We start from the raw sequence: 72,089 nt of genomic DNA on the forward strand, positions 1-72,089 counted from the left end.
GTAACCTATGAAAGTACACTTCTTTGACTTAGCTTCAAGCTTGTCTCTATCCGCATCTTTGGTCTTCACATATGCATTACACCCAAAGATCCTAAGATGACCATAACTCACCTTCTTACCATGCCATTCTTCCTCGGGAATTCGGAAACCCAACGGTGTTGAGGGTCCCCTATTTATCAAATAAGCCGCCGTGTTAACCGCATTCGCCCAAAACATTTTAGGCAAACCGGCATGTAGTCTCATACTCTTAGCCCTTTCATTTAACGTACGATTCATACGTTCGGAGACCCCATTGTGTTGCGGTGTCTCCGGTACTGTTTTTAACATTCTAATACCGAGCTTTGCACAATGGTCTTTAAACTCAAGACTACCATATTCCCCTCCATTATCCAACTTCAAGCACTTGACCTTCAAGTTAGTCTCATTTTCTACCATAGCTTTCCACTTCACAAAAGTATTAAATACATCGGATTTAGCTTTAAGAAAATAAACCCATACCTTTCGAGTGGAGTCGTCAATGAAGGTGACATAATAGCGAGAACCTCCATGTGATTCTACATTGGTTGGACCGAACACATCCGTATGAACGAGCTCAAATTTCTCCAACTTAGGTGCATTCCCTGATTTCCCAAAAGTCACCTTCTTTTGCTTCCTATATACACATGGTTCGCAAAACCCAAGTTCTACCTTTTTCAAATCCTGAATTCTCCCACTCGAAACAAGCATCTTCATACCCTTCTCACTCATATGCCCGAGTCTTCGGTGCCACAGAGTTGATTCGGACTCAACATTAACTGTAGCAACCACCGTGTCTTCATCAAACACTTCAACCATATAAAGAGTTCCCCTTTTATGTCCACGAGCCACTACACAACTACCCTTAACCACCTTCCATTGGCGGTTTTCAAAAGTAACCGCGTTACCTTCATCGTCTAATTGACCAACCGAAATAAGTTTCCTTTTTAATTTAGGAATGTACCTTACGTTTTTCAAGGTCCAATTAGAGCCAAGAGTAGTCTTCAATACAACATCTCCAATGCCCTCTATATTGAGTTGTTTGTCGTCCGCTAATCTCACCTTGCCTTGATATGAACGAAAATTCTTCATCATGCTTTTGACACGAGTAGCATGAAACGAAGCTCCCGAATCCAAAATCCAAGACTCCATAGAATTTTCAACACTACATAAAAGTGCATCATCACTTTCTTCCGCGGTCAAGTTCACACCTTTCGCCAGACCATTTTTACAATTCCTTTGAAAGTGCCCTTTTTGATTGCAACCCCAACAAACAGCTTCACTTCTATCTTTCGATGGATACCTCTTCTTAGACTTATTTCTACCCTTCTTCTCACCGCGATCAAATTTCCTACCACGGTTGTCGGTACTTAACAAGGAACCGGATGTCGATTCCCCCAAGTTTCTCCTACGAGTATCTTCACCAAGAATTAAATCCCTTATTCCTTCAAACGCTAGCTTAGTAGTTCCCGTAGAGCTATTAACTGCGGTAACCGTACCCGACCAACTTTTCGGTAATGATGAAAGCAAGATTAGTGCCTTTAACTCATCATCAAACACAATATCTACCAATGCTAACCTCGATATGATGTTGTTGAACTCGTTGATATGATCTGTTGCACTCATACATTCCTTCATCTTCGTATTGAATAATTGTCGCATGAGAAAAACCTTATTAGAAGCGGTAGGTTTCTCATACATGTTAGAGAGTGCTTTCAAGCAAGCAAACGTCGTCTTCTCATTCACAACGTTGTATGCAACGTTCTTAGCAAATGAAAGACAAATAGCACCCAAAGCTTGACGATCCAAAAGCGTCCAATCGATATCGCTCATGCTTTCGGGTTTGGTCTCTAACAGAGGTTGATGTAGCTTCTTTTGATACAAGTAATCTTCAATTTGCATCTTCCAAAAGCCAAAGTCTCTCCCATCGAATCGGTCAATTCTAAACTTCCCGTCTTCCGCCATCGTTCCCTTAACGAAACCTGGCTCTGATACCAGTTGTAAGGATATTAGGACCCAAAACAACGCAAGTGATTCAACAAGATCACTCACCGATAGTAATTCTACAAGATTACTAACCCACTTAATGAACGAAAGATTATAAATGCAAGAAATGTAAATCGACACAAGAGATAACGTGGTTATATGCAATCGTTGTGATTGCTTTAGTCCACGGACCAACTAGAGAATGTATTACTGAATATTTGTGGTTTGTATACAATGAGTTACAAGAGGGTCTATTTATAGAATGATTTAAGGAGTAAGCTAAAAACAATTCCTTGAAGCTTCATGTGAGTTTTCTGACAGCTTCATGGAGGCCACATGTGAGTTTCCTGACAGCTTCGTGGAAGCTACATGTGAGTTTCCTAACAACTTCGTGGAAGCTACATGTGAGTTTCCTAACAACTTCGTGGAAGCTTCGTGTGAGTTTCCTAGAATCTTCCCTCTAATTGTTTAAAGTTCTCCATATCTTCAACAGTACAGAGTGTGTGTTGTACCCATGATAATAAAAAAACATCTCTTATCGTAATAACTCATCGACAGATAATACAAGAAAACTGAAATCTACATGTACAATAGGATAACTGCAGGTTCACTGAGTTTTAGCCTAACTCGTTGATGCAGAAACTAGATGGCATTCTTGACATCAAATTTGTTTGGGTCATAGATACATTTAAGCCACTTACAATTCAAGTTCATAATGGTTCGTAGGTGTACGTTAAGACACAATGTCCTACATATACTTGACTTTAGGATTTAGGACACTACCATGTGTTTTGGTACTATTCTTCAATTAATTGTGTTTATGAATCTGGCCATACAAGTTCACATCAATGCTTTTCTTATGTTGGGCTAGTGAAGGTTGTAATCCACAACACTACAACAAATAGCATGGATACACACGTTTATTTAAGCAATTATACACGCTTAAAAGAGTTTAGATACATAAAGCTCACGGTTGGGTGGAGTGTGAGGAAAACGGGCGTAACAAAATTAACAAGTATCATAAGCGTGACTATATAGAGTAATTCCTCACACTCTTAAAAGTGAAGTTTAGGAGGTAATTCCTCAAGCTTTTAAGCGTGAGAATCTCAAGCAGATCTTCACACCTCTAAATGTGAGCTAATTCCTCACACTTTTAAGAGTGAGTATTCATTGAGGATTCACTACAACAAATTTATCAATTGTTCACGCATATTTTTACACACTTGTAAGAAAGTGTGAGCTTTTTGTCAAATTTCTCACACTTATAAATATGTATAAGTTTGCTACATTTATAAGTGTTAAATGTTATTTAAATTTCACACTTAAAATTGTAGAAAAAGTTTGTTCACACATATTAGTGTGTAAAAAACAAATTTAATCACATTTATAAATGTGATTAAATTTGTTATACCTCATTTCTTCACACAAGGGGGAGCGTGAACAAATCTAGTGCGACAAAATTAACTTAACACTCTTAAGTGTGGTTATATTTATGATTATACACACAAATTAGTGTGAACTTTTTTCCCTGCACTTTTATGTGTGAACCTATAACAATATTCTACACTTATAAATGTAATACATTTACACACATTTACAAGTGTGAAAAATTTAACAAAAAAGTGCACACTCTTTAAAAGTGTGTAAATTTATGCGTGGTTAATTAGCAAATTTGTTGTAGTGATTTCAACACTTCTAAATGTGAGGACTTGGCATCTATATTATATATATTATTGTTAGTATCAATATCAATATTATACACACATATACATAACATATACATAGAGAGATTAAAGATCAACACACATTAACAAAAAAATCAGAACAATATTTTATTTCACTTGCATATAATGAGAATCCAACTTACACACCAACTACCAACTACGTACTTCTTACTATAGAGTGCAGACCAACACAACCCCTCCTCTATTCTTTACTATAGTATCTTTTTAGTTTTCCTTTTATTTTATTTCCACTAAAAACTCTGAAACAGAGTGCAGGTGCATATCATGTTCGAAACTACTCTGATCTTGAAATTTGATGTAGTTCTATCAATATTTTTTCTGCAAAATTAATGATAAACAAGCACAAGTTGTTAGTCTGCTAGAGACTGCAATAAGTTCTGTGAATACAAATATTAGCTTCAGTGATATTAAAAAAAATATATCATGTTTTTCAATTTTTCTATGTAAAAAATTATACCATTATTATACACAATAATCCTCATTTTTAGCAACTCATCAAACAAAACAATGCCCAATTCCTTATAGTCATGATATTAAAAAAATAAAAAATTATCAGTACGAATATGCATCTAATGTAGTCATTCTTTAGAAGCTCAGAATTTGCAAGATATTTAAGATTATGCAGAGGCGGTGCAAGTAGAGGTCATGTAATTAAATTATATACTATGCTAGATAACTACGCACAATGAGAGTTTCAACTTTGTATTTTCCAACAACGGCTGCAAGTTAACTTAAATAGCCATTCAAAACGTAATTCCTTATCTAATCCTTAGTTAAAGCGTAAGTACACAAGTTTAGTTATATCGGCTATTTGGTGTACAATATTTCCTCACATACAACGTTGAGAATTATGCTTGCAGAGGATAATAATCATACCTGAGCAGAAGTACATGGTAAAAAGTGGGGAGCCAGACCTATTGCTCGCAGTTCCCGAACACTGTGGTGTGTAGAAACATAAATCAACTGAAATTATAACGGATCATGGCTAATCATAACAATGTAACATTTTCCAAGCATTAAAAGTGAGCTAACTTCAACATAGAAGCAATTAGGTATTACCTTCTGCCCAACAAAACCAAGTGCAAGTACAAAGCTAACATGAATGAAGCAAAAATCATCCGACCCTGAAAAATAAACTTAAACATTGAATCATCTTAAGCACATTTATAGCCAAACCAAATACATGTGAACATATAATGATTCATAATAGTAAACTCACCAGTATTACTCTCCTGAACATAAACATGGTTACCTTAAAGACTCTTGAAAGATGCAGAGTAGGAGTAAATGTTGATAATCTCCTTTCTGGTCCTTCTCAAGAACAAACTGACATAAACAAACAGAATTCACATACTCAGTACCTTCACAGGTTAAAGAAAACTACACCAATCATGAAACATTTAAATTCTAAGCCCTAACCTTAATCCATTACTAATTCCATCCAATTTACTCCTCTAATATCAATCTTATAAGCTAATATTCAGATCTAAACAATACATAAACAGACAGTAATTCAAGAATTTAATCAACACACTTGTACCTACAAGAAACTAAAATATTAATGTTAGACAACTCGTTAGACATATGCATATAGTAGTACTTATTATTATACAATATATATACACAAATTAATAAAGTAACGTAATTAACATAATTATATGTTTCTAAGAGATTCAGAAATCTAAATTATTGAAAAATTTAATGAAATAGAAGTCAAAGAACTGATGGAAGCAATCGAAATCGGATAGTATTTGACCGAAAACAAACCGGCATAATGAATCGTAGAAAGATCAATAACGTCATTTCCGATTGCAACGACAGGACTGGAAGTAGGGTTTCCAGGATGCATGAGAGCACCTTATTCAAATGAACAGACCTGAACGCAAATTTAACATGATTACAACAAGCACAAAGCCTTAAACAACTAAAGTTACTTAACTATATTGCTAATATAATCTCAATTCTCAAAAACCTATTGAATTATACTCGATGAAATCGAAGCGCTTGTTACCGTCGTAGATTTATCAACATGAATTGTCTGGTGGTGAAGTGTGTGGCGATGCAGATGATTTACTGGAGCTTCCAGATGTCATCGTACCTCTTGCAATCGGACCTCTAGGGTTTATTACACAACAAACAATTGGGGATTAAGGTGATTTGAAAATAGAGCATCGGTTCAGTTTTGGATCTTTAGAAATGATACGGAGTATCTTCTTTTGTTTTTATATATTTAATTTAATATTTAATTTAAATTTTAAATTGAACGTATTTAATTTAAATATGCAATATGGAATATTTACGAGTAATCTATATCTATATAGTCATATAAAGCTCTAAAATGATGATGTCATCATTAAGCTAATTATTCTTTAATTTTTATAAAAATGATGTCATATTATATATTAATTTAATTTTAAAAAAATATGAAATCTTTTATAAAAGGAAATACTAATCTCTCCTAAATTGTAATTTTAATTTTTAAAAAATTTTAAAAGACATTTATTATTATTAATAATTATTATTAGTAATAAAAATATAAATACTCAACTTTGAGTGAATTTTATTATTATTATTTACTTTTAATATAATGATTATAATTATAATTATAATTATTATATTATTAATATTCAAATATGGATTCTTTTTAAGAAATTAATTACGTTACATATGTATGCAAAAATACATGTCTCTATATATTTGTAAAGACAATGAAAAGTTTTTTAGTCAAACGGGTCATTAAAATAAATGACTTTAGCATTTACATTCACTTAATACTTAAAATATGTCATTAAATTGTTTCGTTTAAAGAAACACGTGATTTCACGGGTCATTTCACTAGTTAATTATAAATTGTTAAGATTTCTCGCTTGGAAGCGTGTGTTTGTCTAATACGGAGTAACACACAATTAGGAGCGTGTACGTTTCTAATAAGATCCCACAACTTTCACTTAAGGAATAATTTAGAGTATTAAAATCTACACTTCCACACGATTAAAAGCATGTCATTTTTTCAAGTAAATATTGATCAACAATTAATGGCCACTAAAAATGTGAAGAAAATTTACATTTACTCACATTAAAAAGTGTGAGGACAAGTTAATCACACTTATGTAAGTGAGGTTTTATTCTCTACAACTATAAATTTGTTATTTTTAAGTTTTTTTTGGTTATTACAATTACAAATGTTTATCTTTTTAACACGTTTATGATTGTGAAAAGGTTGAAAATTTTCTTCACACTTTCATAAGGTGCGAGGAAAAAAGCGTGGTTAATATGCAAATTTGTTGTAGTGCAATAATTAAATTAAATTTCCATTATATATTTTTATGGTTGATACAATTAATCTTGTTCTTTTTTTTACGGCGAAAAAAGAAATATATTAATTAAGCCTTCATCGGAAAGATGAAGGAAAACAACATATTACAATGAAAGAGGCTTTTGAGCCTAAAGAAATGAAAGAAACATCGAGAAAACGAAAACAACACTACATGAGTCTCGAAGCCCAAATAATTGGACTTAAAAGCCCACTTAAACTTGCACACTTGAAAGCATTGAAAGAGCACCAGGACATGAATGAAGGCCCAACAGATCTTGAAAGCAGTCCAGCGAATAAAGGGCCACGGCTCAAACGAAAATAAAAAGAAGGGGATAAACCGAAACAGCATCCACCTCGATTGCTTGAAAGAGGGATAGATCTTGAGAAGGAGTGAACTACTACAAATCGACAAACCCAGATTGAGAAAAATTCAAAGAAATATATCCTTCGACAACTTTGATTGTTTGAAAGAAACATCTTCACCCTCAAATATCGAAACGATGAAACCTTGGCATCCTGAGAAGAGCTTGAGCATAAAAAAACTGAAAATTGCTCCAGAAGCACTAATTGAAGATCCTGATCTCCCGTTTGCTTTTGGATGAATAAAATGAAGGTATAATTTTCCGAATTTCATTGAGAATAGGATTGATTGAGATTGAATTGTCTCTTAGAAGACTAAACATAAGAATTGAAACGATTGACCCAAAGTCCCACCATTCAACCTGTTGACTTGTTTCTAAGGCGGCGGGTGTTCATGAGGGTAACCTCAAGGCTTAGGCTTGTTGTTTGGAGTGACATCATCGGTCATGTTATGCATTAAAACACCAAAGTTGGCGAGTTCTTCTTTGTAAGATAACTTTTTACCACCAAATTGGGAGCGGTTAGGAACACCATTTTTTGAAGAGGACGCGTTACCAACAACCTGATTAATTTCACTAGAGGTGTCAAACAAGCCAGATAAATTAGGGACATCATCAACCCAATTTGTAGCTTTATCTTTGGATTTTTTGACTTTATCATTGTAGAATTGGTTGGCCAAAAGGTTGCTATTATCGACGGGAACACAACGAGCTTTGATCTTTTCACAAGACTCTTTGCATTCATCACCATAACACTGATCATGTTGAATAATTTCAACGGGACAAGAAGAGTTGAGTTTAGAAGCAAATGACTTTTCTTTCATAAATAAAGAGGATACACCTGCATTATGATTGAAAGGAGAAGAGTCTTTTGGAGGATTATGGACGAGGGTAGGATAGTCATTTGAGTTGAGATTGAAAGGTACACCTTGGGCAGTTGAAAGTAACACATCCTCACACTCCAACTTGTCTTGTACTATACCCATGCTTTTTGACTTAAACAAAGCACATTTGATTTCCTTTTCTGATTCTCTTGTCTTTTCAAAGTTATTCATTTGTGCCTTAACTGCTTTTGAGGCCTTTTCCATGGAATAATGGACATCTTTTGGCAGAGGGTCTACATTGTGAATGTTTGACTTTTTTAGTGTTTGAAATTTAAACACTTCATCCATAACGGTAACTTCACCCTCCTCTGGAGTAGAATCAGTCGCCGGAGTTGGAGAATCTGGTACCTGAACAACCCCTTGATCTTTAAAATTCTGTTCGGCAAACACCCTTTGTGATTCAAACAACACTTCGTTGTATTCAGTGACGATATTATCGTCTACGGTTTCAATTAACTCCTCTTCAAAAACCTCTTCAACCCACAAATTGCACTTGAAAATATTAGCAACATTGGCTTGAACATATTGATTGATGGTGCCTGGTTCGCTTGTTTCAATAATAGCGTACAAAACATCGGGACGTTGAAGATTGTGGGACATGGAGTCGATATGCAATACTCTTCCAAAAGAACTAGCTGCTTCAATCGTGCAGTTTGAAGAACAACAGTCGAATGGAATCCCTTTAAATGCTAATTTTGTTATTCTACTGAATCTGTGTTTGTATTTTTCCATTGGAATGACCTCTAAAAATTCCAAATCGTTGAGAGAAGGACCCATTGTCATTCTTTTAAAACTATCATCATCTTGACATCGGACAATAAAGCCATAAGAACCCCACGTAGAAACAGCATCGATAGCGATAAACCTACTTTTAAGCCATTTGAATAACTTCAAAGCCTTGATGGGAGTTTTATCAACAACCAAAGCTGTTAAATTAAGACGATGGGTGGATTCTTGATTGAGTGACAGATTAATGACAGGTTCTGTTGTAGTATGTTTGAACCGATCGGGATATGATGCCTTAAAATTAGGAGCTATATTGGAGTTTAACTCTTTTTTGGCATATCCAATGTAGACATGCCTGTTGTTAATAAGTTTGCCATTCAATTCTTGCAAAACTTTTGCAGCTTGGTCTGCCGTTTCAAATTTGACGAAGGCGAAGGACCTATCTTGTTGCCAAGACATGCCTTCGATAGAACCATATCCACACATTACATTATAGATGGTTGTTGGGTTTGTAAATCTTGATAAACCACCCAAAAATAATGTAGATTTTTTTGGAAAAGTGGTTTTGGAATTGGACTGATTTGATGTGAAACTATGCTTGAACTTAGTGTTTGGAAAATGATGATTGATTGGTATTGAATTAGGGAAAGAGGGTTGAAATTTTGGAACTGAAGGTGGGTTTGAAAGTGGGGGTAATTGAGAGAGTTTGGAAGCCATATTTGTCTATTGTTTTCAATGAATAAAGATGTGTGATAGTTCGTAGAAGAAAGTAACCATGTGACATTGCTTTCTTATACTTCCATCACAATCAGTCATTAAATTTCCCTTTCTTATCCACCATATATTATGTGACACAAGGACCACAGTGTAATGTACAAATTAAAACCAGGCCATATATGTTCTTCTTCATAAGTGATTTTGTATTTTTCATCCTTCTAAAACCAAGTTGGAAGACAAAACCATGTGATTTTCCTATTCAACCATATGTCACTATCTATCTATCATCTAATGCCTAATTTCCCACTAGTATAACTTCTATATAAACCATTCAATATGCACTGCATTAACATAACTTCCTTACAAATCCTCACTACATCTTATTTTCATTAAGAACAAGCACCTTTCATCAGCCCTTTTAAGTAAAAAAATGGCTATTCGTATGCCTCGGATTATTCAAGCAAAACAAATTCTTAGAAGATCATTCTCAAACGGAAGCAACACATCGTCTATGAACATCCCAAAAGGCCATTTTGCTGTTTACGTTGGGGAACATGAGAAGAAGCGGTTTGTGGTACCTGTATCACTGTTAAGCCAACCTATGTTTCAAGAATTATTACATCAGGCTGAGGAAGAGTTCGGGTACAACCATCCAATGGGTGGCCTTACAATTCCATGTAGTGAAGACATGTTCACTGATCTTGCTTTCCGTTTAGGAGCACTATGAGTTGTATGCAACAGTTGGTCTATACCATCACAATTTTGTTAACAACTCACCGCTACGAACTATTAATCTTTGTAAATAGAAATTCTTGTCCCTTTTGTGTATATGTCGATTGAATGAATTACAACCTATTTCAGTTTCACTTAGTTCTATTTTGTGTTTTGTGCTTAGGACATACATAAATGACAAACTTATTTCACCTTTGGTTATTATATAAAAAAAAAAATACCAACTTCTTAACTTGAAATTCTGTCTTTGGACTGATACATCAGTAAGCATCTTATACACAAGTTTTAGACAAAATTACGCTCGTTGTCCCTGACTTGTATCCAACCTTCTCAGGTCATCCGTAAACTTTTTTTTTTTTTGCTGGCGTCGTCCTGAACTTGTACTTTGTAACTCAGGTTGTCCCTCCGTCTATATTCCGTCCAATTTTTCTGTTATCTCATCACATGTGCAAGACACATATATATACACATATATATATTTACACACATCTATGTATATATATATATATATATATACATACATACATGTGTGTAAATATATATATGTGTGTGTAAGACACATATATATATTTACACACATGTATGTGTATATATATATATATATATATATATATATATATATATATATATATATATATATATATATATATATATATATATATATATCAACGAATGAAAAGCGGATATGGCAAGCAATTGAATGGATAACGGGATATAGCATTTGGAAAAATAGAAACTTAAAGGTTTTCTCAAATGACAATTGGGCGTCACCAAAGATTATCAATGAAATTCAAACCCAATCGTTCGAGTGGATTAAAAACCGTTCTAACTTGCTATACATGGGTTGGCAACAATGGTTACTTCATCCGAGTAGTCTAAGCTTTCCTCGTGTTCACAATATTGATCCGGGTTAAATAGTCCGTGTGTATTAATATCGGATCAACATTAATGTATATGTATATAGTCTGTGTATAGTGTGTGATGTATGAATGTATATAGTGGGTGTGTTTGAGAAGCTATATGCTTCAAAAAGATTGTATTCTGTTGAGAGTTTTAATACAAAGTTGGCTTTTCAAAAAAAAAAAAATGTGTGTGTATATATATATATATATATATATATATATATATATATATATAGGTATTTTAGTCTTTCTATCAATTTTGTCTAAACTACATATATACATTGACATTAAAAATGTGGGCATAGATATAGATATATGTGACAATTCTTTTCATAAAATGTGTTAGTAAAACACAAATTACCACACTTTTTATAAGTGCCCCTATATATCGGCACTTTTCAATATGCCATGCAGTGAAGATGTGTCAGATGAAATTTTCTAGTGTGTCTACAAATCATGTTGCAACTTTCAAGAATAATATGGAGCAAGAACAATCTATTTATTAAGCTTCAGAAAGAACAATTTGAAACATGGTTCCTAACTTTGACCGACTAATCCACTAGGTCCAAGTCCACCTCGCTCAAACTCGAACAGGGTAAAACTTGAACAAACTTTACTGCAGTTTGTGTAACAGAGAGAAAATATTTCTGTTCACTTAAACTATGGATAATATTATTTATTTTTTGTAATCCCAACAATAACAATAATTGTGGAACATCAACTCAAAAATAATAGTATACGATATATTCTGTCAATATTTGGAGTTAGAGATTACATAACTTCGAGCTTGTGCTGAAATTATGATAGTAAACCATTAGCAGATTCAATAATTAAACTTCTACCGAAGAAGAATTATATTTGACTGATTCATTTAAAAATATACAAGAAGCAGAATGCTATTGTGAAATCTAAATGAAATTTAGGATACCATGCATGTAGTCCAAGTTTTAGCTACCTACCTTACTGAAACAGACAATGCCTTGCTAAAAACATGTATATGACTCTCAAAATTATGCCACTCAAAATACAAATTAACCAAAATATCTATATTGGTATTAGTTGGAAAGGCATGACATCGTAATGTATAGATTGATGCTTCAAAAATTAAGACAACACCATGTGATAATTGGTATGCACTCGTCTTAATTAACAACTAATTATAATGTTTAGACTTCTGACCATACAACTTCACGTCTATCGTTTTCATATGCCGAGTGAATACTGTAGTCCACAATCATACCTATCATTTTATGGTTGGATAAACTTGATGAGGGACCATGGTGTTGTGTAAAAATTGAAACCAGGCCATGGGTGTGTTTGAATGAAACTAACTGTAGCTGGAGCTTATAGCTGGAGCCGGAGCTTATGGACTAGAGCTGGAGCTGGAACTTATTTTTAAAGTTGATAGCTGGAGCTTATTATTTTTTATAAGTGTTTGGTAAACTAGCTGGAGTTTATTTTCTAGTTCATAAGCTCTACTTTTTTCATAAGCTACTAGAAGTAGCTTATTTTTCTAGAGCTTATGTCTTTCATAAGCTCTACTTTTTATGTCTACCAAACAAAGCTTATTACTTGAAGCTTATTAAAATCATAAGCTCAAGCTCCTATAAGCTCTCATAAGCTCCTCTACCAAACACACCCCATATGTTTTCCTTAATCAATACTGTGTAACTATTTGTATCATTATTATTGATAAAGCAAGTTGTAAGACCAAACCATGTGAGTTTGCTTTTCAACCATATGTCACCATCTATTATCTAATGCCTAATGCACTTTCTATATAAACCGTTCAATATGAACAACATAACCACAACATCCTTAAACATCCTCTACAACATCTTATTTTCACCAAAAAAACAAAGACTTAAAGAATTTTTCTCCCTTCATCAGCCTTTTCAAGTAGAAACATGGCCATTCGTATGCCTCGAATTATCCAAGCAAAGAAAATTCTAAGACGATCATTCTCAAATGGAAGCAACATGTCAACGCCTATAGACATCCCAAAAGGCTATTTTGCTGTATATGTTGGAGAACAAGAGAAAACACGATTTGTGGTACCTGTATCACTATTGAGTCAACCTATGTTTCAAGAATTACTACATTGGACAGAGGAAGAGTTCGGGTACAACCATCCAATGGGCGGACTCACGATTCCGTGTAGTGAAGAAATATTCACTGATCTTGCTTCTCGTTTGGGAGCGTTATGATTTGTATGCTACAGTCTGCTGTATGTTGCTAACACGAATTTGTTAACTACTAAACCATAGGAACTATTATAGGTTGTAATTAAATAGAGATCTTTGTTCCAGTTGTATAAACTTTGATTCAGGAACTATTTCATTTACATTGTATCCAATTTAGCCTTATGTGGGTCGTCCTTAAGAATGAAAAACCTATTTCACCTTCTATTGTTCTGTTAAAGACATAACCTTACATATTGAAGTATCTCTACATACTGATATGAGAATCTTAGTCATTATTTATCACCTATAATGAGCTTATAAAAGACTACACGGGTAAAGGCTGTTACAATTATCAACAAAAGAATTCAGTTAGTTAACTATTAAGTTCTGCTCTTATGTTCAATATTATAAGTGGTTATCTCTTATATAAACTTTTAGGACCATTCTAATCTTAACAGATAATGCATTCCTAATCCTATGAAGCTCACTATTTAAAAGTTAAGATGTGTGCTAAAATTGAGTTATAAAACCATTAGCATGTGAATAAGAAGTTTTACTCATAGGTCAGGACCTGTTATCAGTGAAGTGTATGCTAGTCATACACTTTAAATAATTTTACGAAATCATTCAGTTTTATATTAGCCAAAAACATGATATTCTGCTACATAGTAGTTCTTTAAAGGAAAAATAAATATTAAAGGTACAAAAAAAAAAATACTGATTTAGGTAGCCAAATTGGCATCGTTTCTCACATTCAGCGCTAATTCATTCAGTTTTATGAAATGCACCCTTAGTTTTATCAACAGAAAGGTAACATGCAACTGGATTATCAACCAAAATGATGGAGGTTCAACTTTTATGAATAAAAGAAGTAAAATTTGGATACTTACCTCTATGAATAAACACTTAGAGAATCATAATTTTGTTCATGCATATAAAATGATTTGCTGACTAGACTAGTTAGCATCTTTATCTAGAATACATGATTAAACACCATAAGTTATAAGACATCTCCAGCTATATTACCCAAAAATTCATGTTAGTTGGAAAGCATAGTCACATTCCCATTGAAGTAACAGGGACCATGATGTTGTTACTATTCATCTTCACATAATTACTTCCAATAAACTTGTACCATACAAATAATCCTCTATGTCTATCCTATTATATGTCCCATTAAAGATTTAAGGCCATAATGTCTTAGATTTATATTTATATGGTTGTTGACATGTAACATTATATGGTTGTTGACATGTAACATTATAATGGCATGCCAGTAGCAAGACACAACCACATGATCTTGCAATTATATGGTCTGTAAATGGTATCCCCATCAGTCATACAATACCTAATGCACCTTCTATATAAACCATTCAATATGCACAACAAAACCACAAGTCATTAAACATCCTATACTGCCCACTAAATTTCACCAACAAGGAATACTTTGAGATTTTTTCCCTTCAACAGCCTTTTCAAGCCAACAAAATGGCCATTTGTATGCCTCGGATTATTCAAGCAAAGAAAATTCTAAAACGATCATTCTCAAACGGATGCAGCACATCAACGACTATGAACATCCCAAAGGGCCATTTTGCTGTTTATGTTGGCGAACAAGAGAAAAAACGATTTGTGGTACATGTATCACTATTAAGTCAACCTACATTTCAAGAATTACTAAATCAAGCAGAGGAAGAAGTTGGGTACAACCATTCAATGGGTGGCCTAACAATTCCATGTAATGAAGACGTATTCACTGATGTTGCTTCTCATTTGGGCGCACTATGAGTTGGTATGTAGTAGTTACTCTATGTCATCTTTGTTATCACAGTTTTGATAGAAACTAACTTCATAGGAACTATTTTAGTTTGTATATAGAGAGACTTGTTCCAGATGTATAAACTTAAGTTCAATTGATTAAGAACTATTTTTAAGTTTCACTCTACTCTATCTAACGTTATGTGCTGCTTAGACATGAATCGCGTAACAAACTTATATAACCTTGTACTCTTTCTGGCAAATACATAACATCTAAAACTGAAGTCTGTGTACCTCACTAATTAAAACAAGATGTCAACTGCATTACTTTACTGCAACCCTGTTAAAGAAACTATCCGCTTGTGAACAAGAATTGATCTTCTTACTCATTTAAATGACGCCCAACCGTTATTTTTGCCGAACCTGATGCACGTGGGGAGTTTAGCAGTAATCTTGATATATTTGACAATTCATCATCAGTAACATCCTCACAAAGCCATATGCCAACCTTCTTGAGCATGGGAGATTTGGCCATAATTAGTTGTGCAAACTCCAAATGAAGCTTTAAGTCGAAGTCGATGATTCCATAAATCTCAAATTCACTCAGGTTCTTCAACCAAATATTTGAATACTTGTTAAGTGTGATCGGTTCATTTTCATCAGGTAGGTCCTACCGTAAATATAATAAATATTTCCTACATCAATATATTTTGGCATGAATTTGAAAACATAGAATTGAAGATGGACTTAATTGACTTACATATGAAATGAGAGTGAGTATCTTTAATTTCGGGGAGCATTGGATTAGACGGGAAAACGAAGGCAACCCAATGGAGTCAAGGAAAGACATGTCCTGTATATGCAAATTTTCAAGGCCAACTAACGACATTGGAAGCTCTTGTGAAAGTGAGTCTACGGAAAAACACTTGAACGATAGGCCAACCAAAACAAAGAGCAATTAGGCAAAGTAATAATAATCATTTTAAAAAGTAATAATAAAACTACATATCATGTAATGTAAATAATAAACTTACATGAAAAACTGAGCCAATATGCAGACTTTGAATAGCAGGCAAGCACTCAATAAGTTCAGTAATGGAGGATTTGTCATTGCCAAGAATATCATCTTCATTTAGATTCTGCAACAACTTACAACATTTAAATAAGTCATGAAAAATTAATCTGAACGCATACTATTATAGTCAAAAAGAAATTTATTTACTCACCAGAGTGAGGATCTCAAGTAACGGACAACTGGATAGTAGATGTAGAAGCGATTTTATAGAGATCTTTACATGGTGCAAAGATAAGTATGTCAGTCTAGGGAATCCATTAAAGGTTGTTGGTTGATGGTATATACAACCATAATCGAGGCAGAGATTCGTCAACTGGTGCAACGCGAAGAGAGACGACGGTAGCCTATACATGCTGTTTTCATTCAAGTTAAGCTGAAAGAGCTTAACAGTATCCCCCCTCCTTGACACAAGACGTATGATTTCGTCCAGCTCAACACAATCTTTGTCTGTGTTTGCAAAAAGATAGAACTCAAGTAACGGGCCATGATGCAATTTCAAACATTCCTTTATCGCTGTGAAAAACTTAAACATCCTAATCATCATTCTTGCTGGACATGAGAGGTCAAAGGATCGCTCCAAAATGGATAGTAGATCTGTACCAGCAGCAGTTGTTGATCCTTTGAACTCGTTCTTATAAAAACAGAGCACGGTAATCCTCGTCCAGTTGTACCTCCATTCCCTCGAGAGGACACTTGTCCTGACGGCAAGTTTGATCGGTAAAAGACAAAGGATAGTGTCTATTATGGGTGCAGGGAGAGAGCTGATTCGATCCAAACACAAATCTCCAGTATCATCCATATTTATAAACTCAAGAGACCTGAAAACATTAATATGCAATTACCCATAATTACCCAAATACATTTGGATTGTAATAATCGTATTGTAAGAAATCTTGTATTGCTAAAGCAAGGAAGTAATAATCTATATGTACATTAGGATAACACGTCCTCCAACTTTTTTACCCTTATCGCCACTAAATCACTAATTATACAAACTTATATTGGTTATTATGTGGAAACAGGGGTGAAAGGCAGGATTAGAAGTTGTGATGGCTGACCATAAGCAGCAGTATGTATCGTTACTTACTAAATTAATTAAGTTAGTAATATTAAGTAGTAAGAATATAAGCACATAAATTCTATATAATACAAGCATACACTAAATCAAAAGTAAATGAAAGAATTAAAAATAATTTTTTGAAGAGTAAAACTATCTTAAAATTGTGCTTTGTTTCAACATTAAGGATTTTAGGCAATGGGCTAAGATTCTATATATTTAGTTGGGCTAGTTGGGGGCCCAGCACAGGCTAACCCTCATTGATGGCTGGGCCTATGGGTGGAAACCCACAATGTCATACATGTACCTCAAACATCAAGACAATACCATGTGATTTAGTAATACTCTAAATTATTCACTACTTATTGCATTAACAACTCTGACCATACAATTTCACATCGGTTTTTTTTATTATTATTTGAGGAAAGATTATAATCCACACAAACATATATAATTTATGAATATCATTCAATCTTTGTTCTTTCTTGCAAGCCAGTAGAGAGATTCATGTGAGTTTTCTTCCTACCATAGAAGCCTCGATAAACCTATAAAAATAACCACAACTTTCTTAACAATCCTCTACAACATCTTAATTTTTACCACCAAGTAATACTTAAGATTATTCGCTCTTCATCAGCCTTTTTTAGGTTATAAAATGGCCATTCGTATGCCTAAAATTATTCAAGCAAAGAAAATTCTCATACGATCATTCTCAAACGGAAGCAACACACCAACATCTATACACATCCCAAAAAGCCATTTTGCTGTTTATGTTGGGGAACATGAAAAAACACGATTTGTAGTACCAGTATCACTATTAAGTCAACCTACATTTCAAGAATTACTACATCAAGCAGAGAAAGAATTCGGGTACAACCATCCAATGGGTGCCCTTACAGTTCCGTGTAGTGAAGACAGATTCAATGATCTTGCTTCTCGTTTGGGTGCATTATTATGAGTTATATACACAAATCTTTGCTACCATGATTTTGTTAACAACTCACCATTAGGAACTTTTGTAGATTGTAAATTTAGATATTAGTCAATTAATGTATATAATTCGACTTAAAAACTATTTCAAGCTCAATTTATTTATTCTTTTAACATGACAAGCATGAAAGACAAACTAATTTCACCTTCTACTAATTTTGCATTGATAAATGATAATAACTTCTCACCTTCATAAATCGATTATAGTGTAATAATTTTGGTCTCCCCCTTAATAATTATAGAACACTTAACGAAAATGAATAAATCAAACCTCAATTCCACTATTTGGAAAGGGTCAAATCATCAAACTACATAAAAACAAAAGGGTTTATGTGAAATGGGATGCGTCGTACAACATTCTACAACCCTAAAGACTGAAGTTACAAACTTGAAACAAAAGACAGTAAAGCTCTTTTTGAAAAAGAAAAAAAAAATCATTACATTAAAGAAATCAAAAGATACAAGTTACAAATAATATGTTGAAATTGTAATGATAAGGTTAACTTACTTGATCATTCGTCGCTGTAATGTAAAGATGGCGGGGTGATTTGTCAGGCCTGCGGCTAGGGCTCAGATATGGATTCACTTCGGAGCTAAAACTAGTCGGAGGTTGCTGGGGGCTAAAAATGGGTGGGTTGAATAGGTGAACCAGAGGGACCTCGACTATAAAGAAAACAAACAAGAGGGATGTGGAAGTTGTAGAAAAGTTTTGATTAGTGACGGATACAGAATTTTTTCAACGGGTGTAATATTTTTTAGTTAAAAAGTTTAGATAAACACATTACTTTTTTTTTTTTTTTTTTTTTTTTTTAAGGCAAAACACGCACATCATTCTTTGATCCATCTACATTTTTATTTTATGAATTCACAATTATACTCCTAAATTAATCTAGATAGTTTAAACTTATATTGTTATTCGAAGTATAATTAAGGGTATAATAGTAAATTAAGTGTAGATAGATCAAAAAGTGATGTGTGAAGATCACCTCGCGTTATATTATTATTTAACGAAACATCGTTAAATTAGGGAGTGTGTAAGGTACGTAACAGGATCAAACTAGTTCGGTTTGATTATGTACCGATTCTCAATTTGTAGAAGAAAATATAATTAAGGGTATAATAGTAAATTAAGTGTAGATATATCAATAAGTGATGTGTGAAGATCACCTCGCGTTATATTATTATTTAACGAAACATCGTTAAATTAGGGAGTGTGTAAGGTACGTAACAGGATCAAACTAGTTCGGTTTGATTATCTACCGATTCTCAATTTGTAGAAGAAAGTCGGACCGGTGACCGAACCATATATTATTGGTTCGGTTCGGAAGATTCAGTGATTTTTTGGTATTTTTTATTGGCTTTGGTTCGGTTTGGTCCGAAAGCGAAAACCAAAAATACATCAAACTTTGGACGAAGAACCGGACCGAATAAACTCGCTTCTGTTCAGGAACGGTACGGTCTTCGTGTTTTTTTGGTTTTTACCGTGGAACAAGCATAAAGTAATCCTTAGGGTTCGGTTTACACTTGATCAACAAAAGATGAGATTTAAGGGTCATTCGAGTTTAACTTTCTGGTCCAGTGCACCGTGAATAACCCAATGTGAAATTATGATCTCAGGCGGGGTGGTTAAACGTCGAATCACCATCATCAGGATAGCCGGTATTGATGGCTCAAGAGTGGTATTAGGGTTTATGTTCATGGAACCATACCTATAACCGTTAATTGAAGCTTAGAAGTTGTTAAGATTCTGGTCGAGTGGGTTGATCATTGTGTGATGATAAATTTGAGAAAGTTTCTTGACTATGTGAATGTGTGTGTGTGTGTGTGTGTGTGTGTAAGTATGTGAACATCTATGTCCTCTAGTTCCATGTAATAAGGCAAGAGGAACATGCCCATGCTAAACTGTACTATTTGGTCTATAAAGCTGAAAAAGTGTGAGTTGTCCCCAACGTTGTCTTCCAATTGTCTGCAGCACCATCTGACAGTTGTGTCGTATTGGCAAGGTGCCGACCACTCGTAGCATCTTTTTTGTCATTTTATGTACTACGTAGTATATGGTATCCACGGGCGGTGCCAGTAAGGTGCAAATGGGGTCAGATGACCCCGGTCCATTTTAAGGCCCAACTAGCAATTTTTTTTTTTTTTAATATTAGCCCACAATATGGAGTTTTGCCCCCAGCCCAAATTCACTCCATCAATTCACTTTTTTAAATAAGCGAAATTGGACTTCACCTTCTTTAATCTTTATTATTTAGGTCTTCAATTTTGCATCTGATCGAACTCATAGAAGCGATTGAATCGTCATCAAACATCGACATCAGGTATATATTTTCACTTGTCTTAACAATTTTTCCTGTGAATATATTATATATGTGAATAATCTTGCGAATTGTAATTGTTTATAAACTTTGAATAGGTTTTACAACTGTTTGTTTGTTGATTAGCCATTATTTTGGGTCAAGTCTTTGTCCATTTATTTAGGAGATAAATTCTTCATATTTCATATTTATATTATATATATATCTCGATCAAAATAACAAACTATTGAATAGCCATTATAATTTATAAAGTACGTGTACAGTCTAGAACTTTTAGGCTTTATGTTATGCAAATTTATGCATTTGTAACTTTTTGTTGATAATATGTTGCTAACCGATAGAGTGATAGAATGTTTGTATTTTTAATTTTTTATTGTTAACAGGTTGTTAACTAATAGATATGCAAAATTATTTCAAAAGAAAGGAACTGTCTTCTTCGACACCCATTAATGTTGTTGAAATAGATGATCTTCCGTACGATCCGTATTATAGACCACGAATTTTTCAATATAACCCTAATCAGAGAGATGAGATAAGGAGACAATATTGGATTAGAGGACCTTCTCAACCACGCGGTAATGATTTTCCAAAAACAAATGGGAGACGTTTTGTCAAAGCTTGGTTCGATAAATATAGTAATTGGTTAGAGTATAGTGTTAAAGCAGATAGAGCCTTTTGCTTATGTTGCTACTTATTTGGAGATCAAGGTGGTAATGAGGCATTTGTGACGGAAGGGTTTAATAGTTGGAACAAGACGGAAAGATTTAAAGATCATGTTGGTCATATTAATAGCTTTCATAATAAAGCTCTACAAAAGTGTGATATGTTAATGAGGCCAAATCAATCTATACACGCGGCCTTTCATAAACAAGATGACATTGTGAAAACCGAGAATCGAATTCGATTGGGTGCTACAGTATATGCTTGTAGATATTGTTTAAAGTGTGCGTTACCATTTCGTGGACATGATGAGACGGAAGCGTCTCTTTTCAAAGGAAATTTCTTAGAATTATTGGACTTGATCATAAGTCAAAATGAGGAACTTCGTAAACTACCTAAAGCTCCGGGGAATAATAAATTGGTGTCTCCTTGTATCCAAAAAGATGTTGTTAAGTGCTTTAAACAAGAAGTGCTTAAATCAATTTTTAAGGAAATTGGTGATGATGTATTTGCGTTGTTAGTTGATGAGTCTAGTGATGTATCAAAAAAAGAACAAATGGCCATTGTTATACGATATGTTGATACACTTGGACTTGTTAAAGAGAGATTTGTGGGCCTTGTTCATGTGAAGGAGACATCTTCTTTGTCTCTTAAATCTTCCATTGATTCTTTTTTTGCTAAACATAAATTAAGTTTGAAACAATTAAGAGGTCAAGGTTACGACGGAGCAAGCAACATGCGAGGAGAGTTCAATGGTTTAAAAGCAAAAATCTTGGAGGAAAATAGCTCGGCATATTATGTGCATTGCTTTGCTCATCAACTTCAGTTAGTGGTTGTGGCGGTTGCAAGAAAGCATTTGGCCTTAGTGAACTTTTTTGACAAGTTAGCGGTTTTAATGAATGTTGTTTGTGCTTCTTGTAAACGAAAAGATATTTTGCTTGACAAAGAGAAAGAGAGGGTAGAAAAAGAAATTGGTAGTGGTATAATTGAAACCGGGAAAGGATTGAATCAAGAACTTTCTCTTATATGACCCGGAGATACACGATGGAATTCTCACTATAAAACACTTTTGCGTTTGATTGATATGTATCCTTCCATTATAAAGGTTCTTGAATATGTTAAAGAGGAAGGAACTAATGGTTCTAGCCAAAATCAAGCACACGGTCTTTTGAAATATTTGAAATCGTTTGATTTTGTGTTTTATTTGCATCTAATGTTGCGCATCTTAGGGTTTACAAATATATTATCGCAAGCTCTTCAAAGAAAAGATCAAGACATTTTGGAAGCAGTTTCATTGGTGGAGTCAACCAAAGAAAGGTTGCAAGATTTAAGAATAACGGGGTTTGAGCAACTTTTAAAGAAGATATCTTCTTTTTGTGAGAAGCATGATATCGAAATGTTGAAAATGAATGTGAATTGTGTTAATTCAAGAAGACAAAGAGACAAGATAACTAATCAACATTATTACGAGGTTGAATGTTTTAACACCATTGTGGATATGCAGATTCAAGAGTTTGGTGATCGTTTTAGTGAGGCAAGTAACGAGTTACTTATTAGTATGGCGGCGTTGAATCCTCGTAATTCATTTTCAATGTTTGATGCATCAAAGTTAATGAGGTTGAGTAAGTTATATCCAAATGATTTCGATAGTTTGGAAATGATTGATCTAGAACAACAACTTGACATGTACATTCATAATGTTCGAAAGGATCCAAGATTTGCTAACTTGAATGGTATTGGCGACCTTTCAAGAGTGATGGTGGAAACAAGAAAATATCTATCATTTAATTTGGTTTATCGATTACTAAAACTTGCTTTGGTTTTGCCCGTTGCAACTGCAACGGTTGAGAGATGTTTTTCGGCAATGAAGATCGTAAAGTCGAATTTACGCAATCGTATTGGGGATGAGTTTTTGAATGCTTGTGTAATTTGTGCAGTAGAAAGAGAAGCTCTCGCCAGTGTTAAAGATGAAGATGTGATTCAACGTTTCCAGAATATGCGTTTTCTTAAAGGAAAAGTGTAGTTAATGGACTTATTTTGTGCGGTTTTTTTGGTAGAATTTGTGTATTTTTTTTTTATTTTTTATTTTTTTGTAGAATTCGTGCAGTTTTTTGGTAGTAATTGGGTGGTTTTGAACCTGTTTTGAACATGCTTAATAGTGAAGTTAGTTTGTTTTAAATTATTGTTGTTGATGTAGTTTTTTTCGCCCCCATCATTATAAATTCCTGAATCCGCCACTGATGGTATCTGCACTTTAACCTTATTCTACACTTTTTGGTAGCACATGTTTAGTACCGATAGCGCCTATTAGTTATGCGCTATAATGATATTTAAGCAATCACGTTGTTACTTAATACCCCCCAAGTTATACATTATAACGCACGTTACGAGGTATGTAAGTATACACATCATTACCCGTACCATCCACACCCCTAGACTTCAAATAAAAATTATTATTATACATCTATCTATAAATATATAATAGTTTTAAACGTATAATTTAACATATGTTCTCCAATTGTATATAGGAGACTTGTTTTCAGATCTCTCTGAAGTCTTAACTTAATAAACTTAAGAGTCAACGACATCGTATTTTTATTAAAGTTACTCTGATAAAACGTTTAATGTTTTATCAAATTAATAGACAATAGTCAAATACAATATTCAAGAAAATACAATATTCAAGAATGATATTTTAATGCGATTGCCATTGACATTTAATTGCATGCACACCGTTCACAAATACGGAGTAAACAAATATTGGAGTAATGGCACATGAAACTTTCAATCACGTAAGGTAACAAGGCTGACAAAACGGGATGTCTGTCAGATCTAGGGTAATTGAGCATCAACATGTCTCTTCGTGTGAGAATCGTATTACTTCGTTTATGTTTTTTAACTTTCCGCAAAACTGGGTTCGAGATGATTTGTGGAGACTATTCGGTCCATTCGGGTTAGTTAGGGATGTGTATCTTCCTAGAAAACGGTTATCAGGTGGCAAAAGATTCGGTTTCGTGAGGTTCAAAGGGATTCGAGAAGTTGAAAGCTTCATTAAAACATTAAACTCAATTCAAACAAAGGAAGGAAGGCTTCGAGCATACAAAGCAATGGAGAGGAATAAGATCATGGATCGTCTTGTTTCTGAAGATGCTGGAAATCATGGGAGGAATTCGAGAGATGCATTATGGGACGGGAGGAGCTTCACCAGGGGCGGATTTGAGGGCGTGCAACACGTGCGGTCACACAGGGCCCATAATCCAAAGGGGCCTATAATGCTAGTACTTAACCAAACTTTGTAGTGTTTACTGAACTTATCCGTACATATATTTAAAACTTCTGTATACAAAAAGGCCTATCTTTTGTTAATTGAACAGGGCCCACATAAAAAATTAGAATTGACGGGACGGCCCTGAGCTTCACGAAAGTGGTTGCAGGTGATAAAAGTGATACCAATCTTCATGCGAATCACTGTTCGAGGATAGATGGCAGGACGTTCAAATCAAATTCAAATCACGAGATTAACAAGGGCAGTAAACCCATTGAAATCAAGGTGGGCGACAAGGTTTTCGTGTTCGATCTACCCCCGTCAGTGAGCGATCACAAACTCGTTTTCAGTTTCAATTCGAATCGTTTCTGTTGGACATTGATAAAAGATGTAGGTGACGTCTTACATGTCGATAAGGATCTCGGTTGTGCTGATTTCTTAGATTCGAAGATACAATCTGATGATCATTTGAAGGAGGATGAGATCATCAGACATAGTGATTCACCTGATGTACCTTCATCCGACTTTGTCGATACTTCTGTTTGCAGTAATAACATCCTCAATGTTTCCGGAAATGGGTCCACACGCGTGGAAGTGAATTTGAAAAATCTGGGTGAGGCAAAAAGTCACGGAGATATCTCGATTGATGTACCCTCTTCGTGTTCCAAGAATAATCTTGCTTCTTTCCATACGCATGAGGCTACCCATTCAGGTCCTTTGGATTTTGTTGAAGACTCGTCTTTTTCCAAGAAATCTGGTGCTGCGGTTGATTCAAACCTAGATGCAAATGTCGGGTCTGATTATATTCATGTTTTAAATGTCGGGTCTGATGGGGCTATAGGTGTAGCAACTAATTGTTCAAGTGGGCCAGCTTGTAATTTTAGCCCAAATGATTCAGGGGCTTCTTCGAAGAAAATTGAGTTGAATCCATCCATACCAGAGGTTTCTCCGGCCTTTGATGATGGTGCCAAGGCTGAGGAAAACCAACAGGCCTGTGACATTGATCCATGTGAGAAGTTGTCGAGTTCCAATGGTGTACGTAATCTCCCCGAGGGGGACGATGAGATTTTCAATGTTTGCACGCGTGACTCTCTAGCTCACCAGTTTTTCGTAAAGTCAAAAAGTAGGGCAGAGAACAATTATTTTGTCGATGAGCCTTCTCTTTATTGTGAGCTCAAAACATCCGGTGTTAATGAGCCTAGTGGATCATTTACTTGTGATGATGATTCTATTAATGTTGGGCCACCTACAGAAGACAAAAAATATAATCTAGACCCTTCTTGTTTATCATCTAGTGGGCTCAAAGAATTAAAGATCGATTCTTTGGAAGATAACAATTTGAGAGATTATAACAATGTCTTCTCGAGTTGTACTAATGGTTGTGAGATATCCAAGGATGAGGATATCAGTTTTAAAAAAGATTGTGTCGTGGCTTATAATTTATCTCATACCGCGGTTGCTCGTTTTCGTGCTAAAAAAAACAAGTCCATCCTCTGATTAAAAGTCACTTCATTAAGCATGTTTGGGGACGGAGAAATATGAAACGTAGCCGACGTCGGGATAATTTTCGATGGCACGAAAGATATTTTATGGAGAATGTGATGAAAGACTCGGAAGAGGACGATGTTTGTTGCTCATGTTGCTCCTCCTGCGCGCCATCGGATTTGGAAACATAGTTTTATTTAGATAGTCGTGATGCGTTGATTTTAGTGTCCTTGTGCTAGTGTGTTTCCATTAGTTCGAGTCTCTAGTTTTGTTCGTACGTATAATTGTGCGGATGAGTGTGGTCTTGTGTCCTTTCTAGCTTCTTGCTAGTATGTTTCGTGTGCTTTTTATAATTTTAATAAAACTTACTTGCCTTTCAAAAAAAAAAAATGATATTTTAATTCTCCTATTAGTACATCAACTAAACTATTTAATAAAATAATTAAATTACCCTATCTACCAAGGATACAAGTTAATACTCCTTTCCTATTGGTTCTTCTACTCTTCACAACAACAACAACAAAACTCAATACCACATAGTTAGTGTATGGGGAGGTGAGATGTAGACAATCATTTCCCTATCCGAGAATAAAGACAAGTCATTTCTCCACCCAGAGTGGAAACACTCTCAAAAGTAGAGAAAGTCATCCCTCTCCCTATTCGACGGATAGAGAGATTGCTTCCGAGTGGACCTCCGGCCAATAAATAGGTAAAAAAATTTAAAAAAATAAAATAAAATTGAGACGCCATGAAAATGGTAAAATCAAATTTTCATGGGTTTTAAATCCTGCCTGAAATTTACTTTAGGCTCTAAGGGTCAGTCAAGTCGTCAATAAATCGACGCTTGCTGTCGACTCGATAATAAAATTTCAGGCATGGAACACGAATAATGTAATTGTATACCACAAAAGTGTTGGCTCTGACAACATCCAGCATCGTAACTCCTAAAAGTCTCCTCGGATCATACATACCTGCCTTCTTAAAAACCTCTGCAGCAATTGGAACGGTAGAATTAACAGGATTACTAATAACATTAACAATAGCCTTTGGGCAACACTTTGCGATTGCTTCAGATAAGGTTTTAACGATTCCTGCATTGATATTAAAAAGATCATCCCGTGACATTCCAGGTTTTCGATGAACGCCAGCTGGAATAATCACAAGATCCATCCCCGTAAGCGCGTTTTCTAATTGCTGTGGTCCAAGAAAACCACGCACGACGTCTTCTACTCTTCACGTTATTATTATTGTTTTTTCTTCAAAATATATCTATTAATAATTTTGCGAAAGAAGTGTTGAAGTGATAAGTTTTAAATGTTGAAGGTTATGTTTAATCTTTAAATGAGGGACTTAAAAAAAGTACAAACATAGTACTGATCTCCTCCATTTTACATTTCTTTTCACCTGCAACTGAAAATATACACCCAACTGTAGTTTTTCAGAATATTTCTCATTTAGTCAACATAAAACTCACATATATACATAATGAATGTTCATTCCCACTTAAACTTGAACGAAGCAGCCAATTAATGAGCTTATGAACAACACCCCACTACCCCAGTAGGAGGAGTATGTTGTGTGTTTTGAGTATTTAAGGAAGGTGAAGACCACTCCGAAATGAACAGTAAAAAAAGCAACAAGTTTGTATCTTTGAACAACTTGGGATATTAAAATCTTATAGCTACCGAAGTAAACACAAGAATTGCGATCTTTCAAACTAGAAAATACCGGGAAAAAAAAAAAGTTTTTAAAGCTACTCAATGTTGGGCCCCCAGTGAATGAAAGATTTCTACTCGTCCATTTGAAATGAGGATCATCGATCTTTTAGGGTGTAGTCTAACACAGCCAGATCCTGCAGTATATCCCTCTTGGTTTCCAGATGCAACCAAATGGACACTATTTGGTGTTGCTGATTGCACCCCATCCTTTCCACTAGGGTGTGAACTCGGGCCCATTTGTCCTCCAGCCAAGCCCACATCAGCCTTTTTTGGTGTAGGAGGAGGATGAAGATTTGCAATATCACGCCTTCTATTAGGAGCAGGATTCATACTAGAAATCTTATTAGAATCACGGGTTAGCTTTAGTCCATCTTGACTAACAGTTCTCGATTCAACAACAGTAAACTTGCCTTTTAATGCATCCCTTAAAAGAATAGCATCATCTTCTTTGTCACCATTTCGCCATATTTTTATACCGACGGGAAAGTAGCCATTTTTGTACCACTCACGGAGCTGCGCCATTGAAAATGGGCCTTGAATTTTATCAGATAAATCTTTATAGTGCCACATTTTCTCCTTTTCATTTACTTTAGGACTGGATACTGTTGCGACGTTGGTTTGTGTTTCTGTTGGTGAAGCAACATTTAGCTTCTCTAACTTGATCGGTTGTTGCACAAATGTGGGCCGTCCTTGATCCCGTGGATTCGGCATCTCGAAACTTGAAGTAGTTGCATCTTCTGGCTTGGTGCAGAAACCTTCATTTGATAAGTTTCGGCTAAATTCACAATTTTTGTTTTTGCCACTACAACATTGGGACTGGATTTCCTGTAATATAAGATTTGATTAATCATGAAGGACGTATATATTCCCAAAAAGTTAAACAGAACATATGTATAAATCAATTCATCTATACACAAATAGTAATAAGAAATATAGAGGCAACCTTGGCAAGTTGGTCACCTAGCATCTTGATCTCTTTACAGTAACATGACATGTGCGAGACATTATCCAATCTTGTTTCCGAAAACCGGTTGTCAGGGCGTGAATTTTTATTATCTTGAAAAATGTTAGCTAAGGCTTCCCAAGCGTATTTGGCGGTGGTGTCCGGTTTAAGTATGATGTGAAGGAGGTCAATGGAAATAGTCCCGAAGATCCATTGAAGGACGATGGCATCTAGACGGGACCAAAGTTCAGTATCAATGGTTTTAGGTGTGGTGGGTTTAGTGGGAGAGGTGATGATGTGATCAAGAACTTGGTGTGCCCTACAATGAATCTTGAACAATTCGGCCCATGATGAGTATTGTCCTTTTTTCATTTCAAGGGTGATGGGGACGTGATTACGTATGTTGCTCATGGTTAAGGCAGGATGATTATTGGTGTTATTCATTGATAGAAACCTGATTGTATTCTAATAAGTAACATAGAATTTATATTTGACAGATTCATCGAAATATAAGTAAGAATCTGCTATTCTGCTACATTGTTCTATAGAGGGAAAATAATTGAGATAGTAGTCAATTAATGTATATAATCTGACTTGAAAACTAATTCAAGCTCAATTTATTCTTTTGCTGTGACGTGTATATAAATAGGATGAATGACAAACTAATTTCACCTTCTAATATTTTTACATTGATTATTAATATATAACATCTCACATTTAAGTATAGTTATTTTTGGTCTCCCTGCTTATAATTTTAACACTCTGAACGAATGATTAATTCAATTCACAAAAACTGCACATAAAGGAGAAAAATTGGCAGAAAACAATGGGTTTCATGCGGAATGGGCTGAGTCGTACAACATTTTTACAACCCTAAAATTACAAACTTGAGACCAAAGATCGTAAAGCTCTTATTGCAAAATTTATTATATGCAAGAAATCAACATATACAGGCTAAGAATATGTTGAAATTGTAATAGTAAGGTTAACTTACCTGATCAGCTGTTCATTCGTCGCTGTAATGAAAAGAGGCCGGTGTGATTTGCTGAGGTTACGCTGGAAACGACTTTTTAGGGTTTTTTTTTTTCAAAAAAAAGTCGCATAAGAGGATTAGGGTATTGAATTATATTAACGGCTACTATAATGTTTATTCAGTACATTAATAATTTATAAATATATAATATTAGTAGTTTTTAGTAGTCGTCCCAAGTCCCAAAAAGAGTGTCTGAGAATTATTTTCATTGAATTTAAGATATTAACTAGTTCATTGACCCGTGAATTTACGGGTTTGACGAAGAGTTATACATTATAATATTAGTATCATTGACCCGTTAACTAATATTTATTACTTCGTATTTAGTTAAATTAATTGAAATTAAATATTCATAATATAATATATTTAATTTAATATAAAATGTTTATAATATTAGTGTCATGCAGTAGTAAAAATACATTCAAGGATATTGAGAAATTTTTTTTAAACAACTATATAAAAAAGTTGTGTAGCCTCAAGATGTTGAACATTGTGGAGACTTGTCAAATATATATTCTCAATGTATTGTCATTATTCATTATATAATATAAATATAAAAATAAATTAAATTAAAGATTATGACATCATCAAATTAGAATGTTACAACTCTTATAGCAAATATTACAACATATGGAAGCATGTGATTACCTCACCAAAAACTCCCATTTATTAGATAGAATAGAATAGATGATAAATGTTAATTTTGTCCATATAATTAAGGTAAGTTTAAGTTTTACCGAATTTATTTAAAATATGAATGATTAAGATTAATAAATGAGAGTAAATTTTAGAGTTTAATGATATTTATTGATTATTTTTAAAAGTGGACAATTATTTTGAGACATTTATAAATGGTAAGGTAAACATTTATTTTAGAACGGATGGAGTATAAAGTAAAATATAAATATAAATATAAAATAATAATAAAAACAAAAAGTAAATGAAATAGTATAGAAATATAAGAATCTAATCTAAATACTATATTTTTTTGTAATAAAATAAAGAAAAAATTAGATAAGCGTATTCAACCTAAACTATTAAATGATAATCTCATTATTCGTTAATGTCGTATTTCCACTCGTCCGTTACTCTGAGGATTATTGATCTTTTAATGTCTCTTCTACCCTACATAGATGATGCAGAACTATAAAAACCATCTTCATTTAGTAGAGTGGTTATTACCCTTCTCGGTGTTCGTTAAGTCCCGAGTTCGAGTCTCACCTAGAGATTTCATAATGCAATTTGCTTTGCAGTTGGTTATGAACTCCTCTGAAGGCATCAGCTTGTCCTATGACAGTTGTTTAAGGGGTTTTTTCCAAGGGTGACTACACGCACAACCTTTCTTATAGAAGTTGTTCGGTGGATCATCATTGACATGTAAAACGAATATGATTGAGTTGTGGAAACTCCTTTGATGGTCCCCGGTCAATCACGTCAGTAACCCCAATATCATTTTCAAAAAAAAAAAATATGCAAAGCTATATATGATATTTTTCTACAATGATATAAAGCTTAACAAAACGGATAAATATTAGTTAAACCCTAATTGTTATCTATATATACTAATTATTATGATGAGATGGACACAGTTCACGATGGCAAAATTCGAAAATACCTACAATTTTAGGGGTATTTCATTTTTCTTATCTTTTTTTATGAAAAAAATTTCTTCCTTTACTTTACAACCCATTTTCTACTTCCTTTTTCATTCCATTTTTTTAAGAGTCCAATTAACCAACCGTTGGCATTTTCGATGATTTTCATGGTTAACAATAACGTGAATTCACGGAGAACATCGCACCACTATATGAACATGGTATATCGGATAAATATTAAGCTAAATTAAGCTCAAACTGAGAAGTGTTACACCCCTTGAAAGAAATGAGTGGATGAGTTTATTGTAGTTGTTTAAGTTATATCATATATATGTCGGATGTGGTAGTGTGGAGGCTCTAGTTACCAAAAAAAACAATAAATAAAAGATGCCTCCAACTGTCGATCAATTAACATCATCCATGAAAAAATCATCCATGAAAAAATTATGACTCGTACAGCAAGTATATATCTACAGATGTCCAGAAAAAGGTTTTTTCCAGATATTTGTAGAAGACATATGGATAGAGTTATGTGATTCAATTAAAGTACTCTTTATACAAGCCTAATAAAGTCAATCAGTTGGAGCAGACTCACGATTGCAAGAAGTGTGATCTCATCAATCAAACAAACTCAATTTAAAAGTTAAATGCAAATATGCAATGCAGGTAAGCATTACTAGATGTATGTCCAAAAGCTGCATAGTTGTAAACTATGGTTTCACTGTGTAAAAAACAAACTACCATAATTGTTGTAACCAAAAGAAACAACTGTAGCAACTGATGTGAGGGCGTAAGGTAGGTTCTTATAGCGCTATTAATACAATAAATCCCAAAAGTATCTAACCCAAAAATTGCTGTACAAAAACACTCTGGAATATCAAAAATAGATGCAGGAGGAAATTGTGATTCACTGATTCTACCTAGCCAGAAGATCTACCCAGAGTCGTCTCCACAAAACAACCCACCATCTTCGTTGCGTATCCTTCAAGTTCATCTTTTACCACGGAAGCCAGAATCTCCTCTGTTCCTCCTTTGTCCCGAAAAATCACCTCTATTCTCGTTTCCACCCCATTTTCCTCCATGATTGGTGGAACCCCGATTTTGGTTGGCGGTTCCAGGTGGTGGTGGTGGTGGTGGTTGTGATACTTGTGGCGGTTGAGACATCTGAGGAGCTTGTGGGGCCTGTGGTGCTTGTGGTGGGGCTTGTTGTGGTTGTACTTGATTTCCGGTGGGTGGGATCCAACCCTGGTTTGCAATAGGCGCACCTTGATTCCCAGGTCCACCAACCCACCCAGCATTCATATTCACAGGTCCTTGGTTCACGGGTGGTGCAACCCAACCAGCATTGGTAGCAGCTACTTGATTCCCAACCCAACCAGGGTTCCCATTTACACCGACTATAGGCCCTTGCATTGGGGTAGAAACCCAACTTTGAGTGGGAACAACTCCTTGAACTTGTGGTTGAGGAACCCAACCTGCTTGAGCATTACCAGCTGCTTGCATAACCCAATTGGGATCGACAGTCCCAGTTACTTGTGGGCCTTGAATCATGGGCCCCCAACTCATCTGATTTCCAGGGTTCGGTCCAACCCATCCCATGTTTGGATTCACAGCCATCGCTGCCCAATTTACATTTTGTTGTGGAAGCTGCTGCTGCATATTAGGTTGGTTGACAGGAAACGGAAACTGTCCCCATGGTTGTTGGGGTGTTGGCATATAGTTCCCAACAGGATTATTAGGATTCTGAATCATATTTGGAACACCACCGCTCCATTGGTTATACTGTTGTAATGCTTCAGGTCCCGCCATATTCATAGACGGGTTCGGTTGTATATTTTGTGGAGGACCACTAGTCCAACCTTGAGGAATTTGACCGCTCGTGGACTGAACCATCTGAGGCATCATACTATTGTTGGGTTGTGCAACCTGTTGACCTAATTGAGAAGATTGGACGAAATTTTGACTACCCGGGTCAACTTTTTGTGGTGCAACCGGAACTGAAACTGTAGCAGAAGAATTACCATCATTGTTTCCACATGGAACCAAATGGGCAATATTTGGTGTTGGTGATTGCACCACATCTTTTCCACTAGGGTATGAATTTGGGCCTGTATGTTGGCCCGTTTGTCCTCCGGTCCAGCCCACGGCAGCTTTGTTTGGTGCAGAAGGAGGATTTGCAATATCACGCCTGCTATAAGGAGCTGGATTCATACTAGAAATCCTATGATCACGTGGACTAACTGTTTTAGGTTGAACAGCTGTAAACTTACCCTCCAATGCATCACTTAAAAGAATACCATCATCTTCTTTGTCACTTTTTCTCCATATTTTTAAACCATCTGGAAAGTACCCATTTTTACTCCACTTACGCAGCTGCACCATTGAAAATGGGCCTTGAATTTTTTCAGATGGATCTTTATAGTGCCACATTTTCTCACTTTCATTTACTTTAGGAGTAGATACTGCTGCTGCAACGGTGGTTTCTCTTTCTCTTGGTGAAGCAACGTTTACCTTCTCTAATATGATTGGCTGTTGCACAAATGGGTCCCGTCCTTGTGAGTTTTCAGTATGCATCTCAAAATTTGAAGTTTTTGCATCTCCTTGTTTGGGGGAGAAACTTTTATTTGACAAGTTCCGGCTGAATTCATAATTTTTGGCTGGCGTACTTCGAGGGGTACCACTCCGAGATTCTTTGGAATTGGAAGCGTAATCTCCTCTTGGAGAAATCTGACCCCTTCCTCTATTGTTGAATCTGAAACTGTCCGATCTTGTGTATAACTCTATATACATTACAACAACAGTTGTTAGATATCAAATGTGTCAAACACAGGTCATGTAGTAGTGGTTGATAGTTACTAAAAGGAACAAATGTAGTATTCAGTAACTATAGATTAGAACTTAAAAAAATTGAACGAGAAAATACCTTGTTTCTTATCATCTATATCAGTATCATCTTCGGATCCATATTCTGGATCCATGGTAGGATCATCGTGTATTACTGGATATTCTTCTAGCCTCCGGGCACGTTCCTCGGGAGTCTTTAAAACATCCAATTTCTGTACACATTCTCTGAGCGTATTGCAAGTCAAGGATAACAACTAACAAAGCAAATTACTTGTTACAGTACAAGATTTGGAAAGACAGTTCTAGCTGTCTAACTGGGAGTAAAGTCAACTTTTAACTTCTTTTTTTTTTTTAATTAGATGTAGCATTTTAACTTCTAGTTATATATCCCACCATAGTACTGTGACAAAAAAAAGCCATTCACCTACGGTGTTGTATTGAACTACTTGTGAGCGATCAAAATGAAGGTAAATGAAAAGGCTGTTCTGATTTCTGAAAATTCAGAACACCTTGAAACTAGCCCGGAAGTATATATAATAAGAAAAGTTTCAATAACAAAGGATATTCTTTCTTACGCCCTAAATCACTTGCTCGGTCACGAAGATGACTAAGCCGCAAAGTCTCTGTTTCAAGCCACTGCACCATCATACAGGGGATAGAGATACCAAAAATTAGCCCTTATAAACAAATTTTAAGCGTTAAAGAACTATGGGCTATAAAAGGTTAAGAAACATAAACGAAGAAGTGAAACGGTTGAATGACATAGGAAGTATATTACAACCATTGGTCAAGATTCTCAATGAACACAAGTTATTATCATCTTCAAAGATTAAGACTTTACTACAATTTATAAATCTATTCTTAGGTAGTAACCCAGCCCACCCCAACACGTTCCACCACATTTAAATCTCCCAGTTCACCCATGACAAAAATATCCATCTCTTACATCCTATTTCATCATCATCGTCATCTTAATTGTTGTTCTTAATAAACATTGAAAGAGAAATTAAAAGTTGATACACACAAGTTTATATTCCTTTCATTATAACATTGGAGCTAAATTCCTGAAAGGTTCGACTAATCATTTAGGATGTATATAGCATATGTCGACTCCAAGGCTGTCCAAGAGGCAGTAATAGTGATAAAATATTATTTTTGCTGAAGAATAATAGCTTTTATAACAGAGTTTGATATACTGGTTAAAAGTAATTTGATATCGACAATAGAAGATAACAACCCTAACAAGTTCAATTTACGTGACACATTTCACCACATCCTATAAAAGCATACAATTGACTATGCCCTGACATCATCCACTTCAGCCCATTATCTACAATCCCTATTTTTTCCTCTATAGAAAAAGTTAAAACGAAACATATGTATAAATAAGTTCATCTACATACATAAAATAATATGAAACATAAAGTAAAGGAAATCAACATAGAGGATCATCTAGCAGAGCAAGTTTAATAATTGTTTATCGCATAGCAAATTTTTATGTAGGACCACCAAAAGTGATTTATTCTTGTACATTATGTTAGTATTATAAGTTATACATTTCAGAAAGTTGGCAACATATAATTTGCATTAGCAGCTATGTCACATATAATTTGCATTATATATAACTTACGTCATTGACTCTTGCCGGCTGAAGTTCCGTGGCTTTGTCCAAAATGTCTCCCTACAAGCAACAATTATAATAAGAGAATGAAAGGGTTCTTTGAATCAATACATACGAATACTGTTGTAGAACATACCACAGTCAATCTAGGTATAAGGCCACACTTTATACTCTGCCGCAGACGCTTGCATTCATCCTACCATAGCACAAACACATAGTTCAACATCTTTAAAATTCATGTCAACATAACACAATCATAAGAAGAAGATAAAACATAAGCATTGGATTGACATAATAGTAGCTATGATCTTCTGTAACCTAGTCGTGCAACAAACACTTGAGTTAAACAGTGAGCCAACATGATGACATATGCTTGAAGTTGTTTGTAGTGACATTTCGTATTCTCCAAGATTCATGTCAACATGAGCTCAAAACAATTACTTGTACCATGCTCTAACTCGTTCATGAGAAATAACTTAACATTATCGCTTATTGTTGCCAAAAGAGGCTCGATACAAGCCATTACTCGAGAATTAGTAATCCATTCATGTTTTGACTGAGACTATGAAAAGATGCAGCAGTAAAAGGCCAAAAGCACAATTAAAAAGATAGGAATCAACAATGGTTTAGATTTAACAAACCTCCATAAACTCCTGATTCGAAATGCTATCAATGGATATAGTCTCAGTTTTGTCAAGATTTAAGATCTCAACCATGGTGCAAGTCTTCCTTTTGCCAAGTGTATATTGTGCTGCTTCACTAGTACCTACACACAAAAGTCATTTGACAAGCTTAACCATATTATCTGTTAACATAATTATAATGGACACGAAAACAATTCATATTGGACTTTCTTGATGTTCCACCATTTGCAGGTTGGAATTAAGTACAAAGCAGGAACCAAGTCAAAGAACAAAACACAGAGTACATAACATGATACCTATAACCTGCACCAGCCTATATATGTCCTGCTTCTGATTAGATCCAGAGATTCTAATCCTAACAAAAGTTCCAACAATCTTTTCATGAAAGCTTTCCATATCATCAAGCAAGTCCTCCACCAACTTTCGACGCAGATAAATCAAGTTTATGTTGTGATTATCGATTGCAGCATAATCCTCAAGGTTGAATTGTGGTGTTCGTTTATCACTTTTCTTGCGCCCTCTACGTTTCTTGTCTTTGTCATCAACTTGACTAACTTCAGTATCAACAACCGCACCCTGAACATCCTCTATCTGAGAATCATCTTTCGTAAGAAAGTGAGACTCAAGAAGCTTTAACATTTCAATATGCGCCACACGTGGTTTACCAAAAAGGTTTTCGAGTCTAACATCACAAATGATTTGACTCTTACGATTAGGGTCACGAAGTTTGTTTGTTTTAATGTATTCAAGTAAGAGGTCCTGCACTTCATAATAAGTTATAACAGAACTGTCACCATTTCTCACGTGCATTATGAATTCCAAAAGATCTTTTGATACCCATTCAGGGTTATCGGGTGTATCAGAGTCAACTGTATCTTCCTTAGCAGCCAACTTTTGCTTCTTTGCATTTCGTTTGCTCTTTCTAGGTTTTACAGTCTCAGGAGGAAGGTCTGGACTGGACCCCACGTCATCTTTAACATCAGAACAAGCATTTGAAGATTCATGTTTTCCAGATCCCTTACAAGGGTTCTTAGCTTGGGCAAGTTCATCCAAAGACAAATTGTGCTTCGCTTTCGTTTCTATCCAATAATCCTTGAACAAATGCTCCCAGCTATCTTTGTCATCAAAGTTTACATTTCCCTACAAAAAAAAAAAAAAAAAAAAAAAAAAAAAGTAATAGTATGCAGTTATGAATTGGCAGATCAGATTTTCCTCTAAGCAGAAAAGTTGCACATTCTGCTCGATAATTAAATCGACAACTAAACACACGGAAAAAATACTTACAAATCTAACATACCTGATCTTCCTGTTTTTCAATTAACATCACGGTTTTCATGCATGCCTCACATAAGCCTTTCTTCTCTTTCTCTCTAACACATAATATGACAGAGGTTTTAGTGCACGCCTTGCACAAAGAATAAGTGCAAGTATAGCACATGTACTCTGCTTTTTTCTCACAGATACTACACAAATGCCAACCTGAAATCCAAGGTAAAGATACTTAAGATGCACAGTCAAATTATTTACAAAAAGTGTACATGAACAGTAAGTTAGAGATGCGAGCAATAACTATAATAACACATTAAACACTAAAAATAGGATATGCAATGATGAGAAAGCTCGCTTGATGGAGCAAATCAAAGACATGTTGCCCAAAAGAAGTTGAGAAACAGAAAAGTTCCGCTTACTCAAAACTAAGAGGAGGTGCCACCTACTACTGAAAGCCCTGTTTTTGCAACAGTTGTGTTCTTTCTATACATGATGAACACTTGGAAAGGACAAAAGGTTTGTATTCGCTAAAGTAAAATGAATATGATACAAAGGGGTCATAGAATACACTGTCCAAAACTCAAATAAACAAAAAAGAACCATTATTATCTGCATCTATGTTTAGTACTTTGATTAATACAATTAAAATCTTGAAAAGTTTGATATATTAAAGTAAGATCTATATATATACTAAGCTATAGCACAAGTATGAGCATAGGAGAACCAAGATTTCTACAATAAAGTTACATATACTGCAATATAGAGAACCCACTCACCGCAACTCCAACGACCCTTAGATTGAAAAAAGGCTTCATCCCGATTAACACACGAAGGATGATAAGCTTTAGGGCAATTCCTGCATACAAAATTCCACAACAATTCAATCTGATCAGATCAAAGAAAGGCTACAAACCAAATGTATCATCAATTAACACACTCACCGTCGATCACATAACACAAGGTCTCCACCATCAAAGCAAATGAAACAAACATCCTCTTCAATTGTCTTCCTCGGAGTAGTAGAAACCTTTGAGACAGCTTTTGTAATCTTCCCTCTTTTCCGTTTTCCTTCATTACTACCTTTCTGAGATGATTCCGGTTCCGACACCATTTCTTCCTCCTCTTCTTCTTCATCTTCTTGAATTTTCTCTTCATCTCCCACGTTTTCCTCTTCCTCGGTCTCCATATCAGCATCTACCGATTTTTCACACTGCTTTTCAACACCTAACGTTTTCTCAGTCTCCATTTCAACGTCTAACGATTTCTCAGCCTCCATTTCTGCATCCAATGATTCTTTCTCATCAGTTATTTTGTCACTTTCAACCATTTCTTCTTCCTTCACAGCTTCTTCTACAATGCATTCTTCAGTCATTGCTTCAAGATTTTCACCGCCAACATTATCAATGTTTTCGACCTTAACATCTTCACCATCATTCTTAACATCAAAACCTACCGTATGCTCAACATCGTCGTCTTTCAAAACCACGGTCTCTTCCACGCGTTCCATCGTTTCCTTCTCATCACCATCATTATCAATATTTTCTACCTTAACATCCCCACTATCGTCCTTAACATCAAAACTTATAACTTCAACATTTTCGCTATCATCGCCTTTCAAGATTGTGGTTTCTTCCTCCTGTCTCAACATCTTGTCATCACCATCATTAGCAATATTTTCAACCATGTTGTCCCCACTCTTATTTTCACCGACATCAGTATCGTTTTTGCAGTCAATCGCAGCAGTAGCATCTTCCTCACCTCTGTCAACATTGACCGTACACATCAACTCACTACCACCACCAAACTCCTCCGTTGCCACGTCATCTTTTACATTTTCGCTAACACCACAAACCACCGCTGCCACGTCATCACTAGATGCGTCAATGCCACCGCCTAACGTAGCAACCGACTCCGAAATCCGGGAACGAACAATCGTCTCTTCCGCCGTAGTTTCTTCCACCACCGACGCAGTGGCAACAACCGGTTCCGAATCGTCCAGTTTGTTCGATCCAGATGTTAAATTTGTTAGTCCGTTTTCAGACGGTATATCTATATCATTACTAGTAGTAATACTGCTCTGATTGATTACGGTTGTTGTTTGTGATGCCAATGAACCTTCGAGGTGGTTTGTGGTGGCTTCTTCTTCAACTTCCATATCTAAAATCTCGTAAACCCTAACCCTAATTTTTATAGTTTTTTTTTTTTTTTTCTAGAAATAAATCAGTGGTATCGAAAATGTCATGTGGTTCGTGAAAAGCAACGGCAAAAAGTGAATTGTAAAATTAGTCCCTTAACTATTTCTAAATTCACATTGTTTAGCTCCAAAAAATTCTGTCTAATATTTTACTTTTCAGAATCTTTTACTCAGTACAATTTTATTTTATTTTAATTTTGTTTTTTTTTTTTTTGAACGGCTTGGTTAGTTGGTAAAACACACGCACGCGTCGAGGAGAAACTCAGGATCGAATCTCACAAGAGGGCTCTGAGATCTATTTCACTCTCAAAGCTATTGAAAATTAAATCAGGGAAAACTCTCCCCCACGAGGATCGAACCTGCACCATTACTGGAAACAGGGGAGATTTCATGGGTGGCCACCCAGGCTTGGCAAAATTAATTATTAAATAATTTATTTTTATATATGTATGTATAGAAAATATAAATTATTAAGTTTGTTTATTTTTATGTATAAGAGATGTACTTTAGTTTCTTCTAAATTAATGACTGAAATTCAAATTAATTACTCTATATTAAAAATTCAAATGAGTGGTTTATTATCAACAAATCAATAATTTAAAAATTATAGTTAGGCTAATATTCAATATTTGAACAAAAATTTGATAAAATTATGATTTTTTTTATATATAAAAGGATTTTAATAGAAAAGCAACTCATACACCAATAAAAATATTTTCTACACATATTAAAGAATTTAAAGATAATTTAGTCATTTTAGATAGTGAATGAAATTATTTAAAGTACATCCTAATCTTTTTGGACTGAAAAAGTGAACAAAATTTTTATGAACAATTTTGTAACTTTAATGTATATTACAATAACAATGACTATTTATGAAATTCGGTCTTTTAAATTTATAAGGTTGTATAGACGATGTAATAATTAGATCAAGTTTATAGTAAATGTGGATTTTCGATTTGTTCTATTTGATATCGATCTTATCTATTTTAAGATAAAAATAACAATGATTATAAGTGACATTTCCACTCATTTTGAATTTAAATTGTTGAATCTAAATCTAAATTATATTTATATGTGACGAATCAAAAAAATTAAACGCTAGAAACTATATATAAAAACGCAACAAGACAAATGTGATACGAAAGCTAAACATGTTGAAGTCATCCATATTCAAATAGCAAAAATCATATTAAAACTTAAAAGATTTTTTTCTAACGAAAACGATATCGTGAACACACATACAACAATTACATATAGGTGTTATTTACTAATTGTGTGGCGGTGGTTACATAATTGTACAATTATATAGTGTGTGTTAATGATCATCATCGGGAAGATCCTACTTAAATTAAGTTCATAAGAAAAAGACTTTAATCTACGAATTATAAAAAAGTGTTCGTATTTTCAATAGGTTTATGTTCCCGAAACCTTGACGGGTCCATGCCGGCAGCATTTTACCATCGCGTGAGAGGTACACCGGGTAACTGAGTGCCTACACATGTGGTTTGTCGATCAATTGATTACCCACCAATACCCGGAATTAATCTCGTGACAATCAAGGATCGAGCACATGTGCCGACCAAACACCCAATGATCGAGCCCGCATGCCGACCAACCTGAGGATCAAGCACCAAGCCGATTCAACTCGTCGCACGTAGAAATAATACTTGCACCACACGAGGATCAAACGTGGGCCAAAGTTTTCAAACACCTGCACATGTGCAAACCTCTCAGCTAAATGCCCCGAAGGCAGTGTTCTTATTTTAGCTAGAACTAAAAAGTTACATGTTACACAACTTGCCTTATACGATCACAAAGACGGAAAAACTTTATCTAGCAATTATAACTTATTCTACAAAGTATAATCATTAAGCCTTCGGCGAATACTACAGTATCATTATGAAAAAGAAGTTTACAAGTTCACTTGTAATGACAAGTAACATTAAGGTCACAACAAGAAATGCATTAGAGTCTAAAATTTAATGAGATTCAAAGAGATTGCGTGTATTAACAGTTACACATTCATGATTCGGTTACTAACAATCTTGAATTTTCGCCAACAGTAAGGAAGGAATTCTATCATCCGGTAAACATTTGCTGCAATTGAAAGTGAGGGTGACGACCACATCAAACAGTAAACAATTTGCCTTCAAAACACTCGAGTCCCTCTTGTCACAAGGTGAACAAAGCAGCACTGATGTCATAATCTCCAAGACCATTTTGTTACTGCACGAATATAAGAAATAACATCAGAGATTGCTAACTTTAACAACAAGTAGTAGTTAAAAGTTTGAGGGAAAGTTGGTTATTCAACCCATTTTAGCTATGACTGAGTTGAGCCAGCTTTGGTTTATATCTTACACAGAAGGGCACAAATTGTTATAGCAAAAGTAAAAATAGAATAATCATAAGTCATAGCTTGCAATGAAACAAGTCAAAAGTAGCACAAAGTAGTATGGGTCAACTCAACCCATCCGTTTCACCCGGTGCCATAAAAGTTGCAATAGTGTCAAAATGGGTAATATTGGTTATACCTCAGTTACTTCTCAGGTTCCCTTTTGAAGGATCCATCAGGAACCACACTAGCACACTCATTATTAGTACCACCACTAATATCCATTCCTTGTTCCTTCAAAATTAAAAAGAAAACAAACTTTCCAAGTTAAACATAGATTGTTAGCATCATAAATTACAATGCTAGATGAAAGAAACCAGAACCAGATATATACGGTTAAGCAATTTAATAGTCGCTTGGATTCTGATTATATAATTTGTGGAAATGGCAATACATTGATAGAGTATTAAATAAAGAGAACCGACCCGTAGATGGATAACAGAAAAGGAAAAAGGAAAAAAAAAAAAATGCTACTGCAACACTCCCAAAGTGGATATGGCTATATGGGATCTTGTAAAAAGTTGAACCCGGAAATATGTCGACTGGTTTAACAATCAAAATCTTGATATCTATTTAAACATGGTAAATTTGACCCAATAACATATTGATGGGTTGATTTGGGCTTAGTTAGACTCCAAACAAGGCAAAGAGGTCAATCAGATAACATAGTGAATATGCTAAAGGGTCAAATGAATATAACGGGTTGAAAGTGGCTCTGGCCCATATGTCTATCTTTAAAAATACGAACTCCCAAGTTCCAAACCGTTTTATAAAAAAAGACAATTCTTTTTCACCATTATTATTTTCATGGTTAGGGCAGTAATTTCTGACACGGTAAAAAAGGACAAAAAAGTGCAAGCAGGTAAACCAAACTAGACCCGGCACATTTCAACCCGCACTAGAAATGACTTGTTTCAACCTGATGCAAGTTATTCACACCCGTCCATCTTGTCACCTCAACCCATATCCAACCCACACAATATCATAATAATCAAATCTGACAAAACACATTTTTATCATGCAAATGCTAGATTGCTTCTAAAATGAGACATTTCCTTTTAAGAAACAAAATACTAAAGAACAAGGAACAAAAACACGTGCACAAATAGTACCTGGTTGTTCGAAGTTTGACCATGCATCCGTTGAGGCCTAGCATTTAGATCAAACAACTTATTTTCCATTCTGGCATCATTATTATGATTGTTTTCGAGCATCCCTATGGCAGACAATCGATGATGATGATTGTCTCTTGTTGTAACCTTAGGCTGATTATTTGGCTCCCGTCTTACTTCACCTGGTTCAACTGGTTGTGACCCTAATTCTTCTTCATGACCATTTCTATCCCCTGGAAACTACAAAAGAATCTCATTGTGTAAGTCAATGTTTTGACTTTTTTTTAGATGGTATAAGCCAACAATTTCAAGGAAAGGGAAAGTGGTACAAAACCAGAAACCTCGACTCGTTGCCTTAGTAGAAGAAATCTTTCGTGCGTTCGTTTACCACCAACATGAACAATCATGTCGCATTGTAAGCATAGAGAACTTCCATCTATTCCACAGTAGAAGAAAGCTACACATAGATACGTACGATATATAATCAAAACATTATTCGTTTTATTATCTAGTAGAGATAATGGGTCAAAAGGTTTAAAAAAACTTTTTTTTACAGTAAAAAGAACTCTGATGCCTTAAAACTGATTTAAAAGATTGACATATGTAGTAAAGTTGGGCACCTTTAGGGCAATTTACTATTTTTTTAATTAATGATTAATGCGTCAAATGCTATTACCGAAGTTATAGCTTTCAATACAGATCCAACATTTTAAACAAAAATATTTTCGATGTTTTATGCATCAAAAATACACTTCGAACGACTTTCAGCCCAAAATATTTAACCCTTTTACCCATTAAAGATAGAATCGATCCATTCATAAGTGGGTCAAAATTGCCTCCTTTAAGAATCTGAACAAAGGATAGTAACTTTGGGTACTCCATTAGATGTACAAGGAGAATACCTGGTGCATTTTCACATATATCACAACGGGGTACATCACTAGGATCAGCAAGCCCTACTCGTACATGCCGACTAGCAAGCTTATTACACATATGCACCTGCCCAACATTTTACATAAATATATATCAATACGAAGTCATTTCGAATGAAACTTGTTTATGGGCCAATCGATAAACTACTAGATTTAGTAGCATAAGCACACCTTCTTCATCTAAAAGTAATAAATTTACACCATCATTTAACTTCTACATTCATATGCAAAATGTACTCCATAACATAATCACATGAGACTAATAATATATAAAGTATAATTAATTGAACAACTTACACCAATTAGGGAAAGGTAATAAAATAACTAAAATAATGACTAGCCAAATAAGAGCATGGTCCTAATTCACACATCTGGATGCCAAAATTGTGCTTGAAAATGCGGACCCGTACAATAAAGAGACGAAATACAAAGATGTGGCTGTTGCATATTCCCTTAAAGAAAATCATTCAAAAAAAGCAACCCAAACACATGCAAATCAAGAGACATAAAACAAACCAACTAACCAAGACAAAAGAATTAACCTAACTTGTAAAATACTACATTTCAAAATCAATAAAAGGTATCATACTGAGTATATAACTTACAGCGATGTATTAGTTCTTTAATGTTACCAATAATTATCTTCAGCTAATATAAATCAAGTTATTAGCTAAATAATGAAGTTCATCAAACAATTCTTACAACCTTCTAGTCATAAACTCGCAAGATCCTTCGTGTTCACACAAACAAAAACAAATGCTCCGTATTACACATGAAACGAAAATTTGTGTTACAAACTTACAACAAAGACGTTTCTTGACAAAAATCAAAACCAAAAACTCCGTATATATAAGGAAATAAATAAGTAGGTAGCAACGCGCTTATTGTAAAGTGCGTATTGCTTCTAAAATAAGCAGATAATCAGTTTTATGATATCATTTGGCATTAGTTATTTACCTAAAAACTGCAATAAGCAGTTAAAGGGGGGTGCTTAGATTCACTAATTTCATTAATTTAATGGCAGATTTTAATAAGACACTAAGCCCATATTCAACGGCTTACGAGCTTATCAACTTCGGATTATAGCTTATTGAAGTTCATAATCCGAAGTTGATAAGTTCAAACTTATATAGATATTGACATTTTCATACTTTCAAAGCCCCCCAAGCACGCACACACACACACAAACAATTCCTTATAGTATTTGGTTACACTAATGGGGTCAAAGGCCCCCACTCCTTATAGTATTTGGTAACCTTACTATCATTTATAAAACTTTAATTACTATTTCTATCCTACAATACAAAAAATTTATAAACTTATTATACGTTAGATAAATACTACTGTTTGAACAATATTAACCTGAATACAGAATGATCTTATTTCACAGATTCAGGATCAAACAATAGATCCACAAGAGCAATACACAAACAATTATTAATTATTAATCATATAATCATTAATTTAATTTAATTTTAATTATAGAATAATAAAATAAGTGAAATTTGAAAACCTTTTCATCGCAAGCACGGCAAAGAGAAGCTTCATCAGCGGCACAAAAAAGGATGGCAGCAGCACTTTCACAAACATCACATAATGTTCGCATAATTATAATAATAATAATTTATGATTATTATTATTATTATTATTATTATTATTATTATAACACAGTAACACAATCCTTCTTTTTGTGTCTTCAAATTAATTTACTTAATTTGTGAATACTATCTCATTTTGATAATTATATAATATTTGATTTAATTTAATTTAATAGATGAATGAAAATATGATTTTAAGATTTGAAGTAATATTTGATTTGATGTGATGATTATAGAGACTGTGAGAGACTTGAGAAGAATTATGAAAGAAAATGAGAGAGGAGAAGGAAGAAAGAGGGGGGGAGGTGGAAGAAGCTTTATAAAGTTGATTATTTATTAATTTAACTTTAAAATAAAAATAAATGTTCTATAAATTTATTTATTTTTTTATCTAATTATATCCAAAGTATCTTTATCCAGAGCAAGATCCTTATCCTTATTAACATAAAATAGTGGGGTTTTTGTTAGTATTGTCTAATTGTATATCTCATTCGAAGTTGTCTTTTATTTTTGTAACACTCACTTTAGAAAATAAACTATAACTTATATATTACTTCATGTATATCAAATCCATCCACTTAATAATCATAAAAATATTCTGTCTATTAGAGTATTTTCGTATAAAATTCATCACAAAAGATAAAAGTACACAAATTATCATGTACTTAATATTCTTAATATATATAATAGTACTAAAGAAAATAATTATGTGAAGACAAAAACCAGTTAGGAATGGTAATAGCATATCAAAGAAGGAAGTTCATGTTAGTTTTTGAATTTAGTGCAAAACACATGTTCTAATGATCTACTCCTCTTGAATATTGTCAGGCACTCAGACTACACTCCGAAGCTGTAAAATGTATGTACTGAGTCCACAAAACGACATCATAGCTTATCACATCTATGTATGTACTAAGTCCACAAAACGACATCATAGCTTATCACATCTAGTGGATATGGCAATGGCAATTAGCATTATCTATAATAAATATTCCTTTTTGAAGTACATTTTAGTCAAACATGAATACTTTTTTATGAGTTTTACTAACGACAACTATTAAAGATGTTATTAGTGTGCATGAAATGGTTGTACCTGAAAGTTAAACATTGACTTTCATGAGGTGGTTACTAAATACAACACTTTTAAGTGCACTATTTATAACCCTTAAAGTTGTCCTTAGTATAATTTATTTTAAATTTTAGTTGAATTTGATATATGTATAACAACAAAATGAATGGCTTAATAATTATTTGCAAATATAAGTAACCTATATAAGTAAATTAATACTCCTTCCGTTTCATTCCAATAGTCCAGTTTTGACTTTTAAGGTCTTTTTTGCATAACTTTGACCTAAAATAACTTTATTTGTGTTATATATTATTTGATGAAAGTTATACAAATGAAAACACATTTGAACATTAATTTATTCTTATAAATTTCATCGAATAATATATAACATAAACAAAAATATTTTGAGTCAAAGTTTAATACAAAAGAATTTGAAAAAAGAAAGTGAACTATTGAAATGAGACAGATGGAGTATATTTTAGCGGCTTCTAAATATTCATAAGAGAAAATTGCGCGGATAGTCCATGTGGTTTGTACCAGCCAGCATGGATAGACAAAGTTGGTGATTTGAGTGTGGATAGTCCTTGTGACTTAAAAGTGGAGCAAGGATAGCCAGTTCACTAACACTGTTAACTTTTTTCGTTAAAACTGAATCATGTGCCAAGCATGTGAGGGTATTTTCGTCATTTACAGGAGTTTCATCAACTCACTTATTTATATTTATATTTAATAAATAGATCCAAATAATTCTTGTGTTGGGTCCCTTTTTCATCTTTCTTTCTTTTTCTAACCAACTTCAATTTTTTTTTTCCTTAAGACCAAATCAAAATCAAATATCATTAACAAAATTATAATTTATCTTTTCAACAAAATCAAACACCTATATTAATTTTGTCTTTTCCACAAAATCAAAATTCGTCTTTGCCACACCTCCTTATCTTTAACAAATGGGTTTAAGTTTGATCATTACCAGAAAATTGCAACTCGATGTAGATATTCTTCATGGTCGATTGTAAACAACGGATTCTCGATTGTAAACAATTGACGGTCGATTGACCGGATTTTACTGTGACAAAAACTTCGTTCTCGGCAACTGAAAATAGTAGATCTGACCGGATTTTTTCGTGGTTGTTGGCCGGATTTTTTGGTGGTCGATGATTGGGTTTCATGGTGGTTGGTGACGGATGTACGATTTAAACCACCGGCCTTCACTGAGATCTGTACAACTTTTAATTGTCCACCACCAACGATGTCTGATTCGGTCACGAGCTCCACTACAAACGATGTAATTTTTACGACTTTTTTTGTTGTTGTTATTTTTGCAACCTTCACAGAGTGTTATTATTATTTTTATTTTTTTTCAACCCTAGCTGCTGGTATGATAATTATGTTGCTGTGCATTTAGTAGCTTTAACATGGTTAAATTTTATAGGTATGTTATTCGGTTTTGAAAGTTGCAGTTTTCTTGTGTTATTGGGCAGATCGAGCAATTTGCGTTCATCTTTATTTCCCATCCCATCTTCCTATTTTTCTCTTATTCGATTTTTTTCTCGATTAAAGCTTCTGATATCTAAATCAGACCCAAATTCAACCCTTTTGTATAATCAATTTCATGACACTAGGTTCAGGTGAATCGAGTGTATTCGGTAAGTTTCATTTTTTACTTTTTCTATTGTTCCAAAATTAAGCTTCTTCTAATTTGTTCGTTTATTTTACCCATATCTTTAATCTTTAATTGATGTACCAATCTTTCAACTTTAATTCTTTAATTTATGTTTCTAACTATGAATATCTTCTAGTGTGTGTGTTTATCTTCCAATAACATTTATCTACACATGCATATTACATTCTGAATTGCAAATGTTGTTCAAGTATATTCCATGCAAAATCAAAAATAGTACAACAATCTTAGCAAATAGTTTTGACTAGAAACAAGTCAACCTCACTTCAAAGTTCATCATACTTTGTATAGGAAGATCAAATTCTTTATTAAGTAATCTTCATATCGCACAAGATCCAATTATAGTGAAGTATCAAAGCGTGCTTCAATTATGGACTCAGAAACATAAGTGAATATCATGAAGCATTATTGAATAACATTGATCAATTTCAGCTATCACAAAAAGTAACTATTTATGGTTGTTTAGTTTTTTTTTTTTTTTTTAAAGGCAAATATGTATATATATTAGAAACCGCAACTGTACATTGAAACAACCCAACCCGTATTCCATACGATAAAATATTTTTTTTTTATATACTACACATTTACGCGCCAATAAAATATGTAAACCAATCCACAAGTTCCATTTAAACGTTCAACAATTTAAATGTTTACAAAAGGCACGAAGGCCATTAATTAAGTTCAATACAAGTTTGACCCACTACAACAATAGTTTATAATCCAAACGACCCTTTGAGCATGGTTTGGGACTAAACTACCAAAACGTTAGGTCAACTTTCAAACTTCAACAAAACATCATCAAAGGCCACCTAGTGCCCGATAACCCCTTTGCCCTTATCCGCACCTGCAACTAAAAGGATAAACAACGAGAGGGGTAAGCTAATGCTTAGTAAATGCAATAATTATACATACACATATATAATATATCTACTTGCAAACACTTACACAATACCGTACACAAGCTAGCAATTCGACAACCATGCAAAACATTATGCATATACCAATAACCGCAATTCACATTGAGCTAGCAATAACAAAAGCATATAGTTCATATTTAAGTATGCTAATGCACAATTCATACAACCATGGCTAACCAAATCGTAAAAGGAATGGTACTCTAATTTTCCATTGGTGTTCACAACAACCGTTAGTGCACAACACATATATCACTAACCCTTGGACAACACATATCCGTTTATAAAATCGTTAGTGTACAACACATATAACACTAAATCGGACAACACATAACCATTCATAAATCATTAGTGTACAACACATATAACACTAAATTGGACAACATATATCCGTTCTTAAAACCGTTAGCGTACAACGCATATATCACTAACTTGGACAACACATATCCATTTCTATAAGTAAACACATCATATACGTACATGTATACTTATTCCACTCACCTTGACACAAGGATGATAATTATGCACGTCCGAACTTCAAGGCAATGTACCTAATTCATTAAGTGCACATTCAATACACCAACTAGTGGAATTAACCACATTACACTTACCTGAGCATTTAATGACCCAATTCGCAATAAATGACTCAACCACACCAATACCGCCCTTAAATGGCCAAGACCCGACTTTAACCACTAAAGCTAGTGCATTAAAGTCTACTAACCTCAATTAACACAAACTTAGGGTAATTTATACCCATTTCGCCCAAACTAGGTCAACTAGCCCATTTTGGATCCATTTAACACTTTCACTATCAAACTTGTCAAACATGACCTATTTACCATTTCAACAACATTTTAACAAGTGTTTAATGCTTGACAATACCATTAACACCTACAAACTCCATTTCATTAAACCAAACTCTAGATTATGGTTATTAGGGTTCCATAACAACAACATAACCCAATTTCACCCATTTTACCCCCAAATGGGTCATACAAGTCTCTAGTAACCAAACCCTAGTCATTAATCAATTAAAACTCAAAAGTTAGAGTTAGAACTTACCGAGACTATCAACGCGTAGCTAGAGATACAAGGAACAACTTTAAATCTTGCTCCAAGGTTTGATTCACAATTCTCCAACTCCAAATCTCACTTTTAATCCAAATGGGTTTTAAGTTTTGGGAGAGAAATTGGGAAGAAAAGAGAAAAGAAATTACATTAAATGAACAAGTGGTTGTGATTAAATGCTCAAATCTGATCTACACGTGAAAAGACCAAATTACCCCTAAAACCCTTTTAAATAGAGTAAACATCGGAGTCAGAAAAGCAGAGATGCCGCGGCACGGCGCTATATGTCGCGGCGCGACATTACGAAGGAAAAACAACCTCTCTTAACCCACATTCTGATCTGGATTTGCTTTATATGCCGCGACGCGGCCCAGTTTGTCACGGCGCGGCATTGGCCGTCACCTGGACACTTCGACAACCTTAAACAAAATTTGATTTTATTTAATTCGTACACTTAAATCCCGCCTCCTACATTCGCTTAACCTTCAATAATAGTCTCCTAAGACTTAACGCTATCAAGGCCCATGCATAAACTTGTATGCGCACACATTATCAAGTATATATATATACACATATATCTATACAATTACGCATAAACTAGCGAGTTTTAAACGTATAAATGATCAAGTATGTACCTTTCGATACGTACAGGAAAAACGGGGTGTTACAACTCTCCCCCACTTGAATCGGAGCGCGTCCTCGCGATCCAAGCCGCATGACAAAAAGGAAGATAAACCAACACGAATTCTTCGGGCTCCCAAGTAAACTCGGAACCTTTACTACGACACCATTGGACTTTAAAAGTCCTTACCTCTTTATGTCTCAACCTTTTGACCTTCTCATCGAGTATAGCAATCGGCTCCTCAATATACTCTAACTTGTTGTTTAGCTCGATCTCGTCTAATGGCACCCAAGATGAATCATTTGCGAGACACTTACGGAGATGGGAAACATGAAATGTATTATGGATCCCCGCAAGCTCTTCGGGTAATTCCAAATGATACGCGACTTCACCAACACGAGCTAAAACTTTAAATGGTCCAATAAACCGAGGAGCTAACTTTCCTCGTTTTCGAAATCGAATAATACCCTTCCATGGCGAAACCTTAAGCATCACCATGTCACCTTCTTGAAATTCGATCGTTCGTCTACCCTTGTCGGCATAAGACTTTTGTCTATCTTGAGCCTTTTTCAAATGCTCTCGAATCACATCAATCATGCTATTCGTCTCTAAAACCAAATCGGTACTCCCGATTTCCTTTTGTCCCCCTTCACCCCAACAAATCGGGGTTCGACACCTACGCCCATAAAGCATCTCATAAGGTGGCATCCCAACACTAGTATGATAACTATTATTGTACGAGAATTCCACCAAAGGCAAATGCTCGTCCCAACTACCACCAAAATCGATAATACATGCTCGTAACATATCCTCCAAAGTTTGATTCGTACGTTCGGTTTGACAGTCTGTTTGAGGATGATACGCCGTGCTCAACTTCAATTGCGTACCCATATCTTCATGAAACTTTTCCCAAAACCGAGATGTAAAACGAGTATCTCGATCCGAAATAATAGATATAGGAACACCGTGTCGAGAGATGACTTCCTTGATAAACAACTTAGCCAAGGTCTCCGACGATATCGCTTCCTTAATGGGAACAAACAAAGCACTCTTCGTCAGTCGATGTGTTGAACCGAAAAATTTCGACTAATTTAAACCAATTCTCTTTATGATTTAATATTATGTAAATATACATATATGTATGTATATATATATATATATATATATATATATATATATATATATATATATATATTATAAGATGTACAAGTAAAAACGACTTTCCTACAGTAAAACATTAATTGCTACAGTAAAAATGACTTTGCTACAGTAAAACACTATTTGCTACAGTGAAGCCGTATTTTGCTACAGTGCTACAGTGAAAACGACAGTGATTTGCTACAGTAAACACTATTTGCTACAGTAAACACTATTTGCTACAGTAAAACACTGTTTGCTACAGTAAAATACTATTTGAAGTCGACGAACTAGCAAACAAAAACAGAAAAGACGGCCATGCGATCGCATGGCAAAAACACTAAAAACTCATGCGATCGCATGAGCTACAGTAAATCGAAAAGTACTATAAAAGGTCAGTTTTGCTCGACGTTTTTTTTCATTCTTATTCTGTACTTAAAATTTATATTTATAATTTTAATTATAATTTTAATTTTAAGTTTAATAATAATAAAGTATATTCGAGGGTATTTTTAATTCGGGTTTCAAACCGTTTTAAAATAAGGAAATATTGGGTATTGTTCGGGGTATTGTTCTTGAATCCAAGGCCAACCATACAGTCGTCTACCATCATTACGTCTACGCAATTTGCCTGCAATATTGAGTCTCAATATTGAACTGTGAGTTATAGTCTCCCTTTTTAAATACTTTAAATATTTTTGGGCTGAGAATACATGCAATTTATTTTAAACGCAATAAGACACAAGTACATACAAAATTCTACACTGAGTTAAACCGAAAATCCCTTAGCTTTGGTAACTAGTAGCTGCCAGTACATAGGATATGGACTGGTGGGCGCGAATAATTGTATATGGATCCATAGGGCTTGACATCCCCGTCCGAGCTAGAGCGCTAGCCTTTTAACGGACGTATGTTATTTGAGTTTAAGACACGTTGGTTTGCGTGTATTAAAACGAATGGGGTAATTATCACTATAGCGTTAAGTTTAGTTACCAGGGTGCTCTGTTACGTAGAATCTATTGATAAACTTTTGATGAAATCTTGTGGTCTATCTTTATATATGTTTATGACTCGAGCAATTAAACCTATAACTCACCAACATTCGTGTTGACTTTTTAGCATGTTTTATTCTCAGGTCCTTAGAATGCTTCCGCTGTGATGTGCTTGTTGCCTGCATGGAGTCTCTCATGCTTTGTACAAATTTTATTGCATTGAAAATAAAACTGCGTTGTGTAATAAATAATTGGACTGTGATGTCAACCTGTAAATTAAAGACTTATGTATTTCGGGGTTTTGCTTATACCTAAGCACTCGCCCACATGTTTACAACTTTCTATGTTTAGAAAGTCACTTATTTTAATGAATGGAACATTTTATCAAAACGTATCATATAGAGGTCAAAACCTCACTGTGGAATCAATGATTAATGTGCCGCGTCAATAGCGATTTTGACGGGTCGTTACAGTCGATCAACTATAACCCAAGTCGAATCAAACTGGGTTCTCGCCGTTTTAGGTAACTTTGTGATGAAGTCCATGGTAATGTGCTCCCATTTTCATTTCGGGATTTCTAACGATTGTAACTTACCATACAGCTTTTGGTGCTCGGCTTTAACTTGCAAACACGTGACGCATTGCTCAACATACTTCACAACATCACGTTTCATGCCCGGCCACCAATAATCTTTCTTTAAATCAAGATACATTTTCGTTGCACCCGGGTGAATGGAATACTTTGACTTATGTGCTTCATCAAGTAGCACTTGTCGGTTACCACCCATCTTAGGTACCCACACTCTTCCTCGAAACGACAACAAACCACGCGAGCCCATAGTAATGAATTCCGATTGTCCCACAATTCGCTCCGCATGCTTGTTGTGAACGTAAGCCTCTATTTGAATCACGCCGAGTTTTTCAAGAAAATCGTTAGTAATAATCATACGTAACAATCCCAATCGTAACGCCGGGTGATGACTCTTTCGACTTAACGCATCCGCGACCACATTCGCCTTGCCCGGATGATAAAGTATCTCACAATCATAGTCTTTTACCACATCCATCCACCTACGTTGACGATAATTCAAATCTCGTTGATTAAAGAGATGTTTCAAACTCTTATGATCCGAATAAATCGTACACTTGACACCATACAAGTAATGGAGCCAAATTTTCAACGCATGAACCACCGCCGCCAACTCAAGATCATGAGTCAGATATCTCGTCTCGTGTTCCTTTAATTGTCGAGAGGCATAAGCGATGACTTTACCCATTTGCATTAGAACACACCCGAGCCCATTTAACGAAGCATCACAATAAACCGTCATGTCTTCCACCCCTTCCGGTAACACTAACACCGGAGCTTGACATAACTTTTCTTTTAACAATTGAAAAGTAATTTCTTGCTCATTCTCCCAAACAAACCTCGCGTTCTTCCTTGTCAATTTCGTCAACGAAGAAGCGATCTTAGAAAAGTCTTGGATAAACCGACGATAATAACCGGCCAATCCGAGAAAACTTCGGATTTCTGTAGGAGTACTCGGTCGTCTCCAACTCTTCACCGTCTCTATCTTCCCCGGATCTACTTGAATACCGTCTTTGTTCACAATGTGGCCAAGGAATTGAACCTCCCTTAGCCAAAATTCACATTTGGAGAATTTAGCATACAACTTCTCCTTTCGTAATGTCTTCAATACCTCACGCAATTGACGTTCATGTTCGTTCATACTTTTCGAGTAGACTAGTATGTCGTCAATGAACACAATCACCGACTTGTCCAACATAGGTTGGCACACTCTGTTCATAAGATCCATGAATGCCGCCGGTGCATTCGTAAGACCAAAAGGCATAACTACAAACTCAAAATGCCCATAACGCGTTCGAAAAGCCGTTTTCTCAATATCTTCCTCACGGACCCGCATTTGGTGATAGCCGGACCGTAGGTCGATCTTAGAGAAATACGTTGCACCTTGGAGTTGGTCAAACAAATCATCGATCCTAGGTAATGTATAGCGATTCTTGATCGTCACTTTGTTCAACTCCCGATAATCGATGCACATCCGCATACTTCCATCTTTCTTTTTCACAAACAAGACCGGAGCACCCCATGGCGAGGAGCTCGGTCGAATGAAACCCTTTTCAAGAAAATCTTGGGTTTGATTTAACAACTCTTGCATTTCCATCGGTGCTAAACGATAAGGAGTTTTAGCAATGGGGGTAGCCCCCAGAACCAACTCAATGCGAAATTCTACTTGTCTTTCCGCCGGAACACCCGGTAACTCGTCCGGAAAAACGTCTTCGAATTCACTAACCACCGGAATTTCACGAATGGGTGGTGGCTCATCACGAGTATCCACAACATGGGCAAGATAAGCCATGCCACCACTAACAAGAAAACGATGTGCCCGTGCAAAAGAACATATCGGCACAAGTCTTCTTCGTTTATCGCCATGAATAATTAACTCTCCCCCACTTGGGGCCTTTACACGAATAAATTTTTCGTGACATGCAATATCGGCTCTATTATGATCGAGCCAATCCATACCCACAACGATATCAAAATCGCCCAAACTCATAGGAATGAGATCAATTTTAAAGTTTTCGACACCAAACACAACATCACAATTTTTACATACGTCAACCACTAGCACCGTCTTGCCGTCCGCTATTTCGACTCCTACCGGACGACTTAACTTAGCTAATAGCTTATTAAGTTTAGGTACAAATCGAGGTGACACAAAATACAAATTTGCGCCACTATCAAATAGAATCCTTGCCGGATTAGAGTTAACCATGAAAGTACCTGAGACAACTTCGTTCGATTGTTTGGCTTCATCATTGGTCATCAAATAATTTCGACCCCTAGCTGTACCCACCGCCTTTTCTAACCGCTTAACATTATCATTGTGCAACTCGGGACACTCGGGCCTCTTGTGCCCTTCTTTACCACAATTGAAACAAGTAAATTTGGGTGTGGAAGGTGAGTTGGGGCAATCACGAGAGATGTGACCTTTTTGCCCACAAGTATAGCAAGTGGGTACATGACCACCGGAGCCACCTTTCTTCACACTGTTAACACTTTCGGAGCCCTTCTTGTTCTTTTTGTTGGAAAAGCTCGATTGATTCGAATTCTCGAACTTCCTCTTACCAAAAGTAAAACTACTCTTTCTCAACACAAGCGCCTCAAAACCCTTCGCCATATTGAACAATTCATCAAAGCTCTTCACCACGTTCACACTAATTTTCTCTTGATAGTTATCATTCAAGATTCAATAGAAATCTTCTTTCAACATTTTATCATTCCCGACATACTCCGGGAAAAATTGGGTCTTGGACAAAAACACGGATTTGAGAGTGTTCAAATCCATCGACCCTTGCCTCAAAGAACGTAACTCGTCCTTAAGCCTAGTTAGATCGACCGAAGTTCGGTACTCATCGAAAAACTCTACCTTGAATTCATCCCAAGTAAAATCCATGCATTGTTCTTCACCATAAACTTGGATTTTTGCATCCCACCATAGCTTAACGTCACCCCTTTGAAATGTCCCGTTCTTATTGATTAAAAACGTTCCATATTAATTGATTTCGTTGCGAGGTTTTGACCTCTATATGAGACGTTTTTCAAAGACTGCATTCATTTTTAAAACAAACCATAACCTTTATTTCATAAATAAAGGTTTAAAAAGTTTAACGTAGATTATCAAATAATGATAATCTAAAATATCCTGTTTACACACGACCATTACATAATGGTTTATAATACAAATATGTTACATCGAAATCAGTTTCTTAAATGCAGTTTTTACACAATATCATACAAACATGGACTCCAAATCTTGTCCTTATTTTAGTATGCAACAGCGGAAGCTCTTAGTATTCACCTGAGAATAAACATGCTTTAAACGTCAACAAAAATGTTGGTGAGTTATAGGTTTAACCTATATATATCAAATCGTAACAATAGACCACAAGATTTCATATTTCAATACACATCCCATACATAGAGATAAAAATCATTCATATGGTGAACACCTGGTAACCGACATTAACAATATGCATATATAAGAATATCCCCATCATTTCGGGACACCCTTCGGATATGATATAAATTTCGAAGTACTAAAGCATCCGGTACTTTGGATGGGGTTTGTTAGGCCCAATAGATCTATCTTTAGGATTCGCGTCAATTAGGGTGTCTGTTCCCTAATTCTTAGATTACCAGACTTAATAAAAAGGGGCATATTCGATTTCGATAATTCAACCATAGAATGTAGTTTCACGTACTTGTGTCTATTTTGTAAATCATTTATAAAACATGCATGTATTCTCATCCCAAAAATATTAGATTTTAAAAGTGGGACTATAACTCACTTTCACAGATTTTTACTTCGTCGGGAAGTAAGACTTGGCCACTGATTGATTCACAAACCTATAACAATATATACATATATATCAAAGTATGTTCAAAATATATTTACGACACTTTTAATATATTTTGATGTTTTAAGTTTATTAAGTCAGCTGTCCTCGTTAGTAACCTACAACTAGTTGTCCACAGTTAGATGTACAGAAATAAATCGATAAATATTATCTTGAATCAATCCACGACCCAGTGTATACGTATCTCAGTATTGATCACAACTCAAACTATATATATTTTGGAATCAACCTCAACCCTGTATAGCTAACTCCAACATTCACATATAGAGTGTCTATGGTTGTTCCGAAATATATATAGATGTGTCGACATGATAGGTCGAAACATTGTATACGTGTCTATGGTATCTCAAGATTACATAATATACAATACAAGTTGATTAAGTTATGGTTGGAACAGATTTGTTACCAATTTTCACGTAGCTAAAATGAGAAAAATTATCCAATCTTGTTTTACCCATAACTTCTTCATTTTAAATCCGTTTTGAGTGAATCAAATTGCTATGGTTTCATATTGAACTCTATTTTATGAATCTAAATAGAAAAAGTATAGGTTTATAGTCGGAAAAATAAGTTACAAGTCGTTTTTGTAAAGGTAGTCATTTCAGTCGAAAGAACGACGTCTAGATGACCATTTTAGAAAACATACTTCCACTTTGAGTATAACCATAATTTTTGGATATAGTTTCATGTTCATAATAAAAATCATTTTCCCAGAATAACAACTTTTAAATCAAAGTTTATCATAGTTTTTAATTAACTAACCCAAAACAGCCCGCGGTGTTACTACGACGGCGTAAATCCGATTTTACGGTGTTTTTCGTGTTTTCAGGTTTTAAATCATTAAGCTAGCATATCATATAGATATAGAACATGTGTTTAGTTGATTTTAAAAGTCAAGTTAGAAGGATTAACTTTTATTTGCGAACAAGTTTTGAATTAACTAAACTATGTTCTAGTGATTACAAGTTTAAACCTTCAAATAAGATAACTTTATATGTATGAATCGAATGATGTTATGAACATCATTACTACCTCAAGTTCCTTGGATAAACCTACTGGAAATGAGAAAAATAGATCTAGCTTCAAAGGATCCTTGGATGGCTTGAAAGTTCTTGAAGCAGAATCATGACACGAAAACAATTTCAAGTAAGATTTCCACTCGAAATAAGATTGTTATAGTTATAGAAATTGAATTAAAGTTTGAATATGATTATTACCTTGTATTAGAAAGATAACCTACTGTAAGTAACAAAGGTTTCTTGATCTTGGATGATTACTTGGAATGGATTTAGAAAACTTGGAAGTAAACTTGCAATCTTGGAAGTATTCTTGATTTTATGAAACTAGAACTTTTGGAATTTATGAAGAACACTTAGAACTTGAAGATAGAACTTGAGAGAGATCAATTAGATGAAGAAAATTGAAGAATGAAAGTGTTTGTAGGTGTTTTTGGTCGTTGGTGTATGGATTAGATATAAAGGATATGTAATTTTGTTTTCATGTAAATAAGTCATGAATGATTACTCATATTTTTGTACTTTTATGAGATATTTCATGCTAGTTGCCAAATGATGGTTCCCACATGTATTAGGTGACTCACATGGGCTGCTAAGAGCTGATCATTGGAGTGTATATACCAATAGTACATACATCTAAAAGCTGTGTATTGTACGAGTACGAATACGGGTGCATACGAGTAGAATTGTTGATGAAACTGAACGAGGATGTAATTGTAAGCATTTTTGTTAAGTAGAAGTATTTTGATAAGTGTCTTGAAGTCTTTAAAAAGTGTATGAATACATATTAAAACACTACATGTATATACATTTTAACTGAGTCGTTAAGTCATTGTTAGTCGTTACATGTAAACGTTGTTTTGAAACCTTTAGGTTAACGATCTTGTTGAATGTTGTTAACCATTGTTTATTATAACAAATGAGATGTTAAATTGTTATATTATCATGATATTATGATATATAATATATCTTAGTATGATATATATACAGTTAAATGTCGTTACAACGATAATCGTTACATATATGTCTCGTTTCGAAATCATTAAGTTAGTAGTCTTATTTTTACATATGTATTTCATTGTTAATACACTTAATAATATATTTACTTATCATTTAACATAATTAACCAAGTGTATCAATATCTTAATATGATTCATATGTACCTAGTAAGACGTTGTTATAACGATAATCGTTATATATATCGTTTTCGAGTTTCTTAAATTAATAGTCTCATTTTTATGTATATAACTCATTGTTAAAATACCTAATGAGATACATACTTATAATAAAATCATGTTAACTATATATATAACCATATATATGTCATCGTATAGTTTTTACAAGTTTTAACGTTCGTAAATCACCGGTCAACTTGGGTGGTCAATTGTCTATATGAAACCTATTTCAATTAATCAAGTCTTAACAAGTTTGATTGCTTAACATGTTGGAAACACTTAATCATGTAAATAACAATTTCATTTAATATATATATAAACATGGAAAAGTTCAGGTCACTACAGTACCTACCCGTTAAATAAATTTCGTCCCGAAATTTAAAGCAGTTGGCGGTGTTGACGTATCTTCTGGAAATAAATGCGGGTATTTCTTCTTCATCTGATCTTCATGCTCCCAGGTGAACTCGGGTCCTCTACGAGCATTCCATCGAACCTTAACAATCGGTATCTTGTTTTGTTTAAGTCTCTTAACCTCACGATCCATTATTTCGACGGGTTCTTCAATGAATTGAAGTTTTTCATTGATTTGGATTTCGTCCAACGGAATAGTGAGATCTTCTTTAGCAAAACATTTCTTCAAATTTGAGACGTGGAAAGTGTTATGTACAGTCGCGAGTTGTTGAGGTAGCTCCAGTTGGTAAGCTACTGGTCCGACACGATCTATAAACTTGAATGGTCCAATGTACCTTGGATTTAGTTTCCCCCGTTTACCAAATCGAACAACGCCTTTCCAAGGTGAAACCTTAAGCATGACCATTTCTCCAATTTCAAACTCTATATCTTTTCTTTTACTATCCGCGTAGCTCTTTTGTCGACTCTGGGCGGTTTTCAATCTTTGTTGAATTTGGATGATTTTCTCGGTAGTTTCTTGTATTATTTCCGGACCCGTAATCTGTCTATCCCCCACTTCACTCCAACAAATCGGAGACCTGCACTTTCTACCATAAAGTGCTTCAAACGGCGCCATCTCAATGCTTGAATGGTAGCTGTTGTTGTAGGAAAATTCTGCTAACGGTAGATGTCGATCCCAACTGTTTCCAAAATCAATAACACAAGCTCGTAGCATGTCTTCAAGCGTTTATATAGTCATTTCACTCTGCCCATCAGTTTGTGGATGATAGGCAGTACTCATGTCTAGACGAGTTCCCAATGCTTACTGTAATGTCTGCCAGAATCTTGAAATAAATCTGCCATCCCTATCAGAGATAATAGAGATTGGTATTCCATGTCTGGAGACGAATTCCTTCAAATACAGTCGTGCTAACTTCTCCATCTTGTCATCTTCTCTTATTGGCAGGAAGTGTGCTGACTTGGTGAGACGATCAACTATTACCCAAATAGTATCATAACCACTTGCAGTCCTTGGCAATTTAGTAATGAAATCCATGGTAATGTTTTCCCATTTCCATTCCGGGATTTCAGGTTGTTGTAGTAGACCTGATGGTTTCTGATGTTCAGCTTTGACCTTAGAATACGTCAAACATTCTCCTACATATTTAGCAATATCGGCTTTCATACCTGGCCACCAAAAATGTTTCTTAAGATCCTTGTACATCTTCCCCGTTCCAGGACGTATTGAGTATCTGATTTTATGAGCTTCTCTAAGTACCATTTCTCTCATATCTCCAAATTTTGGTACCCAAATTCTTTCAGCCCTATACCGGGTTCCGTCTTCCCGAATATTAAGATGCTTCTCCGATCCTTTGGGTATTTCATCCTTTAAATTTCCCTCTTTTAAAACTCCTTGTTACGCCTCCTTTATTTGAGTAGTAAGGTTAGTGTGAATCATTATATTCATAGATTTTACTCGAATACGTTCTCTGTCCTTTCTGCTCAAGGCGTCGGCTACCACATTTGCCTTCCCCGGGTGGTAACGAATCTCAAAGTCGTAATCATTCAACAATTCAATCCACCTACGCTGCCTCATATTCAGTTGTTTCTGATTAAATATGTGTTGAAGACTTTTGTGGTCGGTATATATAATACTTTTGACCCCATATAAGTAGTGCCTCCAAGTCTTTAATGCAAAAACAACCGCGCCTAATTCCAAATCATGCGTCTTATAATTTTGCTCGTGAATCTTCAATTGTTTAGACGCATAAGCAATCACCTTCGTCCGTTGCATTAATACACAACCAAGACCTTGCTTTGATGCGTCACAATAAATCACAAAATCATCATTCCCTTCAGGCAATGACAATATAGGTGCCGTAGTTAGCTTTTTCTTCAATAATTGAAACGCCTTCTCTTGTTCATCCTTTCATTCAAATTTCTTCCCTTTATGCGTTAATGCAGTCAAGGGTTTTGCTATTTTGGAGAAATCTTAGATGAATCTTCTGTAGTAACCAGCCAATCCTAAAAATTGACGTATATGCTTCGGAGTTTTTGGGGTTTCCCACTTTTCAACGGTTTCGATCTTTGCCGGGTCCACATGGATACCTTCTTTGTTCACTATGTGACCGAGGAATTGAACTTCTTCCAACCAAAATGCACACTTTGAAAACTTAGCGTACAGTTTTTCTTTCCTCAATACTTCTAGCACTTTTCGCAAATGTTCTTCGTGCTCTTGATCATTCTTTGCGTAAATAAGTATGTCATCGATGAAAACAATGACAAACTTGCCAAGATATGGCCCACACACTCGGTTCATAAGGTCCATGAACACAGCTGGTGGGTAAGTCAATCCAAACGGCATAACCATAAACTCGTAATGACCATAACGCGTCCTAAAAGCAGTTTTTGGAATATCATCCTCCTTTACTCGCATTTGATGATATCCAGAACGTAAATCGATCTTCGAATAAACCAACGAGCCTTGTAGTTGATCAAATAAGTCATCAATTCTCGGCAGTGGATAACGGTTTTTGATGGTAAGTTTGTTCAACTCTCTGTAGTCAATACACAACCTAAATGTACCATCCTTCTTCTTGACAAACAAAACAGGAGCTCCCCATGGTGATGTGCTTGGTCGAATGAAACCACGTTCTAATAGTTCTTGCAGTTGGCTTTGCAGTTCTTTCATCTCGCTGTGTGCGAGTCTATAAGGAGCATGAGCTATTGGTGCAGCTCCTGGTACAAGATCTATTTGAAATTCAACAGATCGATGTGGAGGTAGTCCTGATAATTCTTTCGGAAATACATCGGGAAATTCTTTTGCGACGGGAACATCATTGATGCTCTTTTCTTCAGTTTGTACTTTCTCGACGTGTGCTAGAACAGCATAGCAACCTTTTCTTATTAGTTTTTGTGCCTTCAAATTACTAATAAGATGTAGCTTCATGTTGCCCTTTTCTCCGTACACCATTAAGGGTTCTCCTTCTTCTCGTACAATGCGAATTGCATTTTTATAACATACGATCTCTGCTTTCACCTTCTTCAACCAGTCCATGCCAACTATTACATCAAAACTCCCTAACTCTACTGGTATCAAATCAATCTTAAATATTTCGCTACCCAGTTTAATTTCTCGATTCCGGCATATATTATCTGCTGAAATTAATTTACCGTTTGCTAATTCGAGTAAAAATTTACTATCCAACGGCGTCAATGGACAACTTAATTTAGCACAAAAATCTCTACTCATATAGCTTCCATCCACACCCGAATCAAATAAAACGTAAGCAGATTTATTGTCAATAAGAAACGTACCCGTAACAAGCTCCGGGTCTTCCTGTGCCTCTGCCGCATTAATATTGAAAACTCTTCCGCGGCCTTGTCCATTCGTGTTCTCCTGGTTCGGGCAAATTCTAATAATGTGGCCCGATTTTCCACATTTATAACAAACTACATTGGCATAACTGGCTCCGACACTACTTGCTCCGCCATTACTCATTCCGACACCATTTGTTCCTTTCGTTCTGTTAACTCCTGGTCCGTAGACCTCACACTTTGCCGCGCTATGACCATTTCTTTTACACTTGTTGCAAAATTTGGTGCAAAACCCCGAGTGATACTTTTCACACCTTTGGCATAGCTGCTTCTGATTGTTGTTGTTGTTGCGGTTGTTATTGTTGTTGGGATGTTGTTGTTGTTGTTGTTGTTGTTGTTGTTGTTGTTGTTGTTGGGCCGTTTGTTGTAGTTGCGATTGATGTTGTGATTGTTGGGATAATTGTTGCCATTATTATTGTAATTGCTGTTGTTGTTGTATTGGTGATTCTTATCACTGTTTTCCTCCCACTTTCTTTTGACTTGCTTCACATTGGCCTCTTCAGCCATATGTTCTTTAATTCTTTCCTCAATCTGGTTCACTAGTTTGTGAGCCATTCTACATGTCTGTTGTATGGAGGCGGGCTCGTGTGAACTTATATCTTCTTGGATTCTTTCCGGTAATCCTTTCACAAACGCGTCGATCTTCTCTTCCTCATCTTCGAACGCTCCCGAACACAATAGGCACAATTCTGTGAATCGTCTTTCATACGTGGTAATATCAAATCCTTGGGTTCGTAACCCTCTAAGTTCTGTCTTGAGCTTATTGACCTCAGTTCTGGGACGGTACTTCTCGTTCATCAAGTGCTTGAATGCTGACCACGGTAGTGCGTACGCATCATCTTGTCCCACTTGCTCTAGATAGGTATTCCACCATGTTAACGCAGAACCTGTGAAGGTATGCGTAGCGTACTTCACTTTGTCCTCTTCAGTACACTTACTTATGGTAAACACCGATTCGACCTTCTCGGTCCACCGTTTTAATCCGATCGGTCCTTCGGTTCCATCAAATTCCAAAGGTTTGCAGGCAGTGAATTCTTTGTAGGTGCATCCTACACGATTTCATGTACTGCTAGATCCAAGGTTATTGTTGGTATGTAGCGCAGCCTGTACTGCGGCTATGTTTGAAGCTAGAAAAGTACGGAATTCCTCTTCATTCATATTCACGGTGTGTCGAGTAGTCGGTGCCATTTCCTTCAAAATAGTCAAATGGAACAAGTTAATTATACAGAATATTAAGAGTAGTTAATAGTATTTCGTAGTATAATATGAACTCATTTATAAAAGCTTTTTCTTCATATTAGCGTTTTATAAGTTTAAATTCGGGTAGTACCTACCCGTTAAGTTCATACTTAGTAGCTAATATACAATTCAACTACTACAATTCTATATGAAAAACTGATTATAATAATATTTCGCGTTCAAACTTTTATACAATATTTTACAAACTTACAATACCGCTTATTTTACATAAAGCATGAAATATAGTACACAATAACTTTGATACAAGATAGTTGTGAAGATAATTCTAGCTAGTACACAAGTCGTTCAACAAAGGCAATAAAGACACGTAATTCATACGTCCAGAAACAAGTCATACATTCTGGTTTTACTAGGACTACTTCCCATCCTTGGTCTTGTGGAACATAACCGTTATGGCCGTTGATAAGACGGCGTGTTGTAACGTCGTCAAAGGGACGAGGGTTACGTAATGACCAACAGTCTCGTAATAACCTAAAAACCTCATTTCTTACCCCAATTACCGACTCCGTCACTTGTGGGAACGTTTTGTTTAATAGTTGTAGCCCGATGTTCTTTTTCTCACTTTGGTGAGAAGCGAACATTACTAACCCGTAAGTATAGCATGCTTCTTTATGTTGCATGTTAGCCGCTTTTTCTAAATCATGAAGTCCTATATTCGGATACATTGAGTCAAAATAATTTCTTAACCCGTTGCGTAAAATAGCATTTGGGTTCCCCGCAATATATGCGTCAAAGTAAACACATCGTAACTTATGGGTTTCCCAATGTGATATCCCCCATCTTTTAAACGAAAGTCTCTTATAAACCAAGACATTCTTTGAACGTTCTTCGAATGTCTTACAAACTGATTTCGCCGTAAATAGTTGTGCCGAAGAATTCTGACCGACTCTAGACAAGATTTCATCAATCATGTCTCCGGGTAGGTCTCTTAAAATATTGGGTTGTCTATCCATTTTGTGTTTTTATACTGTAAAATAGACAAGAGTTAGATTCATAAAAAAAAATACTTATTAATACAAGCAATTTTTACATATATCATAAAGCATAAGCACACTATATTACATATATTACACCACACGAATACAACTATCTTATTCCGACTCGCTCGTTTCTTCTTCTTCGGTTTTGGTTCGTTTTGCCAAGTTTCTAGGGATATATGATGTTCCCCTAATACGAGCTGTCATTTTCCACAACGGTTTAGAAAAACCTGGTGGTTTAGAGGTTCCCGGGTCATTGTTACAACTTAAGGGCTTCGGGGGTTGACGATACATATAAAGTTCATCGGGGTTGGAATTAGATTTCTCTATTTTTATGCCCTTTCCCTTATTATTTTCTTTTACCTTTTTAAATTCAGTTGGGGTAATTTCTATAACATCATCGGAATTCTCGTCGGAATCCGATTCATCGGAGAATTGGTAATCCTCCCAATATTTTGCTTCCTTGGCGGAAACACCATTGACCATAATTAACCTTGGTCGGTTGGTTGAGGATTTTCTTTTACTTAACCGTTTTATTATTTCCCCCACCGGTTCTATTTCCTCCTCCGGTTCCTCCTCTTCCGGTTCTGATTCTTCTTCCGGTTCTGATTCTTCTTCCGGTTCTTCTTCGGGAACTTGTGAATCAGTCCAATATATATTCGACTCTTCGTTATTATTAGGTGAGTCAATGGAATTTGTGCTAGAGGTAGACATCTATCACACAATATCAAACATGTTAAGAGATTAATATATCACATAATATATACATGTTAATAATATATAGTTTCCAACAAAAATGTTAAGCAAGCATTTTTAAAGAAAACACTGAAATGTCCCGTTCTTATTGATTAAAAACGTTCCATATTAATTGATTTCGTTGCGAGGTTTTGACCTCTATATGAGACGTTTTTCAAAGACTGCATTCATTTTTAAAACAAACCATAACCTTTATTTCATAAATAAAGGTTTAAAAAGCTTTACGTAGATTATCAAATAATGATAATCTAAAATATCCTGTTTACACACGACCATTACATAATGGTTTACAATACAAATATGTTACATCGAAATCAGTTTCTTGAATGCAGTTTTTACACAATATCATACAAACATGGACTCCAAATCTTGTCCTTATTTTAGTATGCAACAGCGGAAGCTCTTAATATTCACCTGAGAATAAACATGCTTTAAACGTCAACAAAAATGTTGGTGAGTTATAGGTTTAACCTATATATATCAAATTGTAACAATAGACCACAAGATTTCATATTTCAATACGCATCCCATACATAGAGATAAAAATCATTCATATGGTAAACACCTGGTAACCGACAATAACAAGATGCATATATAAGAATATCCCCATCATTCCGGGACACCCTTCGGATATGATATAAATTTCGAAGTACTAAAGCATCCGGTACTTTGGATGGGGTTTGTTAGGCCCAATAGATCTATCTTTAGGATTCGCGTCAATTAGGGTGTCTGTTCCCTAATTCTTAGATTACCAGACTTAATAAAAAGGGGCATATTCGATTTCGATAATTCAACCATAGAATGTAGTTTCACGTACTTGTGTCTATTTTGTAAATCATTTATAAAACCTGCATGTATTCTCATCCCAAAAATATTAGATTTTAAAAGTGGGACTATAACTCACTTTCACAGATTTTTACTTCATCGGGAAGTAAGACTTGGCCACTGTTGATTCACGAACCTATAACAATATATACATATATATTAAAGTATGTTCAAAATATATTTACAACACTTTTAATATATTTTGATGTTTTAAGTTTATTAAGTCAGCTGTCCTCGTTAGTAACCTATAACTAGTTGTCCACAATTAGATGTACAGAAATAAATCGATAAATATTATCTTGAATCAATCCACGACCCAGTGTATACGTATCTCAGTATTGATCACAACTCAAACTATATATATTTTGGAATCAACCTCAACCCTGTATAGTTAACTCCAACATTCACATATAGAGTGTCTATGGTTGTTCCGAAATATATATAGATGTGTCGACATGATAGGTCAAAACATTGTATACGTGTCTATGGTATCTCAAGATTACATAATATACAATACAAGTTGATTAAGTTATGGTTGGAATAGATTTGTTACCAATTTTCACGTAGCTAAAATGAGAAAAAATATCCAATCTTGTTTTACCCATAACTTCTTCATTTTAAATCCGTTTTGAGTGAATCAAATTGCTATAGTTTCATATTGAACTCTATTTTATGAATCTAAACAGAAAAAGTATAGGTTTATAGTCGGAAAAATAAGTTACAAGTCGTTTTTGTAAAGGTAGTCATTTCAGTCGAAAGAACGACGTCTAGATGACCATTTTAGAAAACATACTTCCACTTTGAGTTTAACCATAATTTTTGGATATAGTTTCATGTTCATAATAAAAATCATTTTCTCAGAATAACAACTTTTAAATCAAAGTTTATCATAGTTTTTAATTAACTAACCCAAAACAGCCCGCGGTGTTACTACGACGGCGTAAATCCGGTTTTACGGTGTTTTTCGTGTTTCCAGGTTTTAAATCATTAAGTTAGCATATCATATAGATATAGAACATGTGTTTAGTTGATTTTAAAAGTCAAGTTAGAAGGATTAACTTTTGTTTGCGAACAAGTTTAGAATTAACTAAACTATGTTCTAGTGATTACAAGTTTAAACCTTCGAATAAGATAGCTTTATATGTATGAATCGAATGATGTTATGAACATCATTACTACCTTAAGTTCCTTGGATAAACCTACTGGAAAAGAGAAAAATGGATTTAGCTTCAATGGATCCTTGGATGGCTCGAAGTTCTTGAAGCAGAATCATGACACGAAAACAAGTTCAAGTAAGATCATCACTTGAAATAAGATTGTTATAGTTATAGAAATTGAACCAAAGTTTGAATATGATTATTACCTTGTATTAGAATGATAACCTACTGTAAGAAACAAAGATTTCTTGAGGTTGGATGATCACCTTACAAGATTGGAAGTGAGCTAGCAAACTTGAAAGTATTCTTGATTTTATGTAACTAGAACTTGTAGAATATATGAAGAACACTTAGACCTTGAAGATAGAACTTGAGAGAGATCAATTAGATGAAGAAAATTGAAGAATGAAAGTGTTTGTAGGTGTTTTTGGTCGTTGGTGTATGGATTAGATATAAAGGATATGTAATTTTGTTTTCATGTAAATAAGTCATGAATGATTACTCATATTTTTGTAATCTTATGAGATATTTCATGCTAGTTGCCAAATGATGGTTCCCACATGTGTTAGGTGACTCACATGGGCTGCTAAGAGCTGATAATTGGAGTGTATATACCAATAGTACATACATCTAAAAGCTGTGTATTGTACGAGTACGAATACGGGTGCATACGAGTAGAATTGTTGATGAAACTGAACGAGGATGTAATTGTAAGCATTTTTGTTAAGTAGAAGTATTTTGATAAGTGTATTGAAGTCTTTCAAAAGTGTATAAATACATATTAAAACACTACATGTATATACATTTTAACTGAGTCGTTAAGTCATCGTTAGTCGTTACGTGTAAGTGTTGTTTTGAAACCTTTAGGTTAACGATCTTGTTAAATGTTGTTAACCCAATGTTTATAATATCAAATGAGATTTTAAATTATTATATTATCATGATATTATCATGTATGAATATCTCTTAATATGATATATATACATTAAATGTCTTTACAACGATAATCGTTACATATATGTCTCGTTTAAAAATCATTAAGTTAGTAGTCTTGTTTTTACATATGTAGTTCATTGTTAATATACTTAATGATATGTTTTACTTATCATAGTATCATGTTAACTATATATATATATATATATCCATATATATGTCATCATATAGTTTTTACAAGTTTTAACGTTCGTGAATCACCGGTCAACTTGGGTGGTCAATTGTCTATATGAAACATATTTCAATTAATCAAGTCTTAACAAGTTTGATTGCTTAACATGTTGGAAACATTTAATCATGTAAATATCAATCTCAATTAATATATATAAACATGGAAAAGTTCGGGTCACTACAGTACCTACTCGTTAAATAAATTTCGTCCCGAAATTTTAAGCTGTTGAAGGTGTTGACGAATCTTCTGGAAATAGATGCGGGTATTTCTTCTTCATCTGATCTTCACGCTCCCAGGTGAACTCGGGTCCTCTACGAGCATTCCATCGAACCTTAACAATTGGTATCTTGTTTTGCTTAAGTCTTTTAACCTCACGATCCATTATTTCGACGGGTTCTTCGATGAATTGAAGTTTTTCGTTGATTTGGATTTCATCTAACGGAATAGTGAGATCTTCTTTAGCAAAACATTTCTTTAAATTCGAGACGTGGAAAGTGTTATGTACAGCCGCGAGTTGTTGAGGTAACTCAAGTCGGTAAGCTACTGGTCCGACACGATCAATAATCTTGAATGGTCCAATATACCTTGGATTTAATTTCCCTAGTTTACCAAATCGAACAACGCCTTTCCAAGGTGCAACTTTAAGCATGACCATCTCTCCAATTTCAAATTCTATATCTTTTCTTTTAATGTCAGCGTAGCTCTTTTGTCGACTTTGGGCAGTTTTCAACCGTTGTTGAATTTGGATGATCTTCTCGGTAGTTTCTTGTATAATCTTCGGACCCGTAATCTGTCTATCCCCCACTTCACTCCAACAAATTGGAGACCTGCACTTTCTACCATAAAGTGCTTCAAATGGCGCCATCTCAATGCTTGAATGGTAGCTGTTGTTGTAGGAAAATTCTGCTAACGGTAGATGTCGATCCCAACTGTTTCCGAAATCAATAACACATGCTCGTAGCATGTCTTCAAGCGTTTGTATCGTCCTTTCGCTCTGCCCATCAGTTTGTGGATGATAGGCAGTACTCATGTCTAGACGAGTTCCTAATGCTTGCTGTAATGTCTGCCAGAATCTTGAAATAAATCTGCCATCCCTATCAGAGATAATAGAGATTGGTATTCCATGTCTGGAGACGACTTCCTTCAAATACAGTCGTGCTAACTTCTCCATCTTGTCATCTTCTCTTATTGGTAGGAAGTGTGCTGATTTGGTGAGACGATCAACTATTACCCAAATAGTATCAAAACCACTTGCAGTCCTTGGCAATTTAGTGATGAAATCCATGGTAATGTTTTCCCATTTCCATTCCGGGATTTCGGGTTGTTGAAGTAGACCTGATGGTTTCTGATGCTCAGCTTTGACCTTAGAACACGTCAAACATTCTCCTACGTATTTAGCAACATCGGCTTTCATACCCGGCCACCAAAAATGTTTCTTGAGATCCTTGTACATCTTCCCCGTTCCAGGATGTATTGAGTATTTGGTTTTATGAGCTTCTCTAAGTACCATTTCTCTCATATCTCCAAATTTTGGTACCCAAATCCTTTCAGCCATATACCGGGTTCCGTCTTCCCGAATATTAAGATGCTTCTCCGATCCTTTGGGTATTTCATCCTTTAAATTTCCCTCTTTTAAAACTCCTTGTTGCGCCTCCTTTATTTGAGTAGTAATGTTATTATGAATCATTATATTCATAGATTTTACTCGAATGGGTTCTCTGTCCTTCCTGCTCAAGGCATCGGCTACCACATTTGCCTTCCCCGGGTGGTAACGAATCTCAAAGTCGTAATCATTCAATAATTCAATCCACCTACGCTGCCTCATATTCAGTTGTTTCAGATTAAATATGTGTTGAAGACTTTTGTGGTCGGTATATATAATACTTTTGACCCCATATAAGTAGTGCCTCCAAGTCTTTAATGCAAAAACAACCGCGCCTAATTCCAAATCATGCGTCGTATAATTTTGTTCGTGAATCTTCAATTG

General features: G+C 35.0%; 8 protein-coding genes and 1 pseudogene across 8 annotated transcripts; 5 read left to right on the forward strand and 4 right to left on the reverse strand.

Moving 5' to 3' along the window:
* The first annotated feature begins 9,159 nt into the window (after positions 1–9,159).
* LOC139853035 (auxin-responsive protein SAUR21-like) lies at positions 9,160–10,675 on the forward strand. Its single transcript, XM_071842402.1, has one exon. The coding sequence runs from the start codon at positions 10,179–10,181 to the stop codon at positions 10,473–10,475; it is 297 nt and encodes a 98-aa protein (XP_071698503.1). The 5' UTR covers positions 9,160–10,178; the 3' UTR covers positions 10,476–10,675.
* Positions 10,676–13,210: 2,535 nt separating this feature from the next.
* Positions 13,211–13,770, forward strand: LOC139855797 (auxin-responsive protein SAUR21-like). The gene has a single exon (XM_071845041.1). It carries the CDS (start codon positions 13,290–13,292, stop codon positions 13,587–13,589), a length of 300 nt encoding a protein of 99 aa, XP_071701142.1. The 5' UTR covers positions 13,211–13,289; the 3' UTR covers positions 13,590–13,770.
* Positions 13,771–14,974: 1,204 nt separating this feature from the next.
* On the forward strand, positions 14,975–15,479 carry LOC139852149 (auxin-responsive protein SAUR21-like). The gene has a single exon (XM_071841377.1). The coding sequence runs from the start codon at positions 15,054–15,056 to the stop codon at positions 15,351–15,353; it is 300 nt and encodes a 99-aa protein (XP_071697478.1). The 5' UTR covers positions 14,975–15,053; the 3' UTR covers positions 15,354–15,479.
* Positions 15,480–15,540: 61 nt separating this feature from the next.
* LOC139851922 (F-box/FBD/LRR-repeat protein At1g13570-like) lies at positions 15,541–19,086 on the reverse strand. Its single transcript, XM_071841124.1, has 5 exons — positions 18,954–19,086; positions 16,550–17,216; positions 16,358–16,462; positions 16,084–16,248; positions 15,541–15,993 (listed from the first exon to the last, which is right to left on the reverse strand). Exons 1-5 carry the CDS (start codon positions 18,959–18,961, stop codon positions 15,706–15,708), a joined length of 1,233 nt encoding a protein of 410 aa, XP_071697225.1. The 5' UTR covers positions 18,962–19,086; the 3' UTR covers positions 15,541–15,705.
* On the forward strand, positions 18,111–18,413 carry LOC139852095 (auxin-responsive protein SAUR21-like). Its single transcript, XM_071841318.1, has one exon. The coding sequence runs from the start codon at positions 18,111–18,113 to the stop codon at positions 18,411–18,413; it is 303 nt and encodes a 100-aa protein (XP_071697419.1).
* Positions 19,087–21,163: 2,077 nt separating the features above from the next.
* On the forward strand, positions 21,164–23,446 carry LOC139855326 (uncharacterized; annotated as a pseudogene).
* A 4,417-nt stretch (positions 23,447–27,863) lies between these two features.
* On the reverse strand, positions 27,864–29,373 carry LOC139852390 (uncharacterized). Its single transcript, XM_071841675.1, has 2 exons — positions 28,835–29,373; positions 27,864–28,716 (listed from the first exon to the last, which is right to left on the reverse strand). Exons 1-2 carry the CDS (start codon positions 29,276–29,278, stop codon positions 27,931–27,933), a joined length of 1,230 nt encoding a protein of 409 aa, XP_071697776.1. The 5' UTR covers positions 29,279–29,373; the 3' UTR covers positions 27,864–27,930.
* Positions 29,374–32,092: 2,719 nt separating this feature from the next.
* LOC139852388 (uncharacterized) lies at positions 32,093–40,037 on the reverse strand. The gene is made up of 10 exons (XM_071841674.1): positions 38,782–40,037; positions 38,617–38,696; positions 37,869–38,050; positions 36,868–37,711; positions 36,569–36,693; positions 36,064–36,123; positions 35,937–35,987; positions 34,872–34,942; positions 34,386–34,537; positions 32,093–34,242 (listed from the first exon to the last, which is right to left on the reverse strand). The coding sequence occupies exons 1-10, from the start codon at positions 39,993–39,995 to the stop codon at positions 32,453–32,455; spliced, it is 4,569 nt and encodes a 1,522-aa protein (XP_071697775.1). The 5' UTR covers positions 39,996–40,037; the 3' UTR covers positions 32,093–32,452.
* A 1,868-nt stretch (positions 40,038–41,905) lies between these two features.
* On the reverse strand, positions 41,906–46,314 carry LOC139852391 (B-box zinc finger protein 18-like). The gene is made up of 6 exons (XM_071841676.1): positions 45,990–46,314; positions 44,447–44,543; positions 43,886–44,001; positions 43,545–43,784; positions 42,572–42,666; positions 41,906–42,263 (listed from the first exon to the last, which is right to left on the reverse strand). Exons 1-5 carry the CDS (start codon positions 46,080–46,082, stop codon positions 42,577–42,579), a joined length of 636 nt encoding a protein of 211 aa, XP_071697777.1. The 5' UTR covers positions 46,083–46,314; the 3' UTR covers positions 41,906–42,263; positions 42,572–42,576.
* Between the last annotated feature and the right edge of the window lie 25,775 nt (positions 46,315–72,089).

Source organism: Rutidosis leptorrhynchoides, chromosome 6 (genome assembly GCF_046630445.1).
Source record: "Rutidosis leptorrhynchoides isolate AG116_Rl617_1_P2 chromosome 6, CSIRO_AGI_Rlap_v1, whole genome shotgun sequence".
Classification (NCBI taxonomy): domain Eukaryota; kingdom Viridiplantae; phylum Streptophyta; class Magnoliopsida; order Asterales; family Asteraceae; genus Rutidosis; species Rutidosis leptorrhynchoides.

Bases quoted from the DNA above. Each gene is read 5' to 3' on its own strand.
- LOC139853035 (XM_071842402.1), top strand. From the start codon at position 10,179: ATGGCTATTCGTATGCCTCGGATTATTCAAGCAAAACAAATTCTTAGA.
- LOC139855797 (XM_071845041.1), top strand. From the start codon at position 13,290: ATGGCCATTCGTATGCCTCGAATTATCCAAGCAAAGAAAATTCTAAGA.
- LOC139852149 (XM_071841377.1), top strand. From the start codon at position 15,054: ATGGCCATTTGTATGCCTCGGATTATTCAAGCAAAGAAAATTCTAAAA.
- LOC139852095 (XM_071841318.1), top strand. From the start codon at position 18,111: ATGGCCATTCGTATGCCTAAAATTATTCAAGCAAAGAAAATTCTCATA.
- LOC139851922 (XM_071841124.1), bottom strand. The intron at 16,463-16,549 runs GTGAGTAAATAA...AAGTTGTTGCAG, and splicing joins TACTTGAGATCCTCACTCTG to AATCTAAATGAAGATGATAT. The intron at 15,994-16,083 runs GTAAGTCAATTA...TATTTACGGTAG, and splicing joins TACTCACTCTCATTTCATAT to GACCTACCTGATGAAAATGA.
- LOC139852390 (XM_071841675.1), bottom strand. From the start codon at position 29,278: ATGAATAACACCAATAATCATCCTGCCTTAACCATGAGCAACATACGT. The intron at 28,717-28,834 runs GTTGCCTCTATA...CTTATATTACAG, and splicing joins TAGGTGACCAACTTGCCAAG to GAAATCCAGTCCCAATGTTG.
- LOC139852388 (XM_071841674.1), bottom strand. From the start codon at position 39,995: ATGGAAGTTGAAGAAGAAGCCACCACAAACCACCTCGAAGGTTCATTG. The intron at 38,051-38,616 runs GTGAGTGGGTTC...CTTGGATTTCAG, and splicing joins TAAGGGTCGTTGGAGTTGCG to GTTGGCATTTGTGTAGTATC. The intron at 34,243-34,385 runs GTATTTTCTCGT...TAATGTATATAG, and splicing joins TATAGATGATAAGAAACAAG to AGTTATACACAAGATCGGAC.
- LOC139852391 (XM_071841676.1), bottom strand. From the start codon at position 46,082: ATGCGAACATTATGTGATGTTTGTGAAAGTGCTGCTGCCATCCTTTTT. The intron at 44,002-44,446 runs GTATTCTCCTTG...ATCTATGTGTAG, and splicing joins TATATGTGAAAATGCACCAG to CTTTCTTCTACTGTGGAATA. The intron at 42,667-43,544 runs GTACTATTTGTG...TTAATTTTGAAG, and splicing joins GTCAAACTTCGAACAACCAG to GAACAAGGAATGGATATTAG.